This window comes from Panicum virgatum, chromosome 3N, assembly GCF_016808335.1.
Source record: "Panicum virgatum strain AP13 chromosome 3N, P.virgatum_v5, whole genome shotgun sequence".
NCBI lineage: Eukaryota > Viridiplantae > Streptophyta > Magnoliopsida > Poales > Poaceae > Panicum > Panicum virgatum.
In genome coordinates, this window is record NC_053147.1 from 7,683,669 (window position 1) to 7,744,616 (window position 60,948).

At 46.3% G+C, this 60,948-nt stretch overlaps 2 protein-coding genes and 1 pseudogene across 2 annotated transcripts; all 3 read right to left on the reverse strand.

The window, feature by feature from the left end:
• Positions 1–29,306: 29,306 nt before the first annotated feature.
• On the reverse strand, positions 29,307–32,346 carry LOC120667500 (annotated as a pseudogene).
• Positions 32,347–32,660: 314 nt separating this feature from the next.
• On the reverse strand, positions 32,661–34,069 carry LOC120664068. The gene has a single exon (XM_039943066.1). It carries the CDS (start codon positions 33,678–33,680, stop codon positions 32,979–32,981), a length of 702 nt encoding a protein of 233 aa, XP_039799000.1. The 5' UTR covers positions 33,681–34,069; the 3' UTR covers positions 32,661–32,978.
• Positions 34,070–45,287: 11,218 nt separating this feature from the next.
• LOC120667501 (vegetative cell wall protein gp1-like) lies at positions 45,288–45,788 on the reverse strand. The gene has a single exon (XM_039947567.1). The coding sequence runs from the start codon at positions 45,786–45,788 to the stop codon at positions 45,288–45,290; it is 501 nt and encodes a 166-aa protein (XP_039803501.1).
• Between the last annotated feature and the right edge of the window lie 15,160 nt (positions 45,789–60,948).

A 60,948-nucleotide genomic window follows, 5' to 3' on the forward strand; every position in this document is an offset into this window, starting at 1 on the left:
AACTAATATGACCTATACTGTATACTGTAGTTCAACAAGGACCCGACCCGGCTAACCATTTGTTAAGCGGTCTAGAGAAGAATATGCCGTGGTGGCCGAAGTCTGCTGGATCCAATACCAAACGAGAAGGTTCCTGGATGCTTCCTCCCCGTGCTCAACTGCATATGCATGGCGTGAGCCATCAACGTCACCGAGCCTCGCGCAGCCACCCGCAGAGGACAGACAATACGATGCCACTTGCCCACTTTTAAACTCCGCCGTGGCGCTAATCATCATCATCATGGAAGGGAATTGGGGTTTAGATTACTCCCTCCCTCGGAATTGACCCCGGAAATCCTTTCCTCCGGGCATTGACTCTGCCGCAGGCCACGGGCCACACCCTTTCGCTTCGCTTTACCACCTGCCACCACCGGCGGGGGACCGGTGATGTGGGCCCGGCGCGGGGTGGTTTTGTTTGGTTTCTCCGGTGCTAGGAATAATGACATTTTGACTAGGGCTGGGCATTCGGTTAGTGCGCTTAAATCGGTTCGGTTAATTCGGTTTTGAAATATTTCGGTTATGACAAACTCTTAACCGAAATTGTAGCTAGAAATCTTTTAACCGCGTAAATTCGGTTGCGGTTAAATCGGTTCGGTTTTGCGGTTAACCGTAATGTATACAATACATAAATAACAAGCAAATTAGAATGAAATTATGACATCAACTACAAGCTATTGGCCACTAAAATAAGCTTAGAAAGCTAGAAAAACAATTAATGTAGCCTCACTTAGATATCTTAATTATGAAAACCAAGAATTCTTGATATCTCACATGATTATACATATATTTAAGACATAAGATAAATACATATTACACTCAACTTGCTAAATCGGTTAATTCGGTTAAATCGGTTAGTGGCACATCAAAACCGAAATAATATGCGGTTAAAGAATATCTCAAAAATTTTAACCGCAAAATTAACCGTTAACCGAATTAACCGACTTTTACGGTTAAAGCGGTTCGGTTCGGTTCGGTTAATCGGTTTCGGTTATATTTTGCCCACCCCTAATTTTGACCGCTAATTTCGGTATCAAACAAAACCAGTTTATAAAACTAACTTCAGAACTCCCACGCTAGTGATCTAGAAGAATCTAATGAGGCCTTTGACCGCGCGATTAGAGAATAATTATTGTAGCTTCACTGTAGTAAATCATCAATTAATTACCATCATTAGATTCGTCGCGAAAAATTATACCCACCTCCAGAAAATTTTTTACAAATATACTTCATTTAATATACTATACATGAAAGATTCTTTTTTCAGAAAAGCTGTGCGCTAAAATTCTAGCGTGATCCACCACGATCTCCTCGGGGCCTACCGGCGCGGCCACACCGGCGGCGTGCAGGCCCGGCGGGCGCGGCCGGCGCCCATGTTGTGGGAGGCTGCGCGGAAAGCGAGCAATGTGAATTCCGCTTCCGGCCCTTTCTTTTTTTTTTTCCATCATCCCATTCCAGCCTTTTCCACCTGGGACGTGGGCCCGCGAATAATTGGTCTCGGGACGGTCATGTCGTGGGACCACTGGCAGCTGTTCCATGGCTTTACGGATTTGATTGTCTTCATGGCACAACATATTGTTTCTCCAGTGCGCCTATTTATGTTGGAGATGCCCCTGTCGCTGTCTTTGCTTATGGTCCTCCATCCCAAATTATAAATATTTCTAGATTTAGGTCTTATTTAGTTCATTTTGTATTTTTGGAAAAAAATCTTCAACATTTAAAATATTAAATATAGACTAATCACAAAACTAATTACAGATCTCATATGTAAACTACGAGACGAATCTAATGAACATAATTAATCCATCATTAGAGCATGTTTACTGTAGTAATTTAGTGTCTAGTCACATCCTAATTAGGCTCATTAGATTCTATTTGTGTAATGTGATTTATTTTTCGACTACATTTAGTACACCATGCAAGCGATTTATAAAATTTTTGCATTTTGTGTTTTGGGATCTAAACAGGGCCTTAGTCGAAGTCAAATTTGTTCAACTTTGCGCCTATTTCTAGATTATACTATCAAATTTGCGCCTATAAATGAGTTATTTTAAATATAAAAATTTACATATTATGATAGTTGCTTTCATAACAAATCTAGCAATATTATATTTATTCTATAAATCTTTATAAATTATTTACTATTTATAGTCAAAGTTGAATAAATTTGATTTTGACTAAACCTAGAAATGCTTAAATTCTAGGACGGAGGGAGTATAGGACAAAAATTTTGAGAAAAAAGAAATGCCAAATTGCCGTGCTAGTAAGTTTTGCGTACTATTAACTTGGGCCCCCTTTAGTTACCAAATATTTTCACCAAATTTTTTTGCCTCATGTATGAAGCATTAAATATAGTTAAAAAATAAAACTAATTGCACAGTTTGGATGTACACGACAAGACGAATCTTTTGAGCCTAATTAGTGCATGATTAGTTATAAGTGCTACAGTAAGCCATAAATGCTACTGTAACCTATATGTGCTAATGATGCGATAAAAGACATCAAAAAATTTGTCTCGCGGTTTCCAGGTGAGTTCTGAAATTAGACTTTTATTTAATGTCCGAAAATCCATACCAACATCTGGTCAAACATTCGATGTGGCAACCAAAAATTTTCATTTCACCAACTAAACACACCCTTGGTTGATTAGTGTAGGCGTACTCTATCAAAGTTACGGCACTTTTTTTTACAGATACCACTAAATAACAGCACTATCTGTCTCCTCAGGTATTAGATAGAAGATTATCATGTACCTGTGTGATGAGAATGCGCGACTAGATCCCCTCGTATATTACGGCGATATGAAATACAGTACACGGCTAGGTCGCGCTCGACCTCGTCTGGCGTGATGCGATGCTCGCCACGTTACGAATACTCACCGTGAACTATAACATAATTACATAAAATAAAAAGGAAAAATAAATAAATATTGCAGCGAACGTCAAAGCAGCAGCAACTTGGTCGGAAAAGTCGCTAAGACCGGAGGGACATGAAGGTGATCGCATCGCCTCTCGAGCGCGCGGCTGGGTTTAACGCATTTGACTTGTCTCCACGCACGCAACCGCGACAAGGACCCATGCCCTGCATGTATTAAGGTCTTGTTTAGATGCACTCAAAATTTCAAAATTTTACAAGATTTTCATCACATCGAATCTTTGAACGCATATATAAAGTATTAAATATAATTAAACAAACTAACTAATTACACAGTTTAACTATAATTTGCGAGACGAATCTTTTGAGCCTAGCTAATCCATATCGGGACAATAATTACCAAATACAAACGAAAGTACTACAGTACTTTATACCTAAAATTTTTCGCATCTAAACAAGGCCCAAGGATCCATGCCCACAAGGCATGAAGAGACGAAGGCATCGGCAGGAGCATCGTCGTCCGCCCGAGTCACATCCTCGCAGAGTCATGGTAGAGAAAGCTAGGCCAGTAGTAGGAATGTAGAATGGACGGACGGACGGACGACCTGAGAGTGGAGACTCCCTCCCCTTGCACACCTTTCCTCCGCATGCGGACAAGCAGGAGAGCCGGCACCCGGCACCCGGCAGCCCGGCCCGCCACGCATCCTTTCAACTGTCTCGAGTCTGGACGCAAGGGAAGATTGATTGGGATCACTGCGCCGCATCCGCACGGGTCCTCCCAGGCCGAAGCTTCGCTTCAACTCCTGCAGGGCCTACGGGCGCGTCAGTTTGTGCGGTGTCCGGTGTCCCGGTTGCCGAGGACCTGCCCGAGGTTCTGCAGTCTGCACTACTGCCACCCGCTGCTGCTGCCACCGAGGCCCTTAGTTCCCCAACCCCCCCTACAAAAACATCACATCTCCATCACATCGAAACATTAAATGTAGCAAATGACTCATACATGTAGTACTAAATGTAGGTAAATAAAAAAAGTAATTCCATAATTTTAATGTACGTTGCGAGACGAATCTTTTGAGCCTAGTTAGGTCAGGGTAGGACAATATCTACCACAAATAAATGAAAAGTGCTACAATATGCTACAATGTTTTTCCCCTGGGGTTACATTGAATTTCAAAGGAACTAAACACAACCCGAAAGTCAATGCTGAATGGGTTGTTTCTCATGTTCCTCTGCTGCCTTGTCCCATCGCATGTTGAGGGACCGAAACCGACGACCAGAGGGGGGTGAATGCTAGCCGATCAAAATTTCTTCCGAAATCGATCCGTCGGTCTATATCCCGAAATCATCACAAACCCTCAAGAGTTCTAGGTGAAGTTTGGAATACCTATGGAAGACCTAAACTAACACAAACAAGTCCTAGAACGAGCGAGCGAAAACTAGGAAGCAAACGAGAAAATCAGCAGACCTGGCTGACACAGATCGGTCAGACCGCCTACTCAGACCGGTCAGACCGGTCGGGCTGGAATTGAAATCCCAGACCGGTCGCTCCCAGACAGCCCGCAACCAAACCTTCAAAAGGCAAATCTCGAGCAAACGAAGTCCAAATCCAGCGAAACTTGGAGAACACCTCCGCAACTAACCTGCCAGGGACCGGTCAGACCGGTTGGTCTGCAGTATCCCCCTGTACACGATCCCATCTGACGGCTGAGGTTCTTTCTTCGGAACGTAGTCTTCTCCACGATGCGGCCATCTTGATGAAGATGTGGTCCACAATTTTGGAAGGTCCGTGAAACCCGGGTAGATGGCCGGTTTTGATAAAACCGCCAAAACACCTCGCGCGAGAAGATTCCCGCCTCCACGCCATGGCCCTAGACGTCGTTCCCGCCTCGGCCTTCTGACGGCCCTAGATGCCGCCCGACGCCCGTCACCTCCTCGCCCGCAGCGAGGCCCTAGACGTCGTCGACGCCCGTCGCTTCCGTCAGTCCCGAGACCGACGCACGTGCCTCCACGACTTGGCGTCTTCAACCGCCGTCTGCCTCCTTGGTTTTGTGGCGCAAACCAAGAAACACATCTTCTGTCGCCGCTTGCGCCCTTGATTCAGGAGTGGACGCCACAGCTACCGCCCGGCATGAGCTCCAGTCCCGGCTGCCCTTCACCGCCGTCCACCGCACGGTCCATCGGCCACAGCACCTCCACGACAGCTCTCCGTCGACACTTGACGCCCGTGTACCTGCAACCAAAGACCAAGCACACGACGCAATCTCCACAGAGTCGCGACTACACCACGGTTAGTCCACTCCACGTGTTGACCACCCGTCAACATCTAACGCTCCACACGGGCACTGAAGAAGGAAACACAAGAACATAAACAAAACGCACACACAACAGTTAGCCTGACACAAACACAAGCCAAAATCAAGCTAACACGCCAAAACCTCCAAGTCATCACGACAATCACTCATCACAATATATGAGGTCAAGGTACTTGTCAACTCGACCTCTCAATCTCCCCCTTAATGAGTGCATTGTCGAAAAGATGACATGAAAGCAAGAACAACGCAAGCAAGTGCCCAAAAGCCAGATAAAAGCCAAGATCAAGGCCACTCGACATGAGCAAGGATCTAGAAGACTCCACAGAAAAACTGCTTGGCTCCCAAAGAAAAGGATCACAGCTCAACATCGCCAAGGAGTCAAAGGACATCTTCAAAAGACCCCAAGAAGCAAAACACTCAAACTAATTTCGACAAGCATTGTCAATCACTCATCACCAAGCAAAGCAAACCAAGGTACTTATTGACATGGTTTGGAACATTTCTCCCCCTTGATGAGTGACTTGACACGAATCAAGCACAAAGAAATGGTTTGAAGTGCAAAACCCCAAAAATCTCAACCAAATGATCAAAAGCCAAAGAAAAGTCAAGAAGGATCACTCGGAATGAGACAAACCAAAGCCAAAAATCGGTCTCCAAAGACATGGGCAACGGCTCTACGCAACCGATCAACAAAGCATGACCCCTCAAGAAAGAGGCAGGGCTCAACACAGTCATGCAATGGCAAAGCACCGGTTCCTCCAGAAAGAGGCAAAGGCTCAACACAACCGATGCGAGAGCATGCAAAAGCTCAAACTCCCCCAAAATGCTTAACCTCTCACAATAGGCTCAACTCCCCATGAGTGCAGCACTCAATCTGTCAACTCCCCCTGGATAAATGCTCAACCTGAATGCCTACTCCCCCTCAAAGCATGCTATGCAATGAATGTTGTGCAGAGGGTGTACGTGAAACATTCAGGCATACAAAGATATGATCATCGAGTGACAGCATGTGTGCTTCACAAACAGGAACTGAATCTATCTCAACAGGATATATCAATCAAGTCTAGAGCTAGCAAGTTGAGTTCAGCAAAAAATAAAAGCATCACCCATGATCTAGCAACAGCAAGTAGGAGAAAGAAAGCAGTGCTAGTCAAACTCATACAAGGTGATCCAAAGCAGCCATAAAATTTTATCACGAATTAATTCTGCATATCAAAACTTATCAAGCAAGTGATTTTGCCAGGGGTTGAAAGCTTGTCATGCTTTACTTAGCAACGAGGTCAAGCCTATGTCATAGGCAGTCAGAAGCTTAAGGCACTCGCTTCAGTCATGCACAGCCTTGCCCGGGTTCTCACTAGTGCTATGTGAGCCGTACCGAAAGCTCGATCAGTGCGACAAGCAATCCCACCTGGATCTTTTCATTCCATTTCAAACATATTTTGAACAAATTTAACAATATTAGCTCATGTCAAAGAATACAAGCCACACTAGCATGAATGAGATAGCAAAGCACATCAATACATCCTATCATGCTAGTAGCCAAGAAAGGGTGACCATGTTTTCAGATTTTCAAATCAAAAAGCTTAACTCAGATGATATAACATATACTGTGGAGCAAGCTATACATGATCAAGTCTAAGAAACTACACTAGCAAGCACTAGAAGATCATAGCAATGTATACAAGAATGCCAGTGCAGTGAAGCAATGCAAAATGCAAACATTTACAATGCATATGCACAATGCAGCTAACCAAGCTAAAACTAAGAGAAAGACAAAGACAAGCCAAAAGCTAAGCAAATGAAGCACTCAGCAAATACATAGGCTCAAAGACACACAAGACTAGACCAAAATGGATCCAACTGAGTACCATGAAAAGGTAACAAACAGAAAACCACAAGTCTATCCTGGGAAGAAATCGTACAAGTCAAACACTTACATACCTCGATGAAGATGCCGCTGGACCTAGAGCATAGCAAGCTCGAGGCCACCTCCCCTGTGAAGCGCCCCGACCCGAAGATCAAGGCTAAACCATGTATTAATTACCGAATAATGTCTCCGGCATAATACATGTTACATCAAGTGGAGTCCAGAGTCATACAGAGCTTTATTTAACACGTACATGAGGAGTAAAGTGACAACACAAAGCTACACAGAACAACCATAGGATAACAACTAGCATAGCGACATGCAGGACTAGCTCTTCATCCATCACGGCTCCACTCGATCAGCTTGGGTGCGGACACGATCTACTCGTAGTCTTCTGGCACAAAGTCAGGATCCTCTGGAGAAAAATCAACAGGGGTGAGTACAAAAGTACTCAGCAAGCTCCACCTCACCCTACGGAGAGGGGAAATGACATGCACGACGCACATTGAGCACAATGCATTAGCAATGCAACTAATGGTATGCAACCCCTTCCCAACACAACCCACAATAGTTAGCTCACTAGTTGTCAGGACCACACCGTAGCCTGTCCATACCGTGGACACGGACCATTCGAATGGATTATACACTCTGCAGAGGTCGTACACTGTACCCACACGCTCGGCTATCCGAACGGACAACCGACATAGCCGACACCCAGCCGTGGTCACACCCCAGCCCGGCCGCACAAACCCTCGGGCCCTGACCCCAATGGTCTATACCCGTAAACCATCCCTGCGACCGTCAGGCTAACCAGTGGGATTAGGCTAAGTCCGGCCCATACCGGAACATGTGGTCGTACTAAAGTAATCTAGGTGAGATGTCAAAACAACTCGGTCCTTATGGTTCACCAGGGCAGCAACCATCCCTCAACATGTCAACTCGAGCCTACCACCACGGTAGCACTCACCTGCCAGTCTACCACCACGGTAGCGCCGGCTCCAGCATACCCAGCTGCCCTGGTCTTAGCCAGATCCCTTCGTATCCTATTCTCAGTTTTGGATATGCATGACTACTCAGATGCATGCATGAGCACACTCAATCACTCAAGTACTGGTATATGTAATCGATCCTAGACCCAGGCTACAGCTAACCGTCCTCACATGGATGCAACCGCTCACGTAGGGGTCGATGAAACTTGCCTTCGCTTGCGTACGCGTCGGCGGCGGCGGCGGCTTCCTGCTCGTGGTACGGGTCTTCTGGCTCCTTGGCAGGCTCCTCCTCGGTCACTCCGTGATCTACGGGCGAGAATGGCACAACCGGCAAACAAACACAAGCAAGCAATAAAATAAGCTCAAATGGAGATGAAAGTAGGAGGAATAGATAGTATATGATTTGAGGAAAGTTTAGGAAAAAGAGTTACGTGAAAAGGAGTTGATATGAAGGAGATATTGAGTTTAGAGTATTGATTGGTAGAATGATTTTGTTTAAGTGCTCACGGCCTGGGGGTGTTTTGGGCCTTTATTAGTGGAGTTAATGGTCGGGGGAGCTGCCTGCCATCTCACCTTAGCGCGGAACAGCTCGAGGAAGAGGATCAATTGTTGGAGCTTCATTTCGTGAGTGAGCTGGGCTCGGGAGGAGTGGTTCAGCTGATAGAGCGAAGCGGCTCGGTGTGCTTGGCTGGTGACGGGGCTCGTCACGGCCTCGCTCCTTTTATAGGCGAGGAGAGAAGCAGTGGCGTTGCGCAAGGACGGGCGATGGCATGGGCTGCGGTAGCTCGCCGTCAACGTGAATAGTGGCAGCGCTGAAGGCGCGAGCGTCGAGGCGGCAAGGCCGGCGAGGACGCTGCAGCGGCGTGGGCGAGGTGGGGACGCGGGAGTGGGCGGCACGGCGTGGTGCCGGCGGCAGTGCGTGGTCCCGTCATGGGGCCGGCGTGTCGCGCGTGCGCGAGCGATAGCGAGCGGGTGAGGCGGTTCGGCGGAAAAAATCTCGGCCGGCACTGTGCGTGGCGACCCCGATTTTTAGCGAGGTGGGTGCTGCCATGACGGGTCTTTTCAAGGTCAATGGTGTGGGTACTATGTGGCTTCCAGGGAATAATGAAGTTATGACAAAGGAGGTAGGCGCTGTCATGATTGTCTGGGAATTATGGCATGGTACGGTGACTTGAGAGGCTTTTATGGAAAGAGACGAGATGATTTTTGTCGTAGGTGCAAGCATGCGTATGCTGGTTACTGGAGGGAACGAATGTACTAACGCAAGGCAAGAGTAAAAATAGTTTACCTAGTAGTTATGTAATACCTCGTATAACGTTAGTATTATTTTACGTTACTAGTTTAATTGCAACATAAGTTTTATTTTAGTGATTGTTGGAAATTGAGGCAGCCCTACTAAGTTGAGGATCTACACCAACTCACTTCAGAGTCGGTCAGCTTCTAGTTACTTAGTGTACCGGGTCCTTTTGACGGCAGAGCCGCCTTTTGCTTCCGGGAGACAGAACCTACCAACAGATGAAGCTGGCTTCCGGGTGGTAGAGCCAACCTTCGATGAAGCCCAGACCCTTTTGTGATCCCGGGTGGCAGAGCCAACCTTTGATGGATCACAACTTATACACTAAGTACTTAAATTTTACCAGGAGACTAACACTTATAAAGACGCTTACCTTATTGAAGCAACAAAGTAACACACACCTAGCACACTCTACCTATGCTCACTTCTACCATGCCCTTGGATGTGTGTGGGATGGAGTGGAGTAGTATGTCATGGCAAGGGGTGGCACCCTCCTTATATAGGCACGCATACCCTCTTGGATGAGTCACACTTGTCACACTCTAGGAAGTTCCCTACAAATATCTAAGTTCCCTATAAATATCTAATTCTAGAAAATTCTAAATTTTACCATGACAAGAAAATATCCAAGCTTCTTGTCTTCTTATGATTCTTGTGGAACATTCTAGAACCTTGTCATGGTGAACAAAATTATGCCATGGTTTATCCTTATTTTTATAGAATCTTCTAGAAATTTGCATTATAAATTTCAACACTCCCCCTTAAATCGTGATGAAAACTGGGATGTTACACCCTGCGTCCTCAACGGGTCCACCTCCTGTTCGACCAAATCCATGTAGTCGAAGTAGGAAGGGGATGGAGCCTGCAGCCTGCGCAGTAACTCCAGACCATCATCAGCACCTGAGGTAGAGCTCCCCTTCAACAAGTGATACCTAGCACAAGAGAAGCTAGTACACAAGGAAATAGCAAACACCAAAGATCCCGAGCAAAAACTCAAGCATATCATTAGGTGTTAGTCAAGCTACATGCAAGGGTATTGTTGGCGCTCCTTAAGTACCCCTTTTATCCCTTGTTTATCCTTGATAATGGCATGAATTTAATATCAAAATCACTAACCGTCCTAACCCTGGCCTAATTATTGGTCATTTTCACACTTGCACATATATTTTGGAGGAACTTCATTTTTGCAGGTTTTTGGCCTATTTTGGAGCATGAAATGACGAGGCCCGTGATCAAGCGCTGACACGGGGAAAGACGAAGGCCAAAGCTCAAAGGGAGGACCAAAGCCCATGTTGATTCGAAGCCCATTCACGCACATCCATCGTCCAAGAGAGCCCAAAGGACTGAGCCCATGAAGATGAGATCAAGATACTTCGGGATTAAGCAAAGCAAATGTAGATTTAAGGAAGGATTCCCTATCCTATCCTTTCGTCGAAGATATCTCCAAGATAACGACGTCCAAAGGGGTGCAATCGTGAAGGACATAAACTCTAGAAGATGCGAGGAGTCTACACGCAAAAGATGAGACCGAGGCGAGCCCGAAAGGGGGTAGGCCGGCCGGCCTAGGCCCATGGGGCCGGCCGGCCTAGCCCGTTTCTGAGGCGGTTCGGCCTCCCCTTCGACCGGTGGCTTCCTTGGCTTATAAATAGCTCGCACCTTATTCAACTCGCAGCATCAATCCACCCAGAACTCAACGAAAACCTAGGGCCAAGACCGGAGGAGGCTGACGGCCGCCGCAAGTCTTCGAGGGTACCTAGGAGATGGCTTAGGCCACCCCTAGCCGCCATGGCCTCCCTGCGAGGTTGTGCCATGGTGGAGTTCGGGAGTCACCCCCAACGTTCGTCGGGGTATGTACACACACGATGGTGATATCAATCTACTCTTTATTCTAGTTGTCTCGACTTTGGTCTACTTCAATGCATGCTTTCTTTCTCATATGTGATGCATCCATATGTTCATAGTAAGATTAGATCTATTCATGGTGATTAGTCTATATCTTGCGGATACGTTGAGGTAGTGTGTTTTAGCTAGTTGGTTGATTACCCCGGTGTGGTGACAGCATGGCGGAGGAAAAAGCCCTAGCGACGACATGATGTGGAATATGATCGATGGCGAGTACCCTGGGAGTCGTGGCGCGTCCACCAAGAGGAGGAGCTTCGAGTAAGAGTACTTGGTGGGCGTTTGGGGTAAAGCTTTGAGAAACCTTAGGCATTAACAGGCACCTCGCACCGGTGACCTTGGGAAAGTAGGCCGCTTGCGAGCCGACTTTCTGAGAGATGATGTCGTGGGGTTTTGGGGGTACCCACAGCCGGGTGGCAGAGCACATCCGCCTTTTCCCCGAGGGGGAGTACTCGGGGAAGTACTAAGCTATTAGGCCGATCTAGCTTCGGGCAAGAACGCAAGAACACACGGATTTAGAGTGGTTCGGGCCGCCGGAGCGTAATACCCTACATCCACTGTGTGGTGTATTGCACTATGAATGAGTCTATCCTCTGCCCCCAAGTCTTTCTTTTGACCTGACCTTTCTCTAACGGGCGTCTCCCTTTTATAGAGCAAGGAGGACGCGTACACAGGCGTCGGACCCCGACAGGTGGGCCCAACAAAGATGTATATTTTACTAGACAGTAGTGGTGTTACAGTGATGGAGAATCTCTTGCCGGATATACTTCATCGTCCTGTAGACTCTCTGGCCGAGGGGGGTCTTCTCCTGTCTCATCGGTGAGGCGCCCGTTGAGGCAGTGTAGGTTGCGGCGTAGACTGTTGGGTCTACCGTGTAGGCGTTATGATACTCTGTCGCCGAGTTGTCGTGTCTAACTGGTGTAGCAGACTAACGTGCGCGGCGTGAGTGGCGCCAGTGGCTGTACAGTGTACCTTGGTAACGCGCGGTCAACAGTACAGCCTGACGAAAGTTCTCCTCGGGTTCTGCTGTGGTAGAGCGCTCTTAACGTCTCCCGCATTGAATGCGGTAGGTGGCCAAGTCTTTCCGAGGAAGCTTGGCAGCCGCGCGCGTATCTGCGTCTGCGGACACATGGCGGCTCCGGACCCCCCAGGCGGGGTCTGTTCCCTCTCTGCCGAGGGGTCCGGATAGTATATGGGGGTCCGGGACCCCGTGGGAGGTCCGGGGCCCCGGCTATTTTGTCTGAGTGTTTCCTTCTCCGGGACACATGGTGACACCGGACCCGACCCCGAGCGGGATGCGGGTCTGAGACCGTTGGTCCGGTGAGATGGAGTCGGACCCCAGGGGTCCGGTTGCTCAGCTCCTTTGGGCGTAGTTACGGATAACTACGAGTCTTGGCACAGCAAGAGGGGGTACCCTAGTCCAGAGGTACCGACAGATGATTTCGTGTACCTTTAGTAGAGATGCAATCTATGTTTTGATCACCTTTTTGACTAGAACTGTACCTAAAGACGATAGGCCCTAGCTCCTTGGTTGTGTTATCTCATCTACGGTTGTGGGTGTGATGAACACTTATGCTTCATTCATATCTATCAAGTGTTCAGTTTATATGCAATCTTCGCTTCATGTTTAGGATAGGTTCGATAGATTAGATGGTAAACCCTAGTCGGTTCGCTTCCGATCCACAGATTGATAAACCTTGGGGGAGTACTCTAAGGGAAAAGCTACCACGATCCGTGCGCTTGCGATACGTAAATTGGGGCTCTAAGGAGTGTCAATAGGTATACCAAAAGACACTCTAGAACATATCAAGACAAAAGATATCCCTAGGATAATCTAAAGTCACTCAACAGTATGAACCACTGTAGAAAGACGATATGAAGGAGATACTTGAGCTAGCCACCAGAAATAAGGAGTAAAAGCTACACAAACAGAGAATGTACAAAGAACTCAAAGGACAAACTCAAATATACATAGGATACAAAAGCCACCATGGGCTATCCATCAGCATTGGAGAACCATCAAGTCTTGATCAAACCTGCATAAGACTAAGATCCATGGAGCACTTGTTCTCCAAGCCACCAACCTGCATCACCAACGAGACATAGGGGGTGCAAACGTCTCGACACTGGGGTTAGCAAAGTGAGAAGCAAACCAGTGACGAGCCATTTGCTCTACAGAAGGGTAAGCAAAGTCAGGCAAAGCGTATCCCCTGTCCCGTCTACCGTGAGGCTGACGAACACCACCGCGAGGAAAGCGTGGTGCCTCGAAACCTCCTCCAAAGCCTCGGTCCCGTGGTCCATAGCCGTACTGAAAACGACCAGGAGCACGACCGGCAAAGCGACCACCCGCTGGAGCACGGTAACCACCACCGTCTCCCTGACCTCCACCTACACGGCGCGCCCTAGCATCTCGCCTACCACTACACTGAGGAGGACCATGCACCCGAGCAGAGTACATGTCCGCGTTCCTTCTCTCCTGCTCACGCCTAACAGCCCGCTTTCTTCTGAAGCAAAACTCCTCCAGGTGACCTTTTCTGTCACAGAACTCGTAGTGGTACCTCACCTCTCTCTTAGGAGGTGGAGGCCTAGCCTGCGGACGGGGAGGAGCAGCCCTCTTCTTCTGGGCAACTTGAGCTGCAGCAGCAGGGAGCGTGTCGAGGGGATTACTCAGCTCATTGGGCTTTGGAACTCAAACCTGCTTCTGTGGAGGTGCTTTTTGTGGTTCTTTCAGCACACCATCCACGGGGTCAACAAGCGAAGGCTGTGTGCTCGTGCTAGCAGTGTTCAGAGCACTTGGAGCTCCAGCAGCCTTGCCGATCTTACCATACAACTTGTCAAAGTCTGACTTCGTGTAGGTGTAACCGACCCCAAAACCATCACCACGCTTGAACTACTTAATCATCATGCCCAACTGCGGCTCACTAGTAGAAACCCAACTAAGAATCGCCCTAAGATAGGTATTCTCATTCTCCAAGTTGGCTTTCTCTACCGCAAGATTATCCAAATCAGAGATCAAATCAGGGCAAACAGAGCAGTCAATAGGTGGGCTAGACTCCACGACCTTAGTCTTCCCTAAAGACTTAACCAAAGCGTTCTTCTCATCTAGCTCCGACCTTAGCGTGGGACAAAGCTTACAGGCACCAAGCAGAACAGGTCTAGACCTAAGCTCCTCTAGTTCACACACAACAGTAGCAAACTTTGACTGTAAAGAAGCTAGACCAGCCTTAAAGATAGGACACTCATCACATTCAAGCACATCACTAACAATGGGAGCGTCCTTAACCAGTTCAAGTTCATGCTTGGCCTTAGCGAGCTCATGAGCCACGTCAGCAAGCGAAGTCTTAGCAACATCTAAGTTCGCAACGTTCTCATCATGCTTGGCACGGAGAGCAACAAGATCGTTCATGTGAGATATGCAGCCAGCGCACTCATCCTCACTAGATTTCTCCCTAGCACAAGCCAGCTCAGCCCTAAGCTTTCTACGCTCTCTAGCTGCTTCCTTAAGCAGCCTCTTCTGGTTGCCGAGAGCGGTGTACAACTCCCTAACCTCCGTATCAAGCAGGTCGATTGTGGAGTTTACCTCTGAATCACTCTCGGATCCAGGAGAAGAGTCGACGTGCATCAGTGTAGCATGTCCACCCGAAGACACACGAGCACCATCGGCTTCGCCGGCCATGGTGCAGAAACCCTTGCGCCGACCGGCCGCCAAGCACAGGCCGATGAAGCCGGTGGCTTCCTTGTCCCGCTTCTTCTTCTTCTTCTTCTTGTCATCATCGTCAGAGGTCGGTGAAGAAGAGTGGTCAGTGTCGGAGCTCTTATCGAGGTCGCTGAGCTGCGCCGGAAAGGCCTTCTCCCGCTTCTTGGCCTTGTACTGGAAGCGCTTCTTGAGCGACTCATGTCGAAGCGTCCTCCCCGGTCACGACTGCGGTGCTTGTGGCGCCGACGCTCCTTGTTGGAGCCTCCCTCGTCGTGGTCGCGGTGGCGGTATTAGTCGAAGTGGTTGTTCTGGCCACCGCCGGACTTCTTGGGGCAATCGGCGATGAAGTGGTTCAAATGGCCGTAGTTGTAGCACCCGGGGTTCTTCTTCCTCTGCCTATTGTGGTAGACGCACTGGAACTTGCTGATGAGGAGGCACAAGTCGTCGTCGCCCAGCGTCTCCAGCTGTTCATCTGTAACAGAAGGCAAAGAGGCAAGAGAAAAACCAAGAGCAGAGTTAGCGTTAGAGCTCGATCCACCTGGGCCAGTCACAAGAGCGATGCTCTTGGAAGGAGGGGCACCATTGAGCTTGGCTCATGTCTGGTTATCCACCTCTGTGGCCTTGAGCTTGCTGAAAAGCTCATTCACAGTTAGAGTCTCATAGCCAGCAGACTCAATGATCGTGTTCACCTTTAGATCCCACACAGAGCAGTCAAGTGCGTAGAGCAGCTTGAGGGCCTTCTCGTGCTCCGTGTACTCAAGGGCATCAGCAGATCTGTTCGCATTGACTTTGTTCACAATCGATTGAAATCGAATGAACATGTCGCCAATGCTCTCACCCGGCCCCTGTGTGAAATTCTCATATTCACGCCGGTGAGTCTCGAACAGTCTGGCCTTCACCTGAGGTGTGCCCTCGTGGTAGTTCTCAAGGCACGTCCAAACTTTGTAGGCTTTCTGAAAACCCTAGACGCGTGAGAACTCCGCTCAAGAAATGCCAGCGAACAAGGCATTGATAGCCTTGGCATTAGTCTCGTGCTCGGACACTTGAAGAGGTGTGGTCCGAACGGCAAGCACCTCGTAAGCCTGGTTCCTGGTAATATCCCAGACCTCGGCTCCCATGCTCTACAAGAAAGCTCTTATGCAAACCTTCCAGTAGGCATAGTCCTCGCCGGAAAACACCGGGATCTTCCCAAGACTCGCCATGGTCGCCAAGTGGTTTTCGAACCGGTTAAGGTACTGAAAACCTCAACCAAGCTCTGATACCAATTGAGGGACCGAAACCGGCGACCAGAGGGGGGTGAATGGGAGCCGATCAAAATTTCTTCCGAAATCGATCCGTTGGCCTATATCCCAAAATCACCACAAGCCCTCAAGAGTTCTAGGTGAAGTTTGGAATAGCTATGGAAGAGCTAAACCAACACAAACAAGCCCTAGAACTAGCGAGCGAAAACTCGGAAGCAAACGAGAAAATCAGCAGACCTGGCTGACACAGACCGGTCAGACTGCCTACTCAGACTGGTCAGACCGGTCGGGCTGGAATTGAAATCCCAGACCGGTCAAACCGGTTACCCAGACCAGTCAGACCGGTCGCTCCCAGACAGCCCGCAACCAAACCTTCAAAAGGCAAATCTCGAGCAAACGAAGTCCAAATCCAGCGAAACTTGGAGAACACCTCCGCAACTAACCTGCGAACATATCCCCAAGAGATCTCTCCCAAAATATTAAAGGATCTTGAGAATTTGGGGGAAGATCAAAGTGGACTGGGGTTTTCTCAAGAACACAAAACCTCCAATTCGTGATAACTCGCGATTCCAGGGCGTTTGGCACTAGGCTAGATGCATAAGAATCGTCACAAAGAGTTCAACAAAGCACGAATTCAAAGGGTTGTCTCCTCCAAACACAAAACACACCAAAAGAGGAGAATTCGAACCCAAAACGCAAGAGAGGAGGGAGAGGACGCGAACTCAGCACACAAAGGTGAATCTCAAACGAATTTCATTCAATAATCTCAGAGGAATTCACCTATACAAAGGCTAGAGCCATCCGCTCATCATCCTACCCACTAATTTGAGAGATTAGCTAAACCCTAACCCTCATTTGCGTTGGAGTCCTTGGCCCGAACCTGGAGCAGGGGCAGGGAAAAGGAAAAACAAAGAGAATACAAAAAGACTCAAGAGACTCAACCAGCCACGGGCTGGTGGGGGTATTTATACCCGCCGAGACCGGTCAGACCGGTTCCATGGACCGGTCAGACCGGTTGATTAGACCGGTCAGACCGGTGCCAGGGACCGGTCAGACCGGTTGGTCTGCAGTATCCCCTTGTACACGATCCCATCTGACGGCTGAGGTTCTTTCTTCGGAACGAAGTCTTCTCCACGATGCCACCATCTTGATAAAGATCTGGTCCACGGTTTTGGAAGGTCCGTGAAACCCGGGTAAATGGCCGGTTTTGAGAAAACTGCCAAAACACCTCGCGCGGGAAGATTCCCGCCTCCACGCCGTGGCCCTAGACGCCGTTCCCGCCTCGGCCTTCTGACGGCCCTAGACGCCGCCCGACGCCCGTCACCTCCTCGCCCGCAGCGAGGCCCTAGACGCCATCGACGCCCGTCGCTTCCGTCAGTCCCGAGACCGACGCACGTGCCTCCACGACTTGGCGTCTTCAACCGCCGTCTGCCTCCTTGGTTTTGTGGCGCAAACCAAGAAACACATCTTCCTCGCCTCTTGCGCCCTTGATTCAGGAGTGGACGCCACAGCTACCGCCCGGCATGAGCTCCAGTCCCGGCTGCCCTTCACCGCCGTCCACCGCACGGTCCATCGGCCACAGCACCTCCACGGCAGCTCTCCGTCGACACTTGACGCCCGTGTACCTGCAACCAAAGACCAAGCACACGACGCAATCTCCACAGAGTCGCGACTACACCACGGTTAGTCCACTCCACGTGTTGACCACCCGTCAACATCTAACGCTCCACACGGGCACTGAAGAAGGAAACACAAGAATATAAACAAAACGCACACACAACAGTTAGCCTGACACAAACACAAGCCAAAATCAAGCTAACACGCCAAAACCTCCAAGTCATCACGACAATCACTCATCACAATATATGAGGTCAATGTACTTGTCAACTTGACCTCTCACATGTCCGTGTCATCACCTGTTCGGCTGATCTTGGCACGGCTTGTTTCGACTTATTTCCTCTCACATAATACTATTTATTCTACCACCTGAGTACTATTCATTCTACCAGCCGAACAGCCTCCTCATTCCAATGACTGCGAGCGGTCCTCTCTCATCCACGCTTGTTTCTCAAGTCAACAGTTGACGCTTTCACTCAAGGTACACACATATGTATACAGCCTCTGAAGTACGTATTCAGAGCTTGGCACACGCGTAAATTTGTAGAGTGCCTGCTTTTATATGCCACTCAAGGCATATAATTTGTAGAGTGCCTGCATAGGATAATTTGTAGAGCTTGGCACAGGAACAGAGGTGAACAGGGCGGTTCTTTTGTTCATTTTTGTGCCCATGCCATCCTCCTTCACAATTGGAACAGCCGAACACCCGGGGGGGGGAGGGGGGATCTATAGTACTTTCATACGGCACCCAGCTTTGTGTTCATAGAAAGTAGGAGTATCAATTGGTGATCCTTAGGTGCCTCTTCAATCCTGTTTAGTTCAAAATTTTGTATTCATTCTCCAAAATGAGATCCTAATTTGAGGTATAAGTACACAATTTTGAACTAAAGAGAGTTGGAGGTACAACTAAGGGTCAACAATTTTCACCCTTAATAGAAAGCACCCACTGGCTACCGGTGTGTTTGGTGATTGCTTGCAGCAGGCACGCACCAATACAATGGTTGGAACCATTATTTCAACCATTATTTCATATTTTCATCCCTCTCTTCAACAGTTGAACTATACTCCCTCCCTCCGTCATATTCTTGGAATGACTTATAATTTGAAACGAATTAAGGGAGTATACAATACTTTGTTGTTTCCTTTAGTCCTACTCAACAACATGCATCTACACATGCCCGTATGTCTCCAGCTTTGCTTTGCTCATGCTACTGGAGTGTCCTTCCGTGTCAAGTAAAGCACAGCATAAACAGTATGTATGGCCAGCCGCACCAGAACCAGACAAGTGGCGAATCTAGTCTCAATATTTAGAGGGGGCTCATATCTACTATTTTTTTCTTCCTCCTTTTCTCTCTTTCTTCCTCCCCTCTTCTTTTTCATTGTTTCAGGCCAACATTGAGGGGGGGGGGGGGGGGGGGGCGATCCGCCCCTTGCCAAATTTCAGCCTCCTTGCCAGCACCTCCAGGTGCAGTTCACTTGGCCTCCTTTTTTTCACAAACTTTTTGTTGTTGTATCCTGATCGTGGCACCATGACAAGGGGTTGCCCGTGAAAAGACGCAACTATCCTGTTTCTTTGTTCCTCTTTCCATTCCGGCCTGAAACATCTCCAATCGCATCATAATATGTTTGTGACTATCAAAACGGTAAAGGCACGACCTTACAAAAGCATGGTCATTTTTTAAGAAAAATAAAAATATCTACTGTCATCACTCAGCAGTCCGCTTTGTCCATTTGACCTGTGGCCAAAATTTTGGCTCAATACTCTCTTTAGCTATTTCAATTAATTCAGTCTACCCCTTATTTATGTTTGTCCTTTTCATTTCTCAACGTTCCATTTGAGTTGAATTTGAATTTTTTGGGCTGACATAGGACGTCGTGACTTATCTTACTATTACTAATTGGTCCGTGTGGGAGCCCGAGTTGATAGGCTAGTGTTAGAAAAATATTTGACTCAGTCTTCAAGAAGGTTTGAATTCTATTGCCCTTGAAAGTTATGAATTTATCTGTACCCACGGATATAAATGGATTGTAACCATATAAAAGACCACAAACTTTATGCACTAGGATAACTACAAGTGGTGTTACTAGATTATTATGCAGAGTAGCATGCGATTTGTTGCTACTAGGATGCGTGACTACAAGTAGAGAATTTTAAAATCCTCCATGCTTGCTAATCTTGTTTTGATGATTCCCAACCAGGCATGGTTTGGAAACCAGTAGAATATTTACGCCTCGTCCGCTGTTTCTTGGAAAGTTCCGATCGAGGTACTGATCAGGCATCTATGTATCCCTCTGCTCTGATCTGAGCAGCTTTGCTACTTTGGTAGTAAAATATAGTGATGATGAAGTTGTTTAAGACTTGGCACCCAAATAAACAACGGTAATAGACAAGAAGACATGCTTTGCTTACTTTACTGTCTGCTTATTTAATTCTAGCTAGGCAGTGGGCACCATCATTCCATTGGTTTCTTTCTTGCATTCCTACAGCTTTGCGGGATACATTTGAAGTACCAGTTGCTTGCAACTTTTAGTCCAGTCATGGATCGATCCCAGTAGTACTAAATCGGCACAAATATTAGCAAGGACTAGCATATTAGCTTGTGCTCCCGCACGGGTGATTGGTGCCGATATGAATCAGCACAAGGAACATCCGATCTTCACGATAGTAGGTTCAACAACCAGAATAATTTTGTTGCGAACAGCGGGTATATAGCTCTATACCTGCCAAGTTTGGATGCGACCAAGCGACGGGGAGGGAGGCACTGAAACCTTGAGGACTTCGACTCGATCTCCGAACGATCGCAGAACCACAAACCGAGATTAATCCACACAAAACAGCGCAGCGGAACTGGCAACCGTATGTAACGACCCGGCCCGGGATAACGGCTAAGATCTGCTCTACACGTTGAGTAGATCACACCTGTTAATTAACTCTCTTGCGCTTTCGTCCTCGCTTCGCGCAAAAAAAAATCGATTCGGAGTTAATAGTTTCCCAGACTCAGGTTTTTAAGCTAGTCTGTCTCTCCATCGGATTCCAGTATGGACTAAACTCTGAATACTGCACCAAGCTACAGTACTTCCGCGGTGCTACAGTAGCACATTGCTACAGTACCACGAATTCGGTCCGGCCCAACCTGGCCTGTGGGCTGATCTGTTACAATCACCCACCCTAAAGGACTCGACGTCCTCGTCGAGACATCGAACCAGCTTACCCATATGGGACAAAGGACCAGGATCTCCTCTCTTGGCCACGACTGTATGTCCTAGTGCCAATCAACACATGTACACGTCCATGCGTCCAGTGCTAACGGCGCATCCCCGATGCCCGCACACTGACCCGCACACGCCCGTGTACATGCTGGGCCCGTGACCCACACCTACCCATGAAACTGTGAGAGTCGGCTCTGATACCACTGTAACGACCCGGCCCGGGATAACTACTAAAATCTGCTCTACACGTTGAGTAGACCACACCTGCTAATTAACTCTCTTGCGCTTTCGTCCTCGCTTCGTGCAAAAAGATCGATCCGGAGTTAATAGTTTCCCAGACTCAGATTTCTAAGCTGGTCTGTCTCTCCATCGGATTTCAGTATGGACTAAACTGGGAATACTGTGCTGAGCTACAGTACCGCGAATTCGGTCCGTCCCAACATGGCCTGTGGGCTGATCTGTTACACCATAGAGCACGAAGTAGGGGACCTCAGAGAGATCTTCCTCACAAGTCCAAGCAGAACTCGCAAGAACAAAGGTGTAAGTCACTCATCAGCAAATCAGCTGGAATACCGTATCGATTTATCAAATGATCAAAAGTTCTTTTTTGAGTACACATAGGGAATATTTATACTAGAAACAATCCTCCTAGATAAGTATGAACTGAAGTCTCCATGTTGGAAAATGGAAGGCCAACAGATGAATCATTCACGAGATGGTCTTCAATTCCCGCGCGTCTCCTGGTCTTCTGTGTAGTCTTCAGTAAAATGATCATTTTTCCCTACTTGGAAGTCCAAACGATAAGCTGTTTGTTGGGTGTGAAACTAGACTTGATAAGCTTTCCAGCGGATACTCATGGGCCTTTAGAGGTTGCGGGAATTAGGAGATAGAGTCATTTCTTTTGGTGGTCCGAACTGGTGGTCCGAACTGGCTAGTCCGATCTGGTTGGTCCGAACTGGATTGGTCCGATCTGGCAGTCCAAACTGGTTCGGACTGGTCCGAATTGGTTGACGTGAACTGGTTGCCTGATTGCTTGGTGTTCCAATCTTCTTTATGTACATGCCTAAGTAGAATCAACGTAGAACATTTAGGCAGTATAATATTCTCAAATATATTGAAGTTAGTTTCAGATAGGAGTGAGTTCACCTCTTTTTGGAGTATTTTTGCACGGTTGCGCGTAATTGGTCCATCATAAACATATTTATGTGTAACTTGAGTAGCCTCTGGGGGCATGTCCTCATCATCGGGCTAATTAAAATTAATATAAAAATAAGATTTATAGCTAATAATTATAATAGTCTATCTCACATCCTTTTTTATCTACTAAATATTCTAACATGTACTCTAAAATACATATTTAGCATTATCTAGCTGTAATACATTTTGTTTTGCATCACAACTCCATGTACGTGTTTGATATATATTTAATTGAACCATTTATTTGTAAATTGGTCTTCTTACCTCTTCCATCATATATATGAATATATGGTGACACATATTGTGGGTAGTATTTTTATATAAGTAATAGCATAAATAATATATTAATAGTGATAGAAATAGTAATTTAGAATTTTATTGATGCACTTTAATACTTTGTTATAATTATATAATTTAGATTCAGATTTAGAAGTTACTTGATACAATTAGATAATGGCATAGGTGGGTAATTTATACGAAGATTATGGGGTTACTTTAGATTTTTTTTATAATAGCAGAGGTGAGTAGTTTAGACACACTTAGGAGGTCACTTTAGGCTATTTTTATAATGGCAAAGGTGGATAATTTATTAATAATAAAGATAAAAGATTCAATGGCTATTAAAACTAGAGTTGCCGGATTGATGGCTGGATGTTTTTTATTTATGTGAGAATTTCAATAATTTCTCTATTTTTTTAGATTGTCCACCTCATATGTCGCTTCACGTGGAGGTTTTAAAGGAGCCTCCAATTAGTAATAGTAAGATGACAAAAAAAAGAAAGATACAGGTTTGCTTGCTTTTTCTTGCGAACAAGCACAATGAATGAGGTGCTTCTTCCATTGACACGGAAGGAGTAAAAACCAAATTACATGACCTTTGGATCATCGAAAAGGAAAGAGACCTAAACAAACCGACAAGTATTGGTATGCCAGGCATTTGCTATTGCAAGCTTTGCTTAGTTGAGATGAATTTTTTTTCCTTGAGCACGCAGGACAGTTGTGCATCATTTCCAGAACAGGCAAGACAAACGACCTTCTCTTGTAAGCCGGCAATTGCCCGTCTATTGTGGATAGTTGGATGCCACCTAGATGTCCATATCAGATAGTGCTAGAAACAAGAGAGAATGTATCAACGTAAGCGGCAAGGTGATCACCCAAGAATAACGTCTGCTTGGTTAATGATTAAATACAGGCGCCAGGTAAACACTAAATTGTACTCTTACATGACTGTTCAACATACAATCTTCTTCCGTAATGCTTGTAAGCGGCAATTGTATAGTTTGCTTGTAAATTGAGAGACGAATCTTCTTTCGTAATGCTTGTAAGTGCCAGCTAAACAAGAGAGAATGTATCAACATATGCGGCAATTGTATAGTTTGCTTGTAAATTGAGAGACGAATCTAATGAGTTTAATTAGGGCATGATCAGACACAAAATTGCTACAGTAAACATGCTCTGATGATGGATTACTTAGGCTCATTAGATTCGTATCGTAGTTTACAGATGAAATCTATAATTAGTTTTGTGATTAGTCTACATTTAATACTTCAAATATTGAAGATTCTCTTCCAAAAACGCAAAAACGCAAAATGCAAAGAGATCTAAACACACCCTTCAACTTTCAAGAAAGAAATAATGAGCTCTGCTGCATACTGGCATACTGCACAGTACTTCCATGACTGCTCGGTCCAGCCGAGATTTTCCAGGAATATGCCTAGGTAGGGGACAACCTAGAGCGTTTGAAGCCGATGTTTGGAGCCTAGTTCTGCATAGGATAATTGAGCATGACCTACATATCCTTTCCAAAGCACGACCAGCCAAACAAAAAGGGATCAACGTGAGCAGCAAGTTGTGCCAAGAAAGCACGTACATTTGCTTGGTTACTTCCGAGCTAAGCTGGTTACTTCAACAGGTACTACAGGAGCACATGGTTCCTGAACGATCTTATGGAAGTGCCCAAAAGAAACGGAAAATCTTCTGGAAGCACCTTCCAGCAGTCGTATCTCCTTTTGCAATGGTGGAGGCGGCACATGAGGATTACTGTGCAACTTCACAAAACCATATTCCAAGGTTTCCAGAAAGTGCATGTAGATCCTTTCGCATCTAAAATTACAATATATACATACTCCATTTCACATCTAAAATTACAAGTAGCAGCTTTCACCGGAAATTTCGGCGAAATTAACAATTGAAGACAGACAATTTCTTTTATGCCTAAATTCAGTAGGGGGCGCACCCCTCCTGTTTTTTCAAAAAAATAAAAATAAAGGCAGAGATCATCTGGGCTGGGAGGATAAAATTGAACAATAATTGAGCTCTCGATCATGACGTTTTCCTTTTCTTTTGGAAAGGAACTCCGGTCCGTCGCCCGGTGGTGTTAACACATTAGATACGTACACACAAGCAGAAGCTGGTGCCGTGACGGTCTCTAGCACGGATTTGGCCTCTACGGCGCAGTTGCTTGCGGGAGAAAGAATCATGCTGTGATTTGGATGACGCGATGCGGTGGTTACAACTTACAACTTATTACAAACCATTGCAATGAAACCACCAAACTCGGCGAGAGAGCGACCAAAAGCAAGGCAAACGCCGTTTTCGTACGGGCGAGACGTAAGGACCGTACGGACGTTGAGACATGAACCGAATGCCTGGTTTCAAATTTATCTTGTGTTAGACTTCTTTTGGTTAAAGTTGATTAGAGCACGCGAAAGCGAGGTATCCGACGGCCACGAGGAGGCTTAGCTTGCAGCTTACTCCTGGCCTGCTCGGACGGCTGCAGTTCAGCATGGCCTTAATCTGAGTCTGAGCCCTAGATCTCAAACGTAACATATACTTCTGTATGCTTAGGCGGTTTCTTCTTTAATTGGAAAAATCGGCAAGGGGGGTAAATTTAAGGGCAAGTATAATGATGCCGAGTCAGCCGACGAAACAGCAGGCCACGTAAGAAAAAATTGACGTGGAGGGGAGAGAAAATGAGAGAGAGCAAACAGGCCTTCCGTGAGCCGCTGAACTGCTGATACAAAACAACTTGGCTGCTCCTTTCTGTCGAAGATCCAAGCATGGTTGACCCTTTATATCGTCGTCGTTTAGATCAATAACTAATGTCTTGTGTTGCCTAAGAACTTATTTAGTATCACAATGTTTAATTTCATTTCCTAAGACTTCTGTAATGCTTATTATTGGTGTCCTGGTAATATCTACCATCATGCTATCTAGTAGTTAATATGAACTATGTTTTCTAAAGCTGAAAGTGTTTGCCCAATGCTATCTCGATGAGCATATGTGGTTTTTGTATTGTGTTGTTTCTTGCATGGCCACAAAAATGTATGGCACATCAGACTGTATCTATATCTCGGCATTAAACACTTGCTCTTAAATGCAATGGCTTTCTTAGCCAACCTAATAGCTAGGTCCGTTATATGAACCGTCTATGTTGAAGACTCAGTGTGACATGGTAGGTGTAATCCGCCGGCAGCTGGCTAAACCATTAGCCATGCTCTAATGGCAAAAGCAGTAAAAGCTCAAGATACTGAACGGTTTATTTTATGGGCATCAAGATGCTGAATACTTGAATAGTAACTAGCAAAGGTGATCGATGCCGCGTGGCCGAGTGCATGGTAAAAATGCACTGCAGCAGGAGGCAATGTCCACCATTATGTTACCAACATACAACAGGTTACAGGTATAATTACTGAACAAAGTAGATGGCCATCTAGTGGTTGGCAAGTGATGGACCGATCGAGATCGATCATGGTAACAAGTATAGTTTTCTACCCGATCTACCTGCTGGCTACTAAAAAAAAGACAGGGACAGCTGGATCTCCAGGGCCGGCTAATGAATGAATTATATTGATCGATCGGGTGCGATTTGTTAGGAGGATAGATGCAACGGCGATGCGACGGGCGAACAGAGAAATTCTGCGGCTGGATGCTGTCTCCCTCCCCTGCAGCTCCTTCCTTCGTGTGACCTTCCGGCGCACGTACGGACGCCCCCGCCACTGGTGATAGATCTACGGACTTTTGCTTGCTGTGCCTAATCGTCCGGCTTTTCGATAACCGGGCGACCATCATGCGAAGCATACACATACTGACATACGTGATCGATTGCTCCAAAGTCTTACTTGACGACCCAAATAATAATGGGAAAAAAATTCTGCAAAAAAAATTAAGCAGATTATTAGTTAATCACTATAGGACAGGAACGCGAGCTGGATTATCAGTTGACAAACGGGTGCCTTCATTGCATTGTGATTCGTAAAAAGGCCTCGTTTAGATGCATGCTGTAAACTTTTTGAAAGAGAATTTTTTAACATTTGAAGTACTAAATATAAACTAATCACAAAACTAATTGCAGAACTCGTCTGTAAAGAGAATTAAACAACCAGCATGGCAGCACGGAGCAGTCAGCAGCTGTACCCCGTCCGTACGTGCGAGTGTGAGAGGGCAGCTGATCGAGCTGATCCACCTGCCTGGAGCGGGACCAGCAGACGGAATAACCCCTCCGTTGGCACAAGGCCTCCCTCTCGTGCCCTGCCGCGGGGATGATATGACAGATGCGGCCGTGCGTGCGGGTTTGGTGTACGAACTCGAGAAACGGTCAGTGCCTGGTGGAGTGGATCTGATCGATCTGAGATCGCCTCGGTTAGTGGGTTAGAGATTAGCATGAAGTAATTAAGGTCTCTAACCACGTACGGTACGGTACGAGTAGTACCCATGCGAGCCCACGCACTCACGCAAGTTGCCCCCGGCCCCCGGTCTGGTCGTGTCGGCACTCGGCACTGGGATCCAGGCGGGGAGCTTTTGTTTTCCTGATTGTGATTGGGTTTTGTGATCTTGTCCTGTGCTCCGACCATCCTGTACGCGACACGACGCACCCAGGGGATTGTGTGTAGTGCGCAGGTAGTGCGAATCGGATTCAGTCTCTGATGTCCATCCGTTGTACCCACCAGCAACAAGTTTCTTGTACAGTGGAGACTGTGTATGGAGTGCATGAACGGTCCTTGTCCTTCGCGTTCGTCAAGAGACGGGAGCGATGGCCGCCGCTGGGCCGGGACTGGAATACTGGACGGAGATTGGCGAGCCTGCATTGCACTGCTTGGATGCCTCTCGATGCCAGAGGTTTGATGGTTGGGTAATTTTGCTCCTCCTGGACACTCTTAAATGTTGGTTTTTGCTGGTGGACACTACTCGATTTTATCTTTGTTGCAAGACATTTTTCAAATATGTATATTTACTACAAGACAGCACAGTCATTAAAATAATGATTTCCTGATTTAGAGCAGAGAGAAAGCAAGTAATATGACCAAAATACCCCTGCAAAGCAGAGGAGACACGAAGATCATGGACGGACGCCTGCTGCTGCGTGTTCGTTTGGGCCTTCCGTTTGGCAACGAAATGGACTAGGCAAAGGTGCTAATCAGATTATCAGGCAAACTTCTTGCTATTGTAGCAACTTCTTTTGCGCTCAACTTTTGTCCTTTTTTTGTTAGGCTTCATGCGAGAAGTGGTTGCAGGCGATTATTAATCAAAATTCAGATAAAAATCTATCTAGCAATTGGTTGCGGAGGTTGGAACATTGCGTCATTGCCGTGCATGCAGTGCATATAAAAAAACAAATAGATGCATATGGCTAATCAGTTGGGGCGCTGGGCTATGGTTCTGTCGCTGCTGCACACCTCCACTTGCAGTGGTCGGAGCCGAGACCGTCAAGCTCGAGCGGCGGCTTCTGCAGCGGCGAGTGCAGGGACAGGTCGAGTGCAGGGGCTTCTGCGGCGGCTTGTGCAGGAGGCCGGCGGTCGGGGGCCGCTTCTGCAGGGGCCGGTCGGCCAGCAGCTTCTGCAGGAGGGCGGCGGTCTGCTGCCGTCGGCCCTCGATCTTGGGGGCGGGGGAGGCGGCGGACGGCGGACTAGTTGGGGTGGGGGGTCTCGGGTTGAACCGGCTAGGGATTAGGAGGCAGGGTTATTTTAGTCATTTTTAATTTTTCTCCCTTATTTTTTAAAATAATTATTATATTATCTAAAGTGTCTTGTAGCAAATATGCATATTTCAAAATTGAGTAATGTCCACCAGTAAAAATTAATATTCTAGAATGTCCAAGAACAAAATTACCTTGATGGTTGCGTTCATCGTGACCAGAACACGCGCGCCACAGTTCGCCGCGACCGCCCAACCAGTGTTCACCAGTGTATTTAATTTGTTTGGTTCCTGACTTCCTGACTTCTCTGATGTACACTTCATGCCAAGAGTTCGGCGATTGTCTAGTAAAAAAAAATATGATTCGGCAATTTGTGCACAAGGAAATATATTCGCTTGTCGGCCCAACAGTTGGCGTGCACCACTGCCTGGGCCGCAACGGGGGGAAACATTGGGCAGTTGCTGCTAGACTTTTTGAGCCCATCATCGGCTGGGAAAATATATTCTATAAAAAGGAAGTTTACATCTATCCCCTTGCATTCTCAAAAAATAAACATCCATCCCCTTAAAAAAAAAGAAGACTACAATCTAAAAAAAGACTACTAGTCATTCCGTTCTCCAAAATAACACAACCTTCCCTAATCAACCGGGTCTAACTGAGCAACCGCCACACACAAGGGCCGCCACACTAATAATTAAGGGTGCCAATGGGTATCTATTAGGTGCCCCTCCAACCCTCACTAGTTCAAAATTTTACACTAAATCTCCAAAACCATATCTCAATTTGCAAAATTAATACAAAATTTTGAACTAGTGAGGGTTGGAGGGGCACCTAATGGATACCAATTGGCACCCCTACTAATAATATGACAATTCCAACCTGCTTGTCCTTTATGCAAAAATAGACTCCATGAGATCTTACATGCAAAAATAGACTCCATGAGATCTCACGTGAAATAGACATCCCTGTGTTTTCTTTATAGAAATAAAAAAATTCGTATGGCGCAGCGCATCGGAGAGGCCGTTCAAACTAATAAATGGTGACCTCGTGACATTTCTTGCAATAAGTTGAAAAAAAAAGGAAATAGTCACAACAACATTGAGAGGCCTTGCTGTTTCTTACGAGAACAAAGACGACCATCCAGCTCGGCTAACTTCGAGGACCGTGACAGTGCTGCTTGCTAGATTCACCGTCCAAATGTCCAATTCTCCGGCAAGCCGGCCACTAGTCTATTATAAAGTTTCTGTCTTCTCCGACGAGATGCGGTGTTCATATACTGCACCCCAACACGACCATGGATCACGGCATCGACGTTGCCGGTCTAGGCTAGCATACTTTGGGTTGAGCCGACGAGAGCGAGGCCTATGCTTGGCGGACCAAGTCACCTCCCACCCTTGGTCGGCTTCCATTTTCAGACGCGAGTCGGCTTCAGAGGCTGCAGGAGCCTGAGGGACCGTGACAGTTATTCTTCAACAAACCTTGCACAATGAAGATTCATTAGCTCGAACTCTCGATCATGGGCTCAGTGAATTTGGTGGCCTCCAATGTCTCGAGAGGAAGAAAGGCAAAGCAATGCTGTGGTGGCAAAACTTGAGGTGCCCAAACACCTCACCTTCCCAATGGGATTCCATGGGTTCTGGGTAGATGAATGACACTAAGCATCCAATCTAACACTAGCGAGGCTAGGAGCAGTTCACAGTTGGTCAAGCAAACTGGAATACAGGATACTCTGTAAAAGTCGGTGCAAGTGTTGACATGAATATTGATATGTAAATATTTATACTTTCTTTAGCAACAATTATTCGTATCACTTTTCGGATGTCCCCTGACCACACCTATAAACCGAACATAGGAAGCACACTTGATGTTTAAGACATAAATAACCTTGCACGATAATCATTAGAGATTCCACTAAGAATACCAATCAAGCAAATGACACCAAGCACGGCCATTGCCAACCATGCAACTAACACTAATTCTAGAACTAATCTTGTACAAAATCAAGAAATCACTAGAACGCGAAATCGGAGAATTGCTGTGCTCATCAGTGTATACGAGCTATAGTTACCACGATGAAGACAAACACGGAGAGCATGAAGGACATCCTCACTAAATCATCAGATATGTCGTAATCCTTGTCCTCAGCTTGAAAAAGCATGTCACAAGCCCAAGTATTTTCTCAAAGAATTCCCTGATTTTTGCTTGGGTGTTTTCTAGGACCCACATCATGAATCCAGAAGGAGCTTTCCTTGATATGATATGAGTCTCGTTGGCTGGAAAGAGAGGATAAGTTGCATCAGATAAAGATCCACACACTGGCGGAGCCTCTTGGAGGCCAACCTGGGCCCCGGCCCCCCTTCCTCCCAAAGAATTTACGAGGTTTTGGTTTATTTTGGTAGTCCGCTTATTACAAGCAACTCACGTATCCGAGTTCATTCATGGATCTTGCAGGATTATCCAGAGAGGACCACGTGCAATCATGTCTATTGCTTTTCTTGCATTTTGCATCGTTTGACTGTGATTGCTGGATAATGTGTCGCGACGCTCTCTTTTTATTGTATTCGCTAGCTATTGCTACCTCACCGGCTGCGGAGCTCGCTGGGCACTGTCGCCTAGACATAGGAAGAAGAGCACAGGGCTCCTAAGAGGCTACAGCTAGTCCCTTTGTCGATTCTTTTCTAAAATTTAACCTTGCAAGTTCATAGATTCATAGTTTTTGGTGATAACTTGATTTTTATGCTAATTGCTACCCTCAAAAGCTTAGTTAGCTAGGTTTATATTATTTGATGCCTCACGCATACTTATCTAATACCATCGCCAAGCTTTCTCTCCATTGTGCTCTAGGGCGCCATGACATGTGGCACTTAAAGCTTGCCTGCGGTGCGGCATGTCGGCTCTTTGAGCTTGAGCCTTTACAAATTGGCCCCACCTTAATTTTATCTCACGCTCCACCACTGGATCCACCCAAGAGTCCCACATAACTAAATGTGCTATTTCGTTTGTGCATTGACAAAGGTTTATTGGGCTGCTGGTTGCAGATTCATCCAACATATCAAGCAAGACTCCAACTTCTAAACAAAGGTTTATTGGGCTGCTGGTTGCAGATTCATCCAACATATCAAGCAAGACTCCAACTTCTAAATGGATTATTTTATTTGCTTGCTTTCACAATGATATTTTAACGAAGTTCAATTAGCCAAATTAACATTGATTACCCATACCACCCAAAAGATACAAAAGGCAGAATCTGTCACATACCATCCTAGAAGGATCTCTTGAATTCTTGTACTACCTCGTTGTTTGTCACAGCTTGCGATACAGCCTTGTCAGTTGACAACGCCATAACCATTTTCTGCATGAAGGCAACAAGATGTCACTATTCAGCAGGAAAACTAGTGACATTTGCAGACAATATCTTTCAATGAATGCTAGTAATGTGTCAATATTTTGTGGCACCAAATTAAGTTTGCTAGACGTCAATAATAAGCCATATTAACCTGAATGGAAGGATCTTCATTCCATAGGCAGAATGCATCCAGTACACTCTGATGTTCCTTTGTCAAAAGGAACTAGCAGTTTCACTCCATTCATCTGATCTGACCTCTGATGCATCATAATCTACATCAAAGTAATTTTCAAATATCCCAGATGAAGGGTTTATTTGGTGGCCTCCAATGTCTCAAGAGGAAGAAAGGATTTAGAATGGCATGGATGCATAGGTATGTACCGAAGTAGCAGTAATTCACCCACTAAATTAAATCTGCTGCCTTCATCTCGTCCCCTGAAACTGCAAATGCGTACATATATGTGTATGAGTTGCTCTGCATTGAAAAATCGAGCATGCAGTAGGTGTCAACTATCATGCCATTGCTATGAGTTGCTAGGGAGGCATGCATTTTATCCCGGTTTCAGCAACAATTCCATTACCCCCAACACTTCCGGCGTGGCCCTCAGCTCAAAGAGCTGCAAGCAAAACATAGCATCGATATAACCACACACATACAAGTATGACACAGCTGACTGGACAGATCTCATCCTAGAGCGTTTGTATCTCAACAAGCAAGCAACAAGCATATATGCATTGCATGGCCATGGTTGTCATGGTAATCTCGTTGGCATCGATCCTCTCCAATGTGTCCCGACAGAGCTAGGAAAGTCGTCGATGTGGCTACATGTGTAGTGAATGCTTGCGTACCTGCCATGTCGCAATCTGTGAGTGACGGTTATCGGTTACCAGCTTCAGGCCATTTTCACGAAGCGTAGCATAGTCTACATGGCGAATAGTGGAGCTCCGCAGTCATCGCGCCTGTCACAATCTCGCGATGGATACCAGCTTTGATCAGGCCGTCTCTGATCATATCGTTTTGACACTACTTATACGCACTAAAGCCACTAATTATTCCTCCGGATCATGCTGTGCTCAAGGTCTTAAGTAAAATACATCAATATTCAGAAACTATCAAACTAGTAAAATCTTTCTTTTCTTCCTCAAAAGGAATGAAAGTCAAGTAGAAGCTGAAAGATCAACACCAAATAGATAACACAATGCAAGAAAAAATTGATTTCACTTACAATACGTACGTAAGATCCCTGATATGATTGTCGTCCATGTCGTCTTACTCTACATCTGCAGTTCTGCTATAGCTACTGTACTGCAGCCTGCAGGTCTAGAGAGGAATGCAGTTTCATTTACTAGCAGACAGGCACAAGAAAATCGACACAGGTTATGGCAGCGTGTCTTGCTCAAAAAAAAAAAGGGTTATGGCAGCGTGCATGCACAAGGCACCACAGCATGGCACCACACGCCGCACCACGTGCTTTGCGCGGCCATATTTCAGCGGGCCGGCCGCGCGCCGCCGTCGGCGACGTCCACGCTGGTGGTGCAGGCGAGGAGGCGGCGGAAGATGGCGCGCACCGCGCCGCACGACGCCTCATGCAGCCTCCTCACCATGGCGCACCGCTTCTTCTGCTTCTTCCTCCGGCTTCGGCTCCTCCTCGCCTTCCTGTCGCGGAGGCCCACGTCCTCTCTGTCCCTGCTCTCGCTGCGGCCGACGGCGCCGCCGGCAATGTTGCTCGCGCTGCCGACCGAGCCGGCGTCGGAGGCCGCCGCGGACCCGCCGCCGCCGCCGCGCTGCGGGAGGAAGGGGAACACCGCGGCGCGCTCCCGGACGCGGCCGAGGCATGCCATGGTGCGCTCGGGCACGGTCTCCTTCTTCTTGGAGAAGGTGTAGCTGCGAAGGTACATCTGCCGGCACGAGTAGCTGTCCACCACCAGCGGGCTCGCGTACCCCGCCGCCAGCTCGCCGCTGTATCCGCCGCCGCGGCGCATGCTGGCGCTGCCGCTGTAGCTGTAGTAGGACGCGCTGGCGCCGGGGCTATCCTGCCCTCCGCCTCCGCCTCCCTGGCGCCGCGCCATGGCCACCGACTTGACGAACTCGGCGTCGGACTCGGGCCACTTGTACAGGCTGACGTAGCTTGCCCGCACCGGCGCGCGCGCGTCCACGCAGCCGATGGCCGCCTTGCACCCGGTGGCCATGAATGGCGTCTCGGCCAGCTACCTACCTAAGCCAGCTGCTTAAGCTTCTGCTGCTCAGCTAATCACTGTTCCTGCTTAGCTTACTCTGCTTGCATTTGCATCAGCCCAGCCGCCCGTAGCTGTAGAAGAGAGAGGACATGGAGGAGCTCGGACTTCGGCGACCTGTGTGTCGTGTGGGGTATATAAGAGAGACAGCGCGACAGCGACTGAACGGCACGGGAGCATGTGAGGGACAGGTTAAAGGGAGACGAAGGAGAGCGCTTGGCTTTGGTTGCAAGGAAAGGTGTCGCGATTTCTGCCGCGAGAATTATGTGGCATCATCATCGTGGTCACTCTCAAGCCATGAGTGCTAGCGAGCTGCTGCTGGCCATGGCTTTGCCTCGCATCCGGCCTGGCCAGTCAAAATGTGAGGCCTTCTGCGCGCACTCTCTGAATCTCTTTTATATGCGCCGCACTGCAAATCTGCAGCAGCAAGACTCCCAAGTGAAAAAATGTCAGAAACTTTAACATGAAGTAACATTCATATGACAACTAGTTTGGTCGCATTTTCCGTTGTGAGGATCAGTTTCCGCAAGGTCCACGGTTTTGCTGTTGTTCGCGGTTTGGCAGGAATTTAACCACGATCTAGTTGTTAATCGAGTTACGTGGTGTGTTCGACCGCCTATTGTTCTGTCAGAGGAAGGTAGCCTACCATGTCTATAACTCTATATGCCTGTATCAGTAATGGACTAGCGAGACACATGTCTACATCAGCTGGCTAATACTACTATATATACAGTAACCAATTGTTTCAGTGTTCCATTTCATTAAAAAATGTTCAACCGACCCTGACCGGACAAAGGGGTAGATCCTTGTGTTGAGCTCAAGGAGGACAGCTAGACAGAGCCACAGAGGCATGGAGCATGCATGGATTGGAATGATTGAAACTTGTGGTTAAGGACTCATAATGCGCGCATTCGGGTGCGTATTCCGAGGGCCACGCTCACTGTTAACAAACACTATGCCATTTTACTCTCGCGAGTATTGAAACGTAGCCTAATGGGATGTAATTGGGGACATGACAGTATGTCAATACTAGTGACAGGCCACTAGACGACCTGCTGCTTCTGCACTGACCAATTGACTAAGGGGGTGGAAACAGGGACTTCAAAAAAGTCCTAGGGACTTTTTAGTATTTAGAAGTATTAAATAAATATTAATTATAAAACTAACTGCAGAACCCTGGGGCTAAACTGCGAGACGAATCTAATGAGGTATCTTAATCTATGATTAGCGAATGGTTACTGTAGCATCAATGTAGCAAATTATGAATTAATTAGGCTCATTAGATTCGTCTCGCGAAAAAGCACTCAGCTGTCAAAAAACATTTATAAACAGATTTTATTTAATACTATAAAATAGTAAGATTCCTTTTGATGTGATAGGGACTTCTGAAAAAAAAGTCCTGGAGCCAAACAAGGCCTAAGGTGAGGTGAGGCCCTGGAAAAGGACAGGTGCAGCATGCCTGAACTTCAACTGATTCCCAGCAGTACCGAAAGCAACTGCACGAAACTTGGACAATCTGCACTATGCGCTGGATTTCTCAGATTATAAATGTTTGATGCGATTTTTTGTTGTTTTATTTACACTTTTTGTTTCAGGATGAAAATAAAGACAATAGATGGGTGCAGTTTCTGATGTGGGGTTCAGCACTATCAAGCGATCGAAATGATCAGTAGCTGCCCCTTTCGTTAATCGCAATCATAATGGATGGAAGCGTGCGTGGGCAAGAATCTGTTAGCGTTGTGCGAGCGAGTACGTGGTGAGGCGCGGTGGTGGTGCCAAGTGCTAGATTGCAAAGGAGGCCTTTTCCCTGGACAAAATTCGTTGGATAGTTAAAAGTATTCAGACCTGTTACAGTGACTCAGGTCCTTCAGCTATACATACGGAGACGCAGCAGCGAGGCAGTGCAAGGCATGGATCTCTTGTTCATCACTAGGAAGAACAGTGCAGACAATGGCGTACTTGCGGCGCCAGAGTAGCTTGATGCCTTGATCTCCAGCAGAGGAAAGAACAGTACTGTCCCAGCAGCTTGTTTCAGCCATTATCTAAAACAAAGTAGCCTGTTTCAGCATGACACAACATATATTGGACTAGTATAGGAGGAAATATAAACAGGAGCACAGGATGAGGAACAGAAAAAACTAGCTGCTCCATCTCCTAGATAACTTCCTCATTGCCCTCCTTGTTCAGCTTTGATTGGGTCGATAAAGGAACAATAAACAACCTAAACCTGCTCGATCGCACCAAGATCCAGATCACATTCACAGGACATCGTGAAGCACTAGGCTCGGCGACGGGTCAATCAATCGATTGCCCCATCTCATCAGCATCAGCAGCGGCATCAAGAGCTAGCGCCCAGCGGGCAGCACACATGACACATGCATGAGGAGTATCATTGTGGCCACCATGCACGCGCGGCGCTTCCCACTGCCCAGCGCTGCAGTTGCTGCAGAGTAGCCCGCCGCTAATCAAGATCCAGAGTTTAAATGATAAATGCGCCTTCGTTAAACAGAAATAGAAGCCTGAGGACGCGGTAGCTAACGCAACCGACAGTGTCACTCACGAGACACCATCATGGCACGGATTAGTACTAGTCTGAATTTCCATCTGGTCCTTTGCGTTGTCCTCTGCCACCGCTGCGTGTCGCTGTGTTCTTCTTGCAATCTTGCCTTGGCCCATACTGCAAGCAAAGAGATGCGTAGAGTGTATAAGATGGATCTCATACGGTTACCGTATACAAGAGCAGTGTGCGCGATCGCCACATAGTACGTGGCGCCAATCGATCGGGCGGTGGAGGATGATCATTGCTAGCTGCTGCCCCGGCGACACGGGGATCTGCAAATCCATTGTCCATCAGGGTTCAGTCAGGGCTGCCAAGTGTGCATGGCTGTGTTCCTCGGATTCCGTCCCCTGGAGAGCACGACAGAAAGGCACTTTTCACTTTTTGAGTAGGAGTATTTCGTGTTACCACGCCAGTTCAACCACTTTTTTTTTTTTGTTTTCTCGTGCCAATTATTCGCGTTCAGCCGTTCACTTCTCTATTTTATCTATCTATCTATTATATTTTTAAGGGAGTGTTAAAATAAGCCACCACATTCACCGAGAGGGTCTAGAAATTTTCATGTTAATCTAAAAAAGAGAAAGATTTGCACCGTTGGATTTTATGAAGATCTAACGGTTCAAACTAACTCAAAAGTCCATATCAAATATGATTAATAGATATTTAATTTCGAATTAAAAGATTAAAGAAAATTAGGATATGACAGAGAGTCCATGATGAATAAGATCAGTAAATATCTAAATTCGGAATTAAAAAAAAAATTAGAACTTAACCAAAGAGTCCATATTGAATACAATTACTAAATAGGTAAATTCAGAATTATAGAATTGAGAAAATTAGAATTACTCTAAAAAAATTCATATTAGCCAAATAGCAAAATTAAAATTATAAAAAAAATTAGCATTAAATATGACTAATAAATAGATAAATGCAAGAACTAGAAACAAAAAAATTGTAGTTGATGTGTAGAGTGATTAAGAAGCATATTAAGAAGGAAATAGTTGAACAAATAGTATATGTCAAATGCAATAATAAAAATCAAATAATTTAATGAAGATCTAAATAGTATTAATGTATAGGATTTACATCATTGAATTTAATGAAGATCTATCGGTCTAAATTGGCCAGAAGAGTCTGTCTAATTTAATGAATATAATATTCTAAACTACCCAAAAGTGTTTGTATCCAATTAAAGTTAAATACAGAGTTCGCATGGCATAAAAACTCACGTCTCCATCTATGTCTCACATTAACCCTCCTCAAATATGCAAAAGAAAAAAAATATGGCAGTAGAATAAGCGTGACAGCGCGATCATAGTTGTATTATATCTGTATTATAGAAAGAGATAGTTGCTTTAAAAAACCTTCAGAACGCCCTGCACTGCAGCGCGACCGTAGTATTTGCCCGAGATTCCAAATCACAACTTTTTGTGTCTCAAGAACGTCCTACAGTACATGCAGCTGCATGAAGCAAATTGGACTCTACTCAAAACCATTGCAAAACTCAATCAGCCCATTTCTTCTGGAGCAAGTGAGCAACCAAACATATAGGGATGAAAAAGATAGTGACGATGTGCAGAGTTTTAGATATGCAAGGTATTGCAAGACCATCAGCACCTTATGATTGTCAGTGTGGGCCAATAAAAATGCAAGCCAATCAATGTGAGAGAAATATCTGCCGAAGAACCAATGCTTTCTCCAAACAAGGATTATCAACATAAATATTGCATTCCAGAATAACTTCAGTTATACAAACTAATCTGATGGTGTTCAACGAAGATTCATAATTATGTGGGCATACAAATAGTTCCATACAAGTAATAATCTGGGATAAAGAGTAAAGCACCGAAACCTACAAATAAATGTGACTATTTATTATCCCAATCTAAATAGATGCATGGGAAAAATCACAGACTTAATCGTGTGAGGAATCAAATAGTATAAATAATTCTTAACATTATTATCCACATCTAATATTTTATAAGTACATGAAAAAATACTAGGCACGGAACACAAATGTTATCTATACCTCTAAAGAAGTATAGAGAAAGAGAATAGTAAAGGATAAAGAAGCAGCAAGGTTGAACGGATAAAGAAAGTAGAAAAGGAGAATAGAAAAGGAAGGTAGGAAAAACGAGAAAATGAGGGGAAAAGAAAAGGACAGAGTGGAATTATTGGTTTAGTCTTTAATTAATATCATTAGTCACTACTATGTTATTTCATATGAAATTATGTTATTATGAAATCACATTATATATTACGGACGGATATAAAATTATAGTCAGGGCACGTTGGATATTTGACATCATCCATATATTCATGAAAAAACAGGAGAACCCGTTCTACCGAACAATTTTCAAAATGGCTCTATATCCATAAGAGAAGCCGTTCCATCAAAGAAGCCACAACCAGAGTTATTTTAGCCATAGCAAGAGGCTTAGAACCCTGCTAATCTATCCCAAAGTTGATTGCCTACGGTACAAAACAAATGATTCAAACAAATGTTATCGCTAGTCCTCTTCGCTTAGAAAAAACAAAAGACATGAGCCACAATCTAAACTCATCAACTGAGTCGAACTAAACAGGGAACTTCTCCATTAGATGCATCGGACATGAAACACACTAATTGATTTCAACTATACAGAGGAACAAAATGGAATACAGAGAAATCAGTAGAAATAGCTAGAGAAAATGGAAGATAAAAAATAAGAGTTAGAAACAACAACAAATTTATATATGGAACTATCCATCACCGAGATGACAAAACTCTAAAGTAGGCCAATTTATATGGTCATATGGGCTAAAAAAATAAAAAATTATGCAGTGACCAAACTGGGAAAAATAATATAGATTCGATTGAATAAAAATTTTAAAACATATATGCATTCATATAGCGCACATATATATAAGTTCAGCATAACATTTATAAACTAAAGTCAGCATGAGGCCCCAACTTATTTTTTAGCATAACTTTTTTCTTGTCTAATCCATGATTATTTTTATTTCGCTCCTATGATGAGTCAGGTCTAGATATGCTAGATGCTACTTAGGTGCTCTAACAACTACACAAGATATGTTCTCGCTAAATAATAATCAAAATATTGCAAGATACAAATCGAACTTCAACATCTAAGTCACAGACTGTTAGCAAACATCACTAATACATACATATAAATATATTTCATAAATGCTTATAAAAAACTTTGTATAAATACAAACATATACAATATGCATCCATATTTAAGGTGACCCAAAATTAAAATCAATCCCCAAATTTAGATTTTGCAGGTTAAAATTATAAAATATGCAACTATAATATAGAACAAAACAACATAAAAATTGATGATTGGTATGAACTCCTATGCATAGAAAGCTGCAGGTAGTATTCATCAAGAGCAGATGAGAGGTAAATAAATTTACGAGCAGGTGCCTAGCCAGATTGGTTTGGTGGCCTTACTAGCACTTCTTAGGTCGGGTTACCCCACCCCTGTGTAAGGGTGGGCAGAGGTTCGGAGGTTTTCTCGATCTACGTGAGGTTTTTTTTTCTTACATTAATGCTTGGAGATGGCTTGCCCCTTGCAAGTTGAGTTTTTTTATGTAAAACAATTAAAAAATAAATAAATAAACTAGCTACCCACGCTATTAGCGTGGGCCACCTTGCTAGTTATATTATTAAGGGAGGGTTAAAAGAAGCCACCACGTTCGCCGACAGAGTCTAGAAATTCCCACATTAATCTAAAAAAAGAAGAATTTTCACCGTTAGATTTTATGAAGATCTCACGGTTCAAACTAACTCAAAAGTTCATATCAGATACGATTAATAAATAGCTAATTTCATATTTAAAAATTAAAGAAAATTAGAACATGACAAAGAGTCCATGCCCGAATACAATTAATAAATAGCTTAATTAGGAATTAAAAATAAAGAAATTATGGCTTAACCAAAGAGTCCATGTTGAATAAATTACTAAATAGGGAAATTCAGAATTATAAATTAAAAAATTAGCATTAGCACTTGACAAAAATCATATTAGCCGAATAGCTAAACTAAAAATTAAAAGTATAAAATTTTATTATATTATTAAGGGAGTGATAAAAGAAGTTGTTCGTCGAGAGAGTCTAGAAATTCGTACGTTAATCTAAAAAAGAGAAGGATTTGCACTGTTGGATCTTTTGACGATTCAAAATAACTCAAGAGTCCATATCAAATACGATTAATAAATAGCTAATTAAGAAAAATTAGGACGTGACAAAGAGTCCATGCCCCATACAATTAGTAAATAGCTTAATTAGAAATTAAAAAAAATAAGGAAATTAGGACTTAACCAAAGAGACCGTGTTGAATACAATTACTAAATAGGCAAATTCAGAATTATAAAATTAAGAAAATTAGCATTAGCACTCGACAAAAAAAAGCCAAATAGCTAAACTAAAAATCAAAAGTACATGCCAAATATGACTAATAAATATATAAATGCAACAACTAGAATACAAAAATAATTTATTGTTGATGTGTGTAGTGATTAAGAAGCATATTAAGAAGGAAAATAACTAAATAAATAATATAGGTCAAATGCAATAATAAAAATCAAAGTTTGCATTCTATGCCAAATAAAGTTACTGGATACTCCAATTTAATGAAGATCTAAATAGTATTTGTGTATATAATTTACACCGTTCAATTTAATGAAGATCTAACGGTCCAAATTGGCCAAAAGAGTCCATGTCCAATTTAATGAAGATGCAATATTCTAAACTACCCAAAAGTGTCTGTATCCAATTAAAGTTAAATACAGAGTCCGCATGACATAAAAACTCACGTTACCATCTATGTCTCGCATTAACCCTTCTTAAAGATGCAAAAAATATAGCAGCAGCATAAGCATGACAGCGCGATCATAGTTGTATTGTATCTGTACTATAGAAAGAGACAATCGCTTTAAAAAATCTATGGAATGCCCTGCACTACGGCGTGACCATAGTCTTTGCTTGAGATTTCGAATCCCAACTTTTTGAGTCTCAAGAAGGTTCTGCAGTACATGTTGTTGCTGCATGAAGCACACTGGATTCTACTCAAAATCATTGCCAAACTCAATCAATCCATTTCTTCTTGAGCAACCAAACGTCAAGATAGGGATGAAAAAATAATGATGATGCGCAGAGTTTCAGATATTGTAATCTATTGCAACACCATCAGCACCTTATGAATGTCAGTGTGGGCCAATGAATACGAAGGATTGTCATCGTAAATATTGTATATTCTTGAACAACTTCGGTTATACAGTGATGGTGGTCAACGAAGATTCATGATTCTGTGGGCATACAAATAGTTCCATACAAGTAATTATCGCTAGGATAAAAAGTAAAGCTCCAAACCTACAAATAAATGTGACTGCTATTAGCTCAATCTAAATAGATGCATGGGGAAAAATAAGGGACTTAGTCATATGAGGAATCAAATAGCATAAATAATACTTAGTATTATTATCCCCTTCTAATCTTCTATAAGTACATAAAAAACACTAGGCACGGAACACAAAATGTGATCTATACCTCTAAAGAAGTATAGAGAAAGAGAAGAGAAAAGGATAAAGAAGCAGCAAGGTTGAACGGGTAAGGAAAGTAGAAAAATGAGAATAGAAAAAAAGCAGGAAAAATGAGAAAATGAGGGCAAAAGAAAAAGAACAAAAGTGAATTTATTGGTTTAGTCTATAAATAATATCATTAGTCACTACTATGTTCTTACGAAATCATATTATAGATTATGAAAAAATATATTAAATTATAGCCATGGTACGTTGGACATTTGACATCTTTCATATATTCATGAAAAAAATAGGAAAAGCAGTTCTACCGAACAGTTTTCAAAACAACTCTATATCCATAAAAGAAGCCGCTCCATCAAATAAGCCACAACCGGAGTTATTTTAGCCACAGCTTCAGGTCAGGAGCCCTGCTAATCTATCCCAAAGTTGATTGCCTACAATACAAAATAAATGATTCAAACAAATGCACGTTGTTGCTGCTCCTGTTCGCTCAGAAAATACAAAAGCCCTGAGGCACAATACTAAATAGGAAACTTCTCCATTAGATGCATCGAACGCAATACACACTAATCGATTTCAAATATACGGAGGAACAAAATAGAAGATAGAGAAATCAATAGAAATAGCTAGAGAAAATGGAAGATAAAGAAAAGAGTTAGAAACAACAGCAAAGATATATATGGAACTATCTATCACCGAGATGACACAACTCTAAAGTAGGCCAATTTATGCAGTCATATGGGTAAAAATTAATAAATTGTGCAGTAATCAAAGTGAAAAAAATAATAATAGGTTCGGTTAGATAAAAAATAAAATATATATGCATTAATATAGCACACATATATATAAGTTTTGCATAACATTTATTTATCAAAGTCAGCAGGAGGCCCCAACTTATTTTTTAACATATTTTTTTTGTCTAATCCATATAATTATTTTTATTTCGCTCCCGTGATGAGTCAGATCTAGGTCTGCTAGATGCTACTTAAGTGCTCTAACAACTACACTAGATATATTTTTGCTAAATAATAATAAAAATATTGCAAGATACAAATCGAACTCCAACATCTAAGTTACAGATTGTTGACAAACATAACTAACACATACATATAAATATATTTCATAACTACTCATACAAAACTTTATATGATTACAAATATGTACAGTATACATCCGTATTCAAGGTGACCCAAAATTAAATTCAATCCTCAAATTTAGATTTTGCTGGTTAAAGTAGTAAAATATGCAACTATAATATAGAGCAAAACAATATAAAAATTGATGATTGACATGAACTCCTATGCATAGAAAGCTGCATGTAGTATTCAACAAGAATAAACGAGAAGTAAATAAATTATCAAATACATCTCTTCTGTCAATGTAAATATTTTTAAAGAATTAAATAAAAAACTAGCTACCCGTGCTATTAGCGCGGGCCACCTTACTAGTTATTACCAATTGGAGACTCCTTTGGAGCCTTCACATGAAGCCACCAGGATCCTAGGTGGACACTCTATAGATAAATCCTATAAATTCTCACAAAAATCAGAAACATCCAGCGATCAATCCAACAACTCTAATTATAATAACCATCAGATCTGTTATCTTTCCTAATAAATTAACCACATCTGTCATTATGAAAATAGACTAAAATAACCCCCTAAACATGTATCTAAATTACCCACCTATGCTATTATAAAAAAATCTAAAATAACCCCCTAATTTTTGTGTAAATTACCCACCTATGCCATTATTAAAATAATACAAATACCCTCCTAAATTTCCATATAAATTATCCAATTATGTCATTATTATTACAAGTTAAATTACTCATAAATCCGAATCTAAATTATATATTATAATAATATATTAAAGTGCACCAATATAAAATTTTAAAATTACTATTTCTATCATTATTAATATATTATTTATATAAAAATATTATCCACGCTATATGTCACCGTATATTCATGTATGATGGAAGAGATAAGAACATCAATTCACAAACAAATAGTTCAACTAAATATATATTGAATACATATGGAGGTGCACAAAATCAAATCTATTGTAACTAAATAATAAAAATATATATTTTAGAGTACGAGCGTGAGATAGTTCTAATTAGCCCGAGAGCAGACAGACTAGTTTAAAAAATAAGGGAACGAGCGCGTGATAGCAAACAAGTATCGTAGGGTATGGGCTGAAAGGACCTAGCGGCCCACGTGTGGTACTACTGGCCCAAGGAAAGGCATCATTATGGATTTCGGGCCTACGAAACGACTTCAGCTGCACTGTGGGCCATCTTGCTCGAAAAAGTATGTATGGGCAGGTACTAGGAGCAACTTGCTGAGAACTCCGTATTTTGGCCCACGCCCCACGTATGACACGCGTGAATGTAATGTAGGCCTCGAAAAGCCCGGCATCGCAGTTTGAATGGCGGCCCACTGGCTGCTGCTCCTGCGTGTTGCTGTGTTGGTTTTGCTCGCCTGGAGGCAAAACGGAACGGAACGGGAAAGGCGATGGCACGTGGTTGGCGACGCGTGGATGTGGAGCGCCCGGTTGGATGTTGGAGGTCAAGTCAAGGATGAGTATCTATCTCGTCTATTATCATTATCATTTTAGCAACCCCCCCACTCACTCATTAAGGGTGTGTTTACATCACTTTGAATTTTACATTTTTGAATTTTTAAAAGAGAATTTTCAATATTTAAAGTATTAAATATAGATTAATCACAAAACTAATTACAGATCTCGTCTGTAAACTACGAGACGAATCTAATGATCCTAATTAATCTATGATTATAACATATTTACTGTAGTATTACTGTAGTAATTTAGTATCTAATCACGTCATAATTAATTTCATTAGATTCGTCTCGCGATTTACAGTCCATGTGCGATTTACTTTTTAACTATATTTAGTACACCATACAAATGATTTATAAAAAAATTATGTTTTATATTTTGGGATCTAAACAAGGTCTAACCTATCATGCATTTTACCAGCCAACCCAGCTGCACTTGGTCGTCAGGTCTGTCAAAATCACGGCCGGCCAATCCTGCCTGGTGTTCCTCCTCCATCTGCGGCGGCTCTCCCGGCGACCTGGGCTTTCTCCGACCACCAAGAAGTAGCTGGAGATGGACCCGGACGGCCGCCAAGTGGCTGGAGGTAGCGGACACAAGCTTGGACTTCGCCGCACCACCCCACCCCACATGAGCTTCGCCTGCTTTTACTCTTGGGAAATTTGTCTGCTGGACATTGTGAAAGTGTGATTTTATGTGCAACACATCACAAAATTGAATATTGTCCATAACACACTGCGAATGTTTGATTTGGTCTGCAACACATCATAGCAATTATAATAATCATTTTCAGCTGAATGAAGATGTAAATAGACTATTTTGCCCCTGGCCCCTGTCATCCTCTTCCTCTCCCCTCCTCGCGTCTCTCCTTTTCTCTCATTCTCTTCCTCCTCGCCGTCGCCAGCCAAGGCGCGGGCGCTCGCCCGAGTCTGCTCCGGCGCCGCCACCGGGGGCGAGCGCTCGCCAGTCCGCGTCGCCGCCCACGGCGGGCCCCTCCCGCACGGTGAGCGCAACGTTGGGGCGGCACGCATGCAGCGCCGCCGCCGCAGCGGCCTCTAACTCGGGCAGCTCCAGGGGCTCCCCGGAGGGCGCGACGCGGACTGGCGGCGAGGGACCACGGAGGGACGCGGGCCGGCGGCGGAGCGGGGCCATGGTGGAGGCGGCAATGGGCCGCGGCGGGGCGCGGGTCGGCGGCGGCGTGGGGCGGAGGCGGCTCGAACCGGCAGCGATGGGCCATGGCGAGGAGCGGGCTGGTGGCGGCGCGGACGGCGTCGAGGGCTGCGGCGGGATGCGAGGAGGAGGCGGCGCATGACCTAGGCGGAGGCGGCTCGGACCGGCGGCGAGGTGCATGCCCGTCGCCGTCGACGCCCGCGACATGGCTCGTGCTCGCCACCGTCTTGCTGGGCTTGCTGGGCTCCACATGGACGCGTGAAGCGCCCCGACCCCAAAGATCGTGGCTAAACCATGTATTAATTACCGAATAAGGTCTCCAGCATAATACATGTTACATCAAGTGGAGTCCAGAGTCATACAGAGCTTTATTTAACACGTACACGAGGGGTAGAACAACCATAGGATAACAACTAGCATAACGACATGCAAGACTAGCTCTTCGTCCATCACGGCTCCACTCAATCACCTTGGGTGCGGACGCGATCTACTCGTAATCTTCAGGCACAAAGTCAGGATCCTCTGAAAAAAAAACAATCAACAAGAGTTGAGTACGGAAGTACTCAGCAAGTCCCACCTCACCCTTACGGGGAGGGAGTTACAGATTAATATGCCAAGGTCCATTAATCCACCAGAATAAATAACAAATATAGTATTAAAGGTAACCCAACCAGTCATCCATCTCATAGGCTGGGTGGCTCATCTAGTTGAGATGTCCACACCGTAACCTGTCCAAACCGAGGACACGGACCATTCGAATGGATTGTACACTCTGCAGAGGTTGTACGCTTTACCCACACGCACTTCACCGTCCAGAGACGGCTCCGTCATAGCCGACACCCAGCCGTGGCTCAACCCCGACTAGTCGCCCACAAATCCCCGGGTCTTGACCAATCCAGGTCTCACCCCAAACATAACCACCTCGGACGACTACCAGGTTAGCCAGTGGGATTAGGCTAAGGCTTGCCCATACAAGCTCATGTGGTCGTACTGATAGTAGGTTAGGTGAGATGGCACCACAACACAAGCAGCCACAACCATAACCAACCAAACCCGAGATGTCACCACGACAGAGCTCGGTCGCATGTCTACCACCACGGTAGCGCATGCACCAACACATCCCATACTGCCCTGATCTCATTACCAACCCAGTTTCATCATTTAACAAGATCTGATAACATGCAGGTTTGGCAGTAAATCAACATGCAACATGGCTTCATTCAGTGGTTTCTCTCATTCTCTCAGTGATTCATCTCATGTCATCCTATGTCTATCAAGTTTTATTTAACCTCACTTAGGATCAATCATGGTCAACGTAAAGGATCGATGAGACTTGCCTTCGCTCACGTACGCGTCGGCGGTTTCCTGGTCTCCTGGTTCCTCCGGATTCTCCTCCGGAATCGATTCTATCGTCACGCAAACACAAACATACAAGGCAAACATTCATCAATACCATACAAATATAGTTGTATTAATTAGAGTTTGATTTTAGATGAATTTAGGAAGAAGAATCAAGTGAATCGGAGTTCGGATGGATGAGATATTATAGTTGTAAGATTGAGTATTTAATTAATTCCGAAAATAGAAAACAATATTGATTTAAGGGTGTGGCGTGCAGCAGGTGCTGCGTGGGCTGCTTGTGTGGCGTGAAAGCTTCCTCTGGACGGCCCAACATCTGTGATTTAATTCAGATAGAGTCAAGCCGATACAAGCTCAGAGGAACAGAGGAGACAACAGCAGCCGGCGTTCCTCTTCTCTGCCACAACGCCATGGCAGGGCTGCTCGAGCTCGAGCCGGCGGCAGCTCCGGCCACCGTTCTCGGAACCGAGAGCACGGGGAGAGAGAGGAGGGCGAGGGCGTTCCATTTTGGTGGCTTCGACCAGACGGTTGGTTACGGAGGGTATTCTGGGTCTTCATAACAGGAGCCGATTGGGCTGGCTTCTGGAAAGAACCGGGGTGCGCTTTGGCTGAAAAGGCACCCTGGCTTCTCGGGCCGGAGTGAGCCGGATACTGAGTCCTCTGAAACTTCTCCAACTGCTGGGGTTTCTTGCTTTCAAACCGACGTTTGCGCTCACTGAGTTCTGCCTTCATGTTTCTCTCAGTGGTAATAGCCCTGTTAACCATAGCATTAAAATCACTGTGGGTGGTGACTTCAACCAAGGTCCTGATTTCAGGGTTAAGCCTACCAAGAAAAGCTTCTTGCTTCTTATCGTCATCATTGATATCTTCTTGTGCATAACGAAACAGCTCTGTGAACTTATGAAGATACTCTGTCACAGTCATACCACCTTGACGAAGCTTTCTGAACTCATCCTTCTTGAGCTTCATAACACTGCTGGGAATGTGATGTTCTCTGAAGATCTTGACAAAGTCAGCCCATACCATCTCGTTGGCGTTTTTTATTTATTTCCCGGTAACTCTGCCACCAAGCAAGGGCCGGTCCCCTTAACTGCTGTACTGCCAGCAAAACTTTGTCTCTGTCATCTGCATGGACCACTTCGAGCTTCATTTCAATCTCTCGCAGCCAATCATCTGCCTCAATAGGGTTATCAGATCATCCAAACTTAGGTGGCCGCAAGCGGTTGAAATCTGCAATTCTACTGCCATTGCCATTATGATGCATTGCAGGTCTATTGTTGCCAAGATTGCCTTGAGCTTGAGTTGTGAGAGTGGTCACAAGAACTTGAAGGAGTTGGTTCTGCTGCTGCAGTATGGCTGCCAGATCAATGGGTGCTGGGGCACGGGGAGGTAGCGGCGGTAGTTGTCCATTTTCTGGTGCTTCTGGGCTACATTCAGAGGGGCTTGGTTTCTCGGGTTGACCTCGTCACCGTCTTCCTGAGCATGGAGTCCCTGGACTCGGCTCGAGCGATGAGACATCTACAGTCAAGGATGGCAAGATTAGGTGACTCCCCTAGTATAATGCTGGGGTATATTTGTATATAAAATATTTTGCACCGCGCAATGCACACAAACAAATCATTCAAGCACCACACAAGCATTCATTCAAACAAGCAGGGGTACAAGACACGACGGATTACAATAACGCGGCTCGACTTTTAAGGGTCGGCCGGGATGACTCGACTACTGAACCCTGCAACACGGTCTTCGGGGTCACTGTTTCCAGGATCTCGGGGAGATACGGGAGGCGTGGGCGGCACTGATTCACAAATCCTCCTACGTGGTTGGGACGAGGAACATAGCGGAATTCCCTCTAGGATTGGCAGCTCCGCGACAGTCTTGGGATGGCGTTCCTTGCGCCTGGCACGGTCCACTAGGTAGACACCCCTAAGGAGCTGACTGTGGCGATCTGCCTGCTCCCTAAGGTTCTCTTCGGCCATGGCAAGGCGGCTTTTAGCTTCGGCTGCTCGGGCTTCTGCCTGGGCTACGGCCAGTTTAGTCCTACGCCAATGGGACTCCGCTCCCTCAGCACGCTGGATTAAATCTCTCACACGCTGATGCAGTTGGTCGCACAAATCATCGAGGCTAAGCAAATAGCCAGACATAACGACAACTGTGGGGTTCTTCTCTGTCCCTGCGGGGCTCTCCAGGTTGCGGATCCTCGCCGCCCAAGCAGGACGGTTTCGATCCAACGGGGGAAAGTACTTCATGGGAGTGGAACCCAAGTGCCATTCAAACATCTGGCACAGGTACCGCAGCGCCTTGCGAGCTGCAAGTTGAATGGTGTCAGGCATACGGGCTCCAGTGGCGGTGATGCTCCAGGGTTGCATCTCCAAGTACTTATCACTGGCGCCAATATGGACGGTGACCTCACAGCTTTCGGTGCCATGCTCCATGAACTCGCGACCCACGTACTCCGGACGTTCCGGAATACCAAGTCGCACAGTGGCAGCATAAAGCACCTTGGGGAATCCATCTTCGTTGATGCAGTAGGTGGTGGTCCAGTCATCAGCCATCTGATTTACAAGGGTAGGGTTAGCATAACAACAATAAAGTTTAAGGAGTAACAGGGTTTCAAGGATTGACCATCCTAGGGCTCCTACGGTCATCGTTTACTATCGGTTCGCGTCCTACAGCCAAGCATGGCTCTGATACCACTTGAAGCGCCCCGACCCCAAAGATCGTGGCTAAACCATGTATTAATTACCGAATAAGGTCTCCGGCATAATACATGTTACATCAAGTGGAGTCCAGAATCATACAGAGCTTTATTTAACACGTACACGAGGGGTAGAACAACCATAGGATAACAACTAGCATAACGACATGCAAGACTAGCTCTTCGTCCATCACGGCTCCACTCGATCACCTTGGGTGCGGACGCGATCTACTCGTAATCTTCAGGCACAAAGTCAGGATCCTCTGAAAAAAAAAACAATCAATAAGGGTTGAGTACGGAAGTACTCAGCAAGTCCCACCTCACCCTTACGGGGAGGGAGTTACAGATTAATATGCCAAGGTCCATTAATCCACCAGAATAAATAACAAATATAGTATTAAAGGTAACCCAACCAGTCATCCATCTCATAGGCTGGGTGGCTCATCTAGTTGAGATGTCCACACCGTAACCTGTCCAAACCGAGGACACGAACCATTCGAATGGATTGTACACTCTGCAGAGGTTGTACGCTTTACCCACACGCACTTCACCGTCCAGAGACGGCTCCGTCATAGCTGACACCCAGCCGTGGCTCAACCCCGACTAGTCGCCCACAAATCCCCGGGTCTTGACCAATCCAGGTCTCACCCCAAACATAACCACCTCGGACGACTACCAGGTTAGCCAGTGGGATTAGGCTAAGGCTTGCCCATACAAGCTCATGTGGTCGTACTGATAGTAGGTTAGGTGAGATGGCACCACAACACACGGTCCTTAAGGTTCATCAGGGCAGCCACAACCATAACCAACCAAACCCGAGATGTCACCACGACAGAGCTCGGTCTCATGTCTACCACCACGGTAGCGCATGCACCAACAAATCCCATACTGCCCTGATCTCATTACCAACCCAGTTTCATCATTTAACAAGATCTGATAACATGCAGGTTTGGCAGTAAATCAACATGCAACATGGCTTCATTCAGTGGTTTCTCTCATTCTCTCAGTGATTCATCTCATGTCATCCTATGTCTATCAAGTTTTATTTAACCTCACTTAGGATCAATCATGGTCAACGTAAAGGATCGATGAGACTTGCCTTCGCTCACGTACGCGTCGGCGGCGGCAGCTTCCTGGTCTCCTGGTTCCTCCGGATTCTCCTCCGGAATCGATTCTATCGTCACGCAAACACAAACATACAAGGCAAACATTCATCAATACCATACAAATATAGTTGTATTAATTAGAGTTTGATTTTAGATGAATTTAGGAAGAAGAATCAAGTGAATCGGAGTTCGGATGGATGAGATATTATAGTTGTAAGATTGAGTATTTAATTAATTCCGAAAATAGAAAACAATATTGATTTAAGGGTGTGGCGTGCAGCAGGTGCTGCGTGGGCTGCTTGTGTGGCGTGAAAGCTTCCTCTGGACGGCCCAACATCTGTGATTTAATTCAGATAGAGTCAAGCCGATACAAGCTCAGAGGAACAGAGGAGACAACAGCAGCCGGCGTTCCTCTTCTCTGCCACAACGCCATGGCAGGGCTGCTCGAGCTCGAGCCGGCGGCAGCTCCGGCCACCGTTCTCGGAACCGAGAGCACGGGGAGAGAGAGGAGGGCGAGGGCATTCCATTTTGGTGACTTCGAGCATGTGAGGCGCAGGTCGTTCCGGCCGCGTGACAGCCATGGCCGTGGCGCCAGAAGCTCGTCGAGCTCGGCTCAGGTGTGGGAGGTTGGGATGGGAACGATGGGGGTGTGTGGAGCTGGTGGTGGAGAAGCTGCTAGGACCTTACCTTGGCGCAGAGTGGCTCAGGGAGAGGGTCGATGGCCGGGGCTTGGTTTCGTGAGTGGAGGGGAGGGATGACTGAGAGCTGCTGCAGCAAGCGGACTGGCGAGCTTTGGGCTGGGGCGGAGCTCTTCACGGCCTCGATCTTTTATAGGCGTGGAGGGCAGCGGCAGCGAGGGCGACGGCGTGTGGTGCAGCAGCCCGGCGTCAACACACACAGTGCTGAGCTTGTAGCTGAGGCGATGACAGCGTTGACGGCACGAGCGACGAGACGACATGGCCGGCGAGCAAGACTGCAGCGGGGTGGAGGCGTGGCGTGGGGTGGCACGGCATGGTGCCGGGTGCAGCGCGTAGTGTGTTGTGAGCGTGAGCGAGGATGGAGCGGCGGGGTCCGCGGCGAGGCGTGGCGTGCGAGTTGCAGGGGTGTGGTTGCAGCAGTGAGCTGCCCGAGCATGGTGACTCTTGCGTGGGTAACTTGCCTAGCTGATGAGCTTGCGTGCATGCAGGGGTGCGTCGTGCTTGTGTCTTGCTTGTACGTGTGTGTATGCCTATGTGCTGGTAGGTTAGAGGGAAGGGAGATCAGGAGAGGTGGAGGCGATTGGTTGCTTGGAAGATTATGAGAAAAAAATAATTAGGAGGTGATTAGGAAAGAGATGGAGTTTAGATGACTAAGGACTTGAGCTCGAGAGATTAGTTTTGCAATAGTTTTTAAATTCGAGTGGTTTTTGGTTAGTGAATTTTAGGGATGTTACAAACCTACCCCACTTAGGTTGAATCTCGTCCTCGAGATTCAGCTTCACTACTAAAGAGACTGGGAAACTCGGCTCGGAGCGCGTCTTCTCTCTCCCAAGTCGCCTCTGCTTCTGAATGCCTGCTCCACTGAACTCGGCAAATCCTGACTTCTGAGTTGCGGGTTCTTCGCATCACAGTGTCCAGAATTTTTACGGGTACCTCTTGATATCTGAGATCATCCTGCAAGTCGATTGTCTCTGGAGCCACTCGTTCTTCTGGTACTCGCAGACACTTTCTGAGTTGGGACACATGGAATACATCGTGCACATCTGACATCTCTGCTGGCAACTGAAGCTTATAGGCTACCGCTCCCACTTTCTTGATAATTGGGAAAGGTCCAATGTAACGTGGGGCCAACTTTCCACGCACTTGGAATCTGTGTGTGCCGCGAATTGGGGAAACTTTAAGGTACACTTGGACTCCAACTTCGAAGCTGAGAGCATGTCTTCTTTTATCAGCATAACTTTTCTGGCGGGATTGAGCTGCCTTTAGATTCTCTTTGATTTCTGCTATCTTGTCTTCTGCTTCTTTAATAAAATCTGGACCCTCAATAATGCGGTCACCGACTTCGGTCCACATGAGAGGTGTGCGACACTTCCTCCCGTAGAGGGCTTCAAACGGCGACATTTTTAAGCTTGACTGATAGCTGTTGTTGTAAGAGAACTCTGCATATGGCAAACTGTCTTCTCAATTTTTGCCATAAGTAAGAACACAGGCTCTTAGCATGTCTTCAAGGATCTGATTAACTCTTTCGGTCTGGCCATCAGTCTGAGGATGATAGGCTGAACTGAAGTCCAACTTTGTACCAAGTGCTTCATGTAACCTGCTCCAGAATCTCGAAGTGAACTGGGTGCCTCTATCTGACACAATCCTCTTAGGTACTCCATGCAACTTCACAATACGCTCAATATATAATTTGGCTATTTTATCACCTCCATAAGTGGTACGCACTGGGATGAAGTGTGCCACTTTAGTGAGTCGATCAACAATCACCCAAACTGAGTCATGACCGCTCTGGGTCCTTGGTAGACCGGTGATAAAATCCATACTAACTTCATCCCACTTCCATACTGGGATCGGCAACGGCTAGAGTAATCCACTGGGCTTCTGATGCTCCGCCTTAACTCTTTTCCACACATCACAATGAGCGACGAATCGAGCGATATCCCCCTTCATACCATTCCACCAATACTTCTCCTTAAGGTCCAGGTACATTTTCGTAGTGCCGGGGTGAATGGAATAGGCTGAGTTATGGGCTTCATCCAAGATGGTCCTGCGGAAATGACCTTGTTTAGGCACACATAATCTCTTTTTGAACCACAAGACTCCATCTTTATCTACTCTGAAATCTGGGGCTTTGCCTTCACTGTTGCGACCTTTAATCCATACCAATCTTTTATCCTCCATCTGAGCTTCCTTTATCTGGTCATCTAGGACGGGATGGACACTAAGGTTATAGTTGCAAGAGCGGCGTACAACCCTTAGGTTTAACTTCCTCATTTCTTCACTCAGCTCTGGAGCGTGTGTGACTAAGTGATGGCAATATGCTTTACGACTGAGCGCATCAGCCACCACATTAGCCTTTCCAGGGTGGTAATGAATTTCCAAATCATAGTCTTTGATCAACTCCAACCATCTTCTCTGTCTAAGGTTGAGGTCTGACTGGGTGAAAATGTACTTCAGGCTCTTGTGATCCGTGTAGATTTCACACTTGTTCCCGATCAGATAATGTCTCCAAATCTTGAGGGAATGTACCACTGCGGCTAATTCCAAGTCATGGGTGGGGTAGTTCTGCTCATGTGTTCTCAACTGTCTTGAGGCATAAGCTACAACTCTTCGTTCTTGCATAAGCACACAACCCAATCCTTGTCGGGATGCGTCGCAATAAACGACAAAGCTCTTCTGGTTATCTGGCAAGACTAGCACCGGGGCAGAAGTTAGTCGCCTCTTCAACTCTTGAAAACTTCTCTTGCAAGCTTCAGACCAGACGAACTTCGTGTCCTTCCGGAGCAACTCTGTCATAGGCCGGGCTATCTTAGAGAAACCTTCGATGAATCTCCGGTAATAGCCGGCTAATCCCAAGAAACTCCTGATCTCCGAGGCTGAGGTTGGTTGCTTCCATTCTGATACTGCCTTGACCTTCTCTGGGTCCACTTCAACACCTTCAGCTGTTAAGACATGACCCAGAAAGCTGACTCTCTGCAGCCAGAATTCACACTTGCTAAACTTGGCATACAACTGGTGTTTTCTGAGCTTTCCCAGCACAATTCTGAGATGTTGTCCATGCTCCTCAGCACTCTTAGAGTAGACCAGTATGTCATCTATGAATACCACGACAAACCGATCTAACTCTTCCATAAACACCTTATTCATGAGGGTCATGAAAAAGGTAGGGGCATTAGTCAGACCAAAAGGCATCACTGTGAACTCATACTGGCCATAACGGGTCCTGAAGGCTGTCTTAGAGATGTCCTCTTGTCGCACTCTGAGCTGATGATAACCTGACCTTAGATCTATCTTGGAGAAGAACTTAGCTCCCTTCAGCTGATCAAACAAGTCATCAATCCGAGGCAGAGGGTACTTGTTTTTGATGGTGGCTGCATTCAGGTCACGGTAGTCCACACAAAGTCTCATGCTTCCATCTTTCTTCTTCACAAAGAGCACTGGGGCTCCCCAAGGAGAAGCAGCGGGTCTAATAAATCCCTTTTGTTGAAGCTCTTCAAGCTGCTTCTTCAACTCGGCAAGCTCTGGGGCTCCTAACCGATAGGCATTCTTTGCTATAGGCTTGGTTCCAGGGACTAAGTCAATAGTGAACTCTACATCTCTTTCTGGAGGCATACCGGGTAATTCATCTGGGAACATATCTGCGAACTCCCGAACTACTGGCACCTCTTCTGGGGATTCTGCTTGGATGTGGTTCACCATGGAGTCTGACAGGCTAGGCTGGATTTGGCATGTGACTGTTAACCCTTGGCGGTTGGTGATTGTCACTGCTCTCTCAGCACAGGCTATGTTTCCTCGGTGCTTGGCGAGCCAGTCCATACCGAGTATAACATCTATCCCTTTGGAAGCAAGGACTACTAGGTCGGCAAGGAATACTACCCCACTTAGGTTTATAGGGATATCTAAGACACCTAAGTGGCAAGGTATATGGCCTCCAGGCGAACGTGTTATTAGCGGCCTCTTAAGGGCTATAGTAGGTATATCATGCTTTTCCACAAAGTGGGAGGATATAAAGGAATGCGATGCTCCAGAATCAAAAAGCACTGAGGCTAGAGCTGATCGGACCAGAAACTCACCGAGAATCACTCCTGGTGCATCCTCTGCTTCTTCAGCATTCACATGATTCACTTTCGCCTTGCCGAAGGACTGTTGCTGGCTCTTAGCTGGTGTTGCACGGTTGGCTCCAGTCGGCTGCTTTGGTCCTTGAACAGAGTTGGAGAAAACAGAAGGGGCGGGCTGATTAAGATACGGACAGTTGGCCTTGTAGTGTCCGGCTTCGCGGCAGTGGAAACAGGTCTTCGCATCGGTCACTTGACTTCCACCAGACGGTTGGTTACGGAGGGTATTCTGGGTCTTCATAACAGGAGCCGATTGGGCTGGCTTCTGGAAAGAACCGGGGTGCGCTTTGGATGAAAAGGCACCCTGGCTTCTCGGGCCGGAGTGAGCCGGATACTGAGTCCTCTAAAACTTCTCCAACTGCTGGGGTTTCTTGCTTTCAAACCGACGTTTGCGCTCACTGAGTTCTGCCTTCATGTTTCTCTCAGTGGTAATAGCCCTGTTAACCATAGCATTAAAATCACTGTGGGTGGTGACTTCAACCAAGGTCCTGATTTCAGGGTTAAGCCTACCAAGAAAAGCTTCTTGCTTCTTATCGTCATCATTGATATCTTCTTGTGCATAACGAAACAGCTCTGTGAACTTATGAAGATACTCTATCACAGTCATACCACCTTGACGAAGCTTTCTGAACTCATCCTTCTTGAGCTTCATAACACTGCTGGGAATGTGATGTTCTCTGAAGATCTTGACAAAGTCAGCCCATACCATCTCGTTGGCGTTTTTTATTTATTTCCCGGTAACTCTGCCACCAAGCAAGGGCCGGTCCCCTTAACTGCTGTACTGCCAGCAAAACTTTGTCTCTGTCATCTGCATGGACCACTTCGAGCTTCATTTCAATCTCTCGCAGCCAATCATCTGCCTCAATAGGGTTATCAGATCATCCAAACTTAGGTGGCCGCAAGCGGTTGAAATCTGCAATTCTACTGCCATTGCCATTATGATGCATTGCAGGTCTATTGTTGCCAAGATTGCCTTGAGCTTGAGTTGTGAGAGTGGTCACAAGAACTTGAAGGAGTTGGTTCTGCTGCTGCAGTATGGCTGCCAGATCAATGGGTGCTGGGGCACGGGGAGGTAGCGGCGGTAGTTGTCCATTTTCTGGTGCTTCTGGGCTACATTCAGAGGGGCTTGGTTTCTCGGGTTGACCTCGTCACCGTCTTCCTGAGCATGGAGTCCCTGGACTCGGCTCGAGCGATGAGACATCTACAGTCAAGGATGGCAAGATTAGGTGACTCCCCTAGTATAATGCTGGGGTATATTTGTATATAAAATATTTTGCACCGCGCAATGCACACAAACAAATCATTCAAGCACCACACAAGCATTCATTCAAACAAGCAGGGGTACAAGACACGACGGATTACAATAACGCGGCTCGACTTTTAAGGGTCGGCCGGGATGACTCGACTACTGAACCCTGCAACACGGTCTTCGGGGTCACTGTTTCCAGGATCTCGGGGAGATACGGGAGGCGTGGGCGGCACTGATTCACAAATCCTCCTACGTGGTTGGGACGAGGAACATAGCGGAATTCCCTCTAGGATTGGCAGCTCCGCGACAGTCTTGGGATGGCGTTCCTTGCGCCTGGCACGGTCCACTAGGTAGACACCCCTAAGGAGCTGACTGTGGCGATCTGCCTGCTCCCTAAGGTTCTCTTCGGCCATGGCAAGGCGGCTTTCAGCTTCGGCTGCTCGGGCTTCTGCCTGGGCTACGGCCAATTTAGTCCTACGCCAATGGGACTCCGCTCCCTCAGCACGCTGGATTAAATCTCTCACACGCTGATGCAGTTGGTCGCACAAATCATCGAGGCTAAGCAAATAGCCAGACATAACGACAACTGTGGGGTTCTTCTCTGTCCCTGCGGGGCTCTCCAGGTTGCGGATCCTCGCCGCCCAAGCAGGACGGTTTCGATCCAACGGGGGAAAGTACTTCATGGGAGTGGAACCCAAGTGCCATTCAAACATCTGGCACAGGTACCGCAGCGCCTTGCGAGCTGCAAGTTGAATGGTGTCAGGCATACGGGCTCCAGTGGCGGTGATGCTCCAGGGTTGCATCTCCAAGTACTTATCACTGGCGCCAATATGGAGGGTGACCTCACAGCTTTCGGTGCCATGCTCCATGAACTCGCGACCCACGTACTCCGGACGTTCCGGAATACCAAGTCGCACAGTGGCAGCATAAAGCACCTTGGGGAATCCATCTTCGTTGATGCAGTAGGTGGTGGTCCAGTCATCAGCCATCTGATTTACAAGGGTAGGGTTAGCATAACAACAATAAAGTTTAAGGAGTAACAGGGTTTCAAGGATTGACCATCCTAGGGCTCCTACGGTCATCGTTTACTATCGGTTCGCGTCCTACAGCCAAGCATGGCTCTGATACCACTTGAAGCGCCCCGACCCCAAAGATCGTGGCTAAACCATGTATTAATTACCGAATAAGGTCTCCGGCATAATACATGTTACATCAAGTGGAGTCCAGAATCATACAGAGCTTTATTTAACACGTACACGAGGGGTAGAACAGCCATAGGATAACAACTAGCATAACGACATGCAAGACTAGCTCTTCGTCCATCACGGCTCCACTCGATCACCTTGGGTGCGGACGCGATCTACTCGTAATCTTCAGGCACAAAGTCAAGATCCTCTGAAAAAAAAACAATCAACAAGGGTTGAGTACGGAAGTACTCAGCAAGTCCCACCTCACCCTTACGGGGAGGGAGTTACAGATTAATATGCCAAGGTCCATTAATCCACCAGAATAAATAACAAATATAGTATTAAAGGTAACCCAACAAGTCATCCATCTCATAGGCTGGGTGGCTCATCTAGTTGAGATGTCCACACCGTAACCTGTCCAAACCGAGGACACGGACCATTCGAATGGATTGTACACTCTGCAGAGGTTGTACGCTTTACCCACACGCACTTCACCGTCCAGAGACGGCTCCGTCATAGCTGACACCCAGCCGTGGCTCAACCCCGACTAGTCGCCCACAAATCCCCGGGTCTTGACCAATCCAGGTCTCACCCCAAACATAACCACCTCGGACGACTACCAGGTTAGCCAGTGGGATTAGGCTAAGGCTTGCCCATACAAGCTCATGTGGTCGTACTGATAGTAGGTTAGGTGAGATGGCACCACAACACACGGTCCTTAAGGTTCATCAAGGCAGCCACAACCATAACCAACCAAATCCGAGATGTCACCACGACAGAGCTCGGTCGCATGTCTACCACCACGGTAGCGCATGCACCAACAAATCCCATACTGCCCTGATCTCATTACCAACCCAGTTTCATCATTTAACAAGATCTGATAACATGCAGGTTTGGCAGTAAATCAACATGCAACATGGCTTCATTCAGTGGTTTCTCTCATTCTCTCAGTGATTCATCTCATGTCATCCTATGTCTATCAAGTTTTATTTAACCTCACTTAGGATCAATCATGGTCAACGTAAAGGATCGATGAGACTTGCCTTCGCTCACGTACGCGTCGGCGGCGGCGGCTTCCTGGTCTCCTGGTTCCTCCGGATTCTCCTCCGGAATCGATTCTATCGTCACGCAAACACAAACATACAAGGCAAACATTCATCAATACCATACAAATATAGTTGTATTAATTAGAGTTTGATTTTAGATGAATTTAGGAAGAAGAATCAAGTGAATCGGAGTTCGGATGGATGAGATATTATAGTTGTAAGATTGAGTATTTAATTAATTCCGAAAATAGAAAACAATATTGATTTAAGGGTGTGGCGTGCAGCAGGTGCTGCGTGGGCTGCTTGTGTGGCGTGAAAGCTTCCTCTGGACGGCCCAACATCTGTGATTTAATTCAGATAGAGTCAAGCCGATACAAGCTCAGAGGAACAGAGGAGACAACAGCAGCCGGCGTTCCTCTTCTCTGCCACAACGCCATGGCAGGGCTGCTCGAGCTCGAGCCGGCGGCAGCTCCGGCCACCGTTCTCGGAACCGAGAGCACGGGGAGAGAGAGGAGGGCGAGGGCATTCCATTTTGGTGACTTCGAGCATGTGAGGCGCAGGTCGTTCCGGCCGCGTGACAGCCATGGCCGTGGCGCCAGAAGCTCGTCGAGCTCGGCTCAGGTGTGGGAGGTTGGGATGGGAACGATGGGGGTGTGTGGAGCTGGTGGTGGAGAAGCTGCTAGGACCTTACCTTGGCGCAGAGTGGCTCAGGGAGAGGGTCGATGGCCGGGGCTTGGTTTCGTGAGTGGAGGGGAGGGATGACTGAGAGCTGCTGCAGCAAGCGGACTGGCGAGCTTTGGGCTGGGGCGGAGCTCTTCACGGCCTCGATCTTTTATAGGCGTGGAGGGCAGCGGCAGCGAGGGCGACGGCGTGTGGTGCAGCAGCCCGGCGTCAACACACACAGTGCTGAGCTTGTAGCTGAGGCGATGACAGCGTTGACGGCACGAGCGACGAGACGACATGGCCGGCGAGCAAGACTGCAGCGGGGTGGAGGCGTGGCGTGGGGTGGCACGGCATGGTGCCGGGTGCAGCGCGTAGTGTGTTGTGAGCGTGAGCGAGGCTGGAGCGGCGGGGTCCGCGGCGAGGCGTGGCGTGCGAGTTGCAGGGGTGTGGTTGCAGCAGTGAGCTGCCCGAGCATGGTGACTCTTGCGTGGGTAACTTGCCTAGCTGATGAGCTTGCGTGCATGCAGGGGTGCGTCGTGCTTGTGTCTTGCTTGTACGTGTGTGTATGCCTATGTGCTGGTAGGTTAGAGGGAAGGGAGATCAGGAGAGGTGGAGGCGATTGGTTGCTTGGAAGATTATGAGAAAAAAATAATTAGGAGGTGATTAGGAAAGAGATGGAGTTTAGATGACTAAGGACTTGAGCTCGAGAGATTAGTTTTGCAATAGTTTTTAAATTCGAGTGGTTTTTGGTTAGTGAATTTTAGGGATGTTACAACGCGCGTGCGGCGGCCGGCGCGGTCGTCGTGGGTACCGGGCGGAGGCGTGGCGCGGTGGCCGGCAATGGGGGAGGGAGGAGGCCCCTTGCCGCTCCAGAGAAGCCTTGGGGAGGGGGAGGCGGCGGAGGGAGCAGGGGACTGGCGGCGCGAGGGAGAGAGGGAGGAGGGCTCGCCGGCGCCTGGATCCGGCGAGGGAGGAGGAAGGAGGGCTCGCCGCCGCCGCCGGCACCTTCGCCCCCGCGCTGCTCCGCCTTGGCGCCACCTCCAGGTCTGAGCTCGAGGTCGCCGCTGCCGCTCTGTCTCGGCGCGGCCGGCCTCGCGCTGTTCCGCCACGACATCGCGGCGGCCACGCGTGCGCGCCGCGCGGTGGCCTCGCGTGCACGCCACCGCGGCTGCTCGCCTGCTCCGCCTCGCAGCGAGGGGGCGCGGGCCTTGAACGCCACCAGCGCTGCGCCTCGTCAGAGCAGAGG

What these genes read in the sequence shown, in the direction of transcription:
- LOC120664068 (XM_039943066.1), bottom strand. Translation starts at nt 33,680, where the DNA reads ATGGCCACCGGGTGCAAGGCGGCCATCGGCTGCGTGGACGCGCGCGCG.
- LOC120667501 (XM_039947567.1), bottom strand. Translation starts at nt 45,788, where the DNA reads ATGTCGCGGGCGTCGACGGCGACGGGCATGCACCTCGCCGCCGGTCCG.